This window comes from Ostrea edulis, chromosome 3 (genome assembly GCF_947568905.1).
Source record: "Ostrea edulis chromosome 3, xbOstEdul1.1, whole genome shotgun sequence".
In the NCBI taxonomy this organism is placed as follows: Eukaryota; Metazoa; Mollusca; class Bivalvia; order Ostreida; family Ostreidae; genus Ostrea; species Ostrea edulis.
In genome coordinates this window covers 45,672,662-45,744,750 of record NC_079166.1, presented here as the reverse complement: position 1 = coordinate 45,744,750, position 72,089 = coordinate 45,672,662, and the positions used below count along the sequence as shown (strand labels likewise).

The following is a 72,089-nucleotide window of genomic DNA, read 5'->3' as shown; positions in this document are numbered from 1 at the left end:
TGTTAAGTTTGTGAGTAAAATGTGCGGAGTTTACACATCGATAAATTCTTCAAAAAGAATGTTTCATTCTTATGATTCCAATTTCTTCACTGTATTAACAATTTTAAAAAAATTGAATAGTTTCCCCGCACTAGCCTATTTATTTTCAGGTGTGTATGAATAAACCGCATTTGTTCAGATTTATTTTAGTCCAATCAAAATAATTGTAATACATAACATTGGAATAATATATTCACACACCCAACAAAGTATCCCATATGTATATATATATATATATATATATAATTGTGTGTGTGTGTGTGTGTGTGTGTGTGTGTGTGTGTGTGTGTGTGTGTGGCGTTGGTGGCCGAGTGGTTAGGCCGTCAGACTCTCAACCGAAAGGTCGTGGGTTCGAGTCCTGGCGCGGCAGGGCTGACGTTGTGTCCTTGGGAAAGGCACTTTACATGAATTTCCTCACTCCACCCAAGTGTAAAACGGGTACCTGGCTCTAGACAGTGAAAGATATTGTTAGAATGTTAGTGCTCTAGCGCTTGTAATGGTAGCTTGCACTGTATGCTTCCTATGAGGCTGAGAAAGTTCTAGATTGATAAAAGGTCTGCCAGGGTAATAATGTACATTGATTATTGTAAAGCGCTTTGAGCAGCATACGCTGGAAAAGGCGCTATATAAAACCAATCATTATAAACCAATCATAATATATATAGCAAAGTAATTAATCAAATTACACTGTAACTTGGATGAGCCAGTTTAACGCTATGTTATTGATAGATAGGCTGACATATCCACCTTGCATACACTTCCAAAATTCTTCAAATATATTACAATTTTGGAATTTACCGATGAAAAAATGAAGATGACTAACAGTGAACAATCTTATGATTGCCATAAAAATACAAAATTAAGAATGGGTCAAACACAGACCCCTGATATCACCGGAGATGGGATCAAGTGCTTAGGAGGAGTAAGCATTCACTGTTGACCGACGACTTTTCAGTTTGTTGGAAACAAGTCAGACAACATTTGATCTAAGGACAAGTTGTTTTTACAAACTAGATCATTACAACGACCGTGAAATATGTAAAATGAGGGAGCGTGAGTGGACTCAAAACCGTGGTTTGCGACGATGCATGTATACATGAAAAGTACAAACATATATACTATAATATTTAGTATTCTTGACGTTTTCATAAATCATGAATTTTGTTGCATCATCTCGGTATACTACATGTAATTACATATTTTGACTTAAGATACAAATCATACATAGTATTTAATTTCTTAATACAAATGTATAAACAATGCATGTGAGATAAAGATAGTCTAGTAATTAGCGCCAAGAATTTACAGGTGTACATGCATGAATTCAAAATATACAAACGTGGTCGTTTGGATTACACGCAATTAAAAAAGCATCCCCGAAAGGAGTCAAGATAAATGCATTAAACAACCAACATGGATAGAACAGGTACCTTGTGTTGACACTTGAACGCTTCTAAATAGTATAAAAGATTTATTCCCACGTAGATTTTGCGTAATTCACTTTATTGCAAATACAAGTATAATATATCGACCTGAGGAAATAATCCCGGAATTAATGTACGTACATAAAAAATAAATAGTGTGATTATGAATTTACATTTACGAGTAGATTGTGCAATATTTAAAAAAATTTGGATACGGAAAAACTGTTTATTGTACTGAACTATAAATGTACGTATATCATATGTGTTGCAGAAATGTACGAGGAAAATTTCATCTTTATGTTAGAGACAAACAATAGGGCCTACAAAAGTTTCAAATTTGGGGAAAGGAGTAAATACATTTATTGACAATGTCTTTCATTAATATAGGTGTAATTTAATCAGAAATACTTGTCAAATCAATTTGACATACGGGCACGAATGTGCATTGAAATGTAGCATCGTATTTTGAAGTAAGGGCGGGGGGGCTGAAGGAAAATAATTGACTTCTATAAAAAATTTATCAAGTGAGACAATATAAAATATAATAAAATGTGCTTTTGTCCAAACTGGAAAATGTTAAAATGATAATTCGGGTGGGGTTGAGGTATTTATTAACTGAAACTGTCTCATTTTCGTACACATACCAGCGTTAGTCGCTCGTTCCTCGCTACATGTACATGAATAAGGGTTAAATTCATAACTGCAGGCTCTTACATTTTTCTCTCATTCAGAACTTCTCCCACTTTTTAATCAAAAATACTTATGTTTTGTAATGATAATAACAAGTACAATATACCCATACTAGAATTTTACCTCCTAGTTACTGTTACCATATAAACTAACCACGCACAAATTAGCAGTAAGTCAGACTAGCTTTTCGGGCTTTCGGGCAGCCGAGCATTTAATTGATAAACAAAATTATACAATGATTATAAATTATTGCATAAAATGAAATACAGCTTAATAACCATTTAACGTTTACCCTCATCAAAAACAGTACTGACCGCCCAGGAAAAAATATAGATAAAAAAGGATTTTGAAACAAACTATGGAAATCTGTGTCCATGCGCCGGTGTTAAAAATGTCTAGAGAGTGAATACTGGACGTGTATTCTTAAGCTGTAATTTATTAATAAGATACTGTTCAATAAATTGTTGAATATAAGGTGCGTCTGACACCATGAAAGCGCTGACTTAGAATGACTACTGTTAACCTACTCTAACTTGATATCTCAATACCTCTATCTGATTGGTCGTCCTATGACCACCCTGCGTATCATTACGCCAATACATTCGAACACGCTTCTGTCATACAAAACGCGGGAAAACTTTATGATTTATTCTATTCTTTGATATTAATGAGTGATCTGCAGTTTTCTTTGAAATTTTCGCAGGTGATAATCCTGATATTTGGATATTATAAATTAAATTTCTGACATAATAAGAAAGTTTAGTTTCACTCTTACGTACACGTTCCTTTTTCATTTTTGTTTTGCTATGAAAATCGATGAGCACAAGGTATAAGCGAACGGAAAATGGTCAAGTAGAACGTTTCAGGGATTGTATGTCATTTGACCGAATGACAGGTTGTGTTGGCAAACTAGATCGTTACAACGACCATAGGCTTTGGGAAGTTCTTACTTTAAACGAGACTGATGAAACCCCTGTAACATCAAATTGTTTGTAAATTGCCTCCTCAATCTAAAAACTCATCCTACGCAGAACAAGCTCTTGGGTATCGAATGATGATGGAATATTGCTATGTAAATATGGAAAGTTGACGATGGAGAAGCTGAAATGATCCCGTTTGTCATAAAAATGAGTTGTTAGTTTGCCGTTAATATCTATTTTCAATGAAATATATAAGTACGAAGCAGATGTGAAGGACTCTTTTTTGTCTTTTACGGTATTTCGAGTTGACTGGGATATGTCGATCCACATATTAATGAGAAAGATTATTTATGATAGATAGAACGTCGTTAATATATCTAAAAGTCGACTTGATAGTCACGTCAAGAATATTTGAATAAATTCTTCCTAAACAGAATATAAAAACAGGTCAACTGACCACGGAGCACAGTATTTGTGCCATGGGAATTCCTACAAGCTGTTGGAAGACCTGATCACTAAAAACTACGAAGAGATTGTCAATGAAGAACCCTTGCATCATTTTAATATCAACTTCAGAGTACTTGTACTTAGAATCAGAGTTATGCTTAACAAAGTAATTTTTTGAATGACAGATCTCCATATGAAAGGTGAAGATAACGAACAGTGATCAATCTCATAACTCCTACAAGCAATACAAAATAGATAGTTAGGCAAACACGGGCCCCTGGACACACCAGAGGCGGGATCAGATGCCTAGGAGGAGTAAGCATCCCCTGTCGACCGGTATATATATAAATAATTCCTTTTTCCCAATTTTATTGAAAAAGCACCTGTCTATGATATCAGATGTATAGTATTCAATGTATCATGAGAAATGGTCGTGTAGAGTGCTAAAAATTCATGCGTTTTGTTTTATGTTGATTTGAGAAAAGTTTTGATTTCAAATTTATTTAAAGTTCTTTGGAATTTTTTAGGATCCCCATTTGATTTACATCACTTCCACCGTATGTTGAGGCACAATTTGTTTTAGTTTCTACCTCGCAGCAGTTAATATTTTCGTAAGGAGCAAAGGTAGGGGCTTGGTAGAACATTTACGGTATCCAGCAATGTATCTTTGTTTTTGTGAAGGTTAGGAATCCAGTATAGGCACGGTGTAGTGCGATTATAAACTGTGGCATTAATGTCATGTCGAAATGATATTGTAACAGAGAATAACATAACTAAAAATGACGTCACTTGGAATCACTGTACATAGTTTACTGTCCATGGTACTACTGTTCATGATGAACATTGTAAATGGGCAATCAGTTGGCAATGCATTCAAAATCTGGAACTTAAAACTTCTTTATTTCTTCGGGAGAAACATAAAAAGGTTGGTTTCCATGTTATAAACCCCGTTTTTTTCTCAATCCTCATAATTATTTATATGACATTCTCAATTGTCAGCAAGGTTTTAACCTTAGGGTACATTATGCACCACTTGTTTCCAGTAAAGATCCACAATCTTTATTATCGCAATTTTGTTTTGTAACAAAATCGTTGCCATGAAAACACTAAATATTGGGTAAACTTTAGTATTTTGCATTTCCAGTCAAGATGCGAGTATGTCTCCAAGCCAATTTGTTTCTGTGTTCATTTTAAGGATTCACGTCTTCATTCGACAAGCTTTTACACCCTTTAAAACATGTTCTCTGTTAATATGATTTATATGTTGCCTTGGATTATATTGCAAGGTTTCAACATAAATACAACATAGATACAAGAAATTTTGAATGATTTTATTTATACGAAATTCACGGATCAGAACAGAAGTTGAAACCAGGACCAGTGGAATGTAATCCCAAACTGCAACATATCCTAAATTGAAAAAAACCCATTATTTTTATTTTAGCATAATCATCGTCATTGCTATTATTATCATAAAGGTTCACGTTCTTCTCATCATAATTAATGTCACCATCATTATCACTACGGTGTATTACTATCGTTATAATAACCTTATTATTATTATCATTAAGTTGCACGTTGTTATTATCATCAGTATCGTCCTTTTGCTTATTATCAAATTTATTATCATTGTCTTTACTTCAAAATAGGACTTTGGTTTCTCTTTAAGCAGATATATGGCTTAGATGCTGTCACTCAAAACCTTAAAAACACATTTTTTTTAATTTTGCTTGTTATTGTCATCATGGTCATTATCATCGCTAGTATTAGTATTGTCATTCAAGTATTATAGCACAAATGAAAGGTGGGCAGAAAGAATAGTGATCAATCTCAGAACTCCTAAATGCAATGCAGAATAGAGACTTGGACAAACACGGACTCCTGGATATACCAGAGGTGGGATCAGATGCCTAGGAAGATTAAGCATTCCCTGTCGATCTGTCACACCAGCCGTAAACTCTATATCTCGATAAGATAAACAACGTTATCAGTGTGCTAAGAACGGCCTAACAATCACTATAAAACAAGTCACAGAGTATTAGACCCAATGATAGGTATTAGCACACTAGATTGTTATATAACGACAATAGAATCTGCGAAATGATGACTTTGAACGAGACGGTTGAAACCCCTGCAGCATCATGTTGTTTGTCAGTAGATTGCATCGATTTAAAAATTCATCAAACGCAGAACAAGCTCTTGTGTATCGAATAAGTTGCATGTGATAATGGAATATTGCTACATAAATATAGGACGTTGACGATGGTGGAGCTAAAATCATCCCGTTTATCATAAATTTGAGTTCCTAGTTTGCTGTTAATATCTATTTTCAATAAAAACATCTAGATACGAAGTAGATGTGGAGGATTCTGTGGTGCAGTGATACATATAACATGATGCTATATCGGAATTTTTCTTAATTGCTCTTTATGATATGAATGAAGTGGTTTTTTTTTTTTTAACTTTTCAGTACCAAAACTCGATTGAAATACATACTTTTTGGGAGTTGAACTATGTTCAATCTCCCTGGGTCATCACGCACTTTTCTGCACAGTAATTTGTATTGATTTGTATAGTGGTCGTCAGCGGGGGTTCTGTGTCAGCTGATTTACTCCTAGGTAAATCAACATATACTTTTATAAACATCCGCCTTTAAATAATCCATGTAACTTTTCTGAATTAATCTAATTTTGATAATTGACATGTAAATAAATGCAATGATATTGTATTCAAATCAATTTGAATACAAGATTTCGATCAAATTGATACTGATATACATAGAAAAATAAAAGATAAGGTTGAAAATTGTCGTTTGTAGCGCAGCGTCACCTATAAACATTGATAGGGAAACGAACGACAACTGCACACAAGCCCTATTGACACCGTGGCGCGAAATATCGAATACGGTGCGAAACCTCAGAAAATTTACAAGAAATAACTCTACAACATTGTGTATGTGTATATATTTGGGTTTTTTTTAATGTGATATAAAAAATGCTTGATGTTACATGTAGATTGAATTAAAACACGTCACTCCCAGTCAACAACTTTCGATTGGGATCGGAATACGAAATAAAATTTCTTATATCCAGTGGCAAAGTGAAACTGCTTCATGCTTCAAGTTATTGAATTACGTAGTAATTGCACGTTACACATTAGAGAACTGTTCCTTTTAATAAAGAAAGTCACAAAATAGATACAAAATGAGTGTACCTTATTCATTACTGTTACCGAGCTTTCGTCGACTACAATCTCGAAATGCCGTGTTTCGCTGCGCTTGATGACGGTAAGGTCCACATTTTCTACGTGAGTAGTGTGATATTTGTTTATGAATTTTTTGCGCATACATGGTATGTCTCGGCTAGGAATAATGGAAACTTTCTCACCTATGTATGTAAAGACATATTAATCTCTATTTTTAAAAATGTAGAACACTTTTATCAAATGACAATGTTTGAAAACGCTTAGAGCCCCGATGTCAGAATTTCCTTTTCCAAGACATCAATATGTCAAATTCATTATCCTTTTTGAATAGTATGTACCATATTTTGTACCAGTTATCCATTTTGAATCCCCTATTACAATGGGATTTTGCTGCACTCTGTAATGTTTGAGTGGATGTCATGAGTGTGTGTCAAACAGAAATTTTAAGAGCATGGGATAAGGTGCTGCCATGTATTACTTCACTATCAAAGTTTAACCCAGTTGCCACAATGTTGAATTTATGCTGCAAAAAGGATTGGAAATTGCTCTGGTCAAAACACATTGTTTATTTGTCTACAGATGAAAGAGACATGAGGATTCTCCCTCACAAACTGAGAGAAAAAAATAGTTATGGATCTTGTACATGTATAGTTTATTAATCACTATAGATTTCCAGCATCACAAGTCTGATTCCACTATATGCTTTCCATACTGTCAGGTTCATTCACCCCCTGTTTGAGCCACAGTATAATATCCCAAATACCTTGGCAATAAATAACATTATTTGACTAGTGTTTCATTTTTAGCGGAGTTGCGATGAAGTCGAACTCGGCTTATGATCTGATGAAGTGCCTTTGGGCGGGCAGGCGGACACGCATCAACATTTCATTTCCGCACCATAGCTCTTGAACGAATTATAGGATCTCAATCAAACTTAGATCGATTAAGTAAGACAAGAAGCCTATCGATTCCGGGGTCACAAGGTCAAAGTCACAGTGGATATAAATAGACTGAAATTTGGAGAAAATTTTGTTTTCTGCACTATAATTTTTTAACAAATTATAGGATCTCAATTAAACCTAGATGGATTATCGCCCTTGATGAGACAAAGAAGCCTATTGATTTTGGTCAAGGGTTAAAGGTCAAGGTCACAAAGGATTTAAGTCGGCTGAAATTTATGTACGCAAAATTTTGCTCCCTGCTTGATAATTCTTGAAAACTTTTCTGCCGGTTCCCTCTATGCCCATTCCTTGCGCAACTCGGCTTGTGCATTTCCGATGCCCGACAATTTCTAATTTTTTTGCATTTCATTTATTTTAAGTTATTATACAATTATTTACCATTCCATTGATCCTCTACAGGACTGTAGTATACTCAGGTGACAGTTTAGCATATTGAACTACCTTTTCAAGTAATGAATCCTTAGAATTAGCTATAACTAGGATTAAACTTGAATGTATATATACAGGGGAAAAACTTCTTCATAACTGCAAGGCATTGATAACCATACTGATTTGAATGTTTGGGCCATAATATGTGGTCACATTTTTCATGAGAATATAAAAGGGTGAAATTCTAGAAAACAACAACACGACTTCAGTTACTCAAGGAGCGTTGTGGTCCATGGGCCTTCCATTATCCATGTTTGCTGTTGTAACGCTTTGAAAAACAACAACAGTTGATTTGTATCTAAAATCATGATAATATTCAGTCATTTATCCCCCTACCCTTCCAGCACTATCTTTTCTAACTGAATTTCCACAATGTTCAACTCCCATGAGTACTTTAAGTACTTTGATTTTAATTGTATCTCATTTAAGAGTTATCTATCTGCTCATAGGATCACTGCACCTTAAAACAAAAGATGCTATGTTCCTCATCTTCTCCAAAAAGGACATAGCTGATAAAGATGTCCGTTAAAATACCGATAGTGGAAAACCTAGTCCAAATGTCACTAATAATAGTAGGCTATGTATCTAAGATATTGATTAAAATGGATACATGGTAATGATAAACCTATACTTACTTCAGCGTTGTACATGTACTTGGATATTCAACAGAGAATCAAACCTTCTCACCCGATCATATCAAGCTGAAATTTCTTACCCCCTCCAAGTGTGCATTTTAGTTGTTGCTTCGTCTACCTCTGTCACTTTGGGAACAAATCAATTATCTGGATATTAACTACATTTACAGTTTTAGCGAGTAATTGTGAACTGATTTCTTACAAACGACATTTGTTTCTTGATAATTTCTATGAAATCCTGTGATCCGTCCACAAAACTAATAGTTAGCTTTCAGTTATCCCAGTATATCCAGGTCATAAAATCTTTAGTATACCATGAAATGAACATTCCCAAACATGCATATATATCATGTGGTTATTTTTGAGAGATCGTAATTATGATCTTACACTGTACCTGATTTTTTCGGACTTTCAGTCGTGTCATTAACAACTTCGTCATCAAAATTCGTATTGACTACGTCTCTCGGAGGAGGAGTGCTATCCACTTTGGAAACTAATATCTAGCTTTGAAGCAAATGTCACATTTTTATCATTATCCATGATGCTCAGTAATGTGTCGATCCGGAAAGAAATTTACATGCGGTGTAGCTTTAAAAATCCTAAGATACTTAATGGCTGTTAATGTTACAAATATAGATAGGAGTGTATTGGTATATACTTGTAGATAGTAAATTGTGAAATTAATAAAATTAACATTTAAGGTAAGCAATAAGCATAATGTGTCCAGTTATGATCTGTATCATCATCAAATCGTGTAGAAGAGAATATAATTTCAGTCTTACATGGTATTTCTAAAAACCTTCCATTGTCATTGCTGTCTTTCGAATCTTTGTTACCACAATTCATATAAATGGTCTTTTGACAGATCCTGTGCTTTGGACCTGTGAAAACAAACTACAAAAATTATTAACATTGAACCTGTTATATGGTTTTGATATAAATAATATACTTTAGGCTTTATTATATAGCATAAATATTATGCTAAAATTAATAATTTTAATGTCTACACAGGTTAATGACGTTGTAAACATTATGAATGATACAAGTTTAAAACTTGAAGAATATGAAGAAGAAAATCATATTTCTATGTTCTCCTTATTGTTTTCTGGAAGGTGGTCTGTTTGATTGTTGTCGTGATGGGATTTTTATTCTTTGAGGTTTTTGTGTGAGTTTCTGTTTGTTTGTTCTTTTGAAGAGGTGAAGATAACGAACAGTGATCAATCTCATATACAAAATGAAGTTTTGGGCAAAATATTTTTGTACCAAAATCGTGTTCATGCTGCTTTAAGATCATAGAATATCCAAGATTTTAGACGCTTCAAATGATATAGAAATGTGTGGTATTTACATGGGCTTTTCTATTATTTTATTAAACAACAGTGTAGATCGGTTAATGAAATGCCCCAATGAAAAGACATTTTGGAAGAATTTCAATTTTTAGGTAATGATTCTACATTGAATTTTCAAGAAAAGATTTGTGAATGATACAAAATTAAATGTAGTTTCATGGGAATGTTTTTGGTTTCGGTAACTATGAAGTCTTAGCCATATTAAAACATTTAGAATTTAGTTTTACACATTCTATAACAATTCAATTTTTCATATCCTATGTCCTTAACCCCTGCCTATCAATGTTTTTGACAGTTTCGCAGTGAAAAGATTAACATTAGACGCCACTTAAGTAGCATGAAATATAAATGTTAATGTAAACATAAAAATTATATGCACTACAAATAGATGCACTTACGGCGAGACAAACAAGTCCGTAGCATGACCGCAAAGATAAGAGCTCTATAGACTCAAATCTTCAGATTGCCAGAATTTACTTCAACTGCAGAGGAGGCATAGAATTGTTTGTATAAATAACAATATTTTTAGATCAATAAAATTCTGGATATTTACCACCAAGAGCAGCTGTTAGAGATTTCAATTATAGATATTTGTAATTTATGACACTTTTTAGATAGATTTTTTTAATGAATAGATTTTTTTAAATATGCGTTCGAAGAAAATTATATACTCTCTGCAATATGTTTTAAAGACACCAGATTACTTTATTGGTCTATACGCTGACTTTTGAGGTTTTGTCCTCGTCATTTAGCTTTTATACTTATCTTTTTACAACTCACTTATATTCATTCTCTATGTTTCGCTGTCAATCCTCTTTTTTAACACGCTGTATTATATGTTTGATGCAATTCGATGATTCAGTTTATGATTTCCAGCGTGTCACACTCTCAGACATATGTTAAAGCTATCCCCTAGTTAATAATCTCGCCATTCCGGTGTTACTTATAATCATTCACATTACTTTTGGTACTAATGGATAAGACTATAGAAAGTGCCATCTTGAAATAAATATTAAGCTCCAAAATCAAAATATTATACATGTTTTTACCTTTGATGTCTTACCCATTGAAATGATAGTCATGAATGTGAGCAATGTGTATATATGAATCTGGATAAATATAGAATGTAGTAGGAATATTTTAACGGTTATGAAAATCTGACAGAAATGAAAGTAGATATAAACAAAAGAATAACACGCTTTATGAAAAGTATGGTGGCGTTCAAAAATCAAATTTATTTCTTAAGTTTATAATTTGTCCTTGTTATCCTATAAAACATTACTAGATAAGAATTATCATACAAAAACAAAAGTATTTAATAAAATACGAAATCATCAAATGATTATATCAAATATCTCTAACACGAAATTACTAAATAAAAAAACAAAACTTTAAAAAAAAATTACTGAAAAAGAACAAAAAACTGAATTCAAAAGAACGAAATTCTTGAATAAACAAGAAATTTTTCAATTAAAAACGAAATTCTTCAATAAAAAACGAGGTTAAGAAATTAAAAAGGGGGTTATTGAATGAAAAAACGAAATTAATGAATAAGAAATCAACTGTACTGACGTGAACTCATGAGTCATGAATTCTACATGGAACAGCAAAGTATTCAGTATTTGGAATGCAAGGTGAAGAAAACGAACAGTGACCAATCTCATAACTCCTATAAACAATACAAAATAGATAGTTGGGCAAACACGGACCCCTGGACACACCAGAGGTGGGATCAGGTGCCTAGGATGAGTAAGCATCCCCTGTTGACCGGTCACATCCGCTGTGAGCCCTATGTAAACACCATACAGGTGCATTGAAGAGTGTTTTATAAAATCCTACGGTTTGATGGTTGGTCGATTGGTTGGTTGGTTGATTGGTTGATTGATTGGTTGGTTGGTTGATTGATTGGTTGGTTGATTGGTTGATTGGTTGGTTGTTTAGTTGGTTGGTTGATTGATTGGTTGATTGATTGGTTAGTTGATTGATTAGTTGATTGATTGGTTGGTTGATTGATTGGTTGATTGATTGATTGGTTGGTTGGTTGATTGGTTGTTTAGTTGGTTGGTTGGTTGATTGGTTGATTGATTGGTTAGTTGATTGATTAGTTGATTGATTGGTTGGTTGATTGATTGGTTGATTGATTGATTGGTTGGTTGATTGGTTATTTAGTTGGTTGGTTGGTTGATTGGTTGGTTGGTTAGTTGGTTGATTGGTTGGTTGGTTTGTATACTGTTTAACGTTAACGTTCCACTCTAAAACATTTCCCTCATGTGGAGACGTCACCATTGCCGGTGAAGCGCTGAAAAATTTAGGCCATGCTCGGCACTTACGGCTTTTGAGCAGGAAGGGATCTTTATCGTGTCACACCTGATGTGACACGAGGCCTCGATTTTTGCGGTCTCATCGGTATGATCGCCCCATTTAGTTGCCTTTTACGACAAGCAATGGGTACTGAGGACCTATATTCTAGAAAACTCGGATTCACATGAGATTATACAGTTTCAACAATATCTATATTATGCTGAAGTGATCCACAGTGCGGCATAACAATATTTTTGTATTCTGACCTTGTCTTTCGACGTTATCATGGTATTCAAATGATTTAAAAGTCTTTTTCATCATTGTTTTAATCCCAAGAACCTGTGATTTTGTCTGTAATAATAATAGTAGGGATCTATACTATACCATCCCCTTTTTATTAAGGGGTGTATAGTATAGACCCCTACCATTATTATTACAGACAAAATTACAGGTTCCTGTATTTTAACAACCTAAGATTTATGGAGGTTAGTGTTGAAGTTAATTTGGAGAAATTCTATAATCAGATACACAAGGTCTGGGACCTTTCAGCGAAAATTGAAGATAAACGTTTTTGTAATGTCATTAGATTTCGAAATCGCCGTAAATCAAAGAACCACGGACCATGTGTCCTTCCTTCTCTGTTTCCTTTCTTTCCTGTGCTCTACTGACACACACATATGTATTTCTAACCCATTTTCATTTTTTTTATAACTTTGTTTTGTTTCCTTTATATTTACATCTCATGTTTTCAAAGTATACGATATTTCGTTTATCATTCAGTAATTTCATAAAACGTAAAGCCAATAAGCAATTATATTACAAAAATTACAGTCTTATAGTGTATGTGTTTAAATACAACAGTGTTCAGAGTAAAAAAATGTTTTCAAATTTTGCAATCTCGTACCATGGCAACAAGGACCTATATTGACAAAATTTGATTGATATATGCTTCTGATCATCTGATATCAAGTCAAAAAGTTGTTGAGAGTGCCCCCCTCCCAAAAATTGAAGTACTAAATACATTAACCTTGCGAGTCCAAAGACAGATTTTTACTAAATTGAAAATATAGTTCAATGTAATTTTGATGAAATTAAAGTGTTACTTTTTTCTAATAGGTGATTCTAAAATTATCATTTTCTACCAAAATCTGTAATCATGTCAGATTATGTCCCTCTGAACCATAGAAACCTATGTATCTTGTTGCCTTACAAACTGTTCTAATTTTTGAAAATCCACTTTCAATAACCAGTCAGAGTTTTTAAATGGAAATGGTGAAATATACATAATCTTACTCTTGTATGTGAACAAAAGTGCTACAGTATTTTAATAACATGGCTACAGATCCCTACTCAGTGAATACCCCCAATGACAAAATATTTGATATCAATGTAAAACTTATTCGATACCAATTTTGATGCACCAGATGCGCATTTCGACAAATCATGTCTCTTCAGTGATGCTCAAGCCGAAATATTGGAAATCCAAAATAACAATAAACTTGTAAGAACTAAAGAGAAAAACACAGTGCCAAAGACTGGAGTCAAATTCGTCTAAGGATCAGAGCTATGCATGACGGAGATAATCCTTAATCTTAAAATGAATTTCTAAATTTTATCACAGCAATTAAATATACATCCGTATTTTCAAGTTAGTAACGAAGTACTTAGCTACTGGGCTGTAGCGAACCTCGGGGACTAACAGTCCACCATCAATGCATGATATTACACACAACATATGAATTTGATCTGACGATCTATAGCTTCCGTCACATTTTATAAGTGTGTAAAACAGTAATTTCTAAGGAATATCTTTTCTTAAGATATCCGAATTCGATAAATGATCAAAAGTTTTCCATCTCAATTTGTAAAAGTCACTCGCTGATATAACGAACATCTAGGTTTTCTATTTTTCCATCACATCATCAGAAATAACGTAATGTAACTGATGCAAAAAAATAAGTGCATTCATTCGGGTTACTTCTGTAGTTATATAAGAGTTTAGATTAACATATTTTTATATATTTCCATGCACCAGACCAGCAAATAATTTGTTAAATGATACATATATGTTAACTGAGAGTGAGAGAGAAGTATATTTTCCATTTCATTAAACACACTACTAAATTCTTCATCATTTGTTTTTAAAAAATGTTCCTGTCTGGTGCGTGGAAATATACACGTGTAAAGTAAATATAACCACGTGTCGCAGAATCAGAGAACATGAAGAAGGCAGAAAATACAATGGTGTAATAATGAAAATACATTCATTAAGCGTTCAAGCCTTGCTCCATGGCATGAGGTTTGAAGAACATAATGGACAAAGTATTTCCTATGGACAGTCATGAAGTAGTGTTACACATGTAGTACATTTTAAATAGGTAATTACAAATCGATATTAAGGTTCTGCGATCAGACGGGTTCGATTATATCTAATCTCTAATCTTTAATCTAAACTTAAAATTAAAAGCATACCTATTTTTCTAGTTCTAATTTTCAAATCTGTCTCATCACCGCTACACAAACACATGTATATACACATTCTATATAAATTGGCATGTGTATAAAGTTAGCAATAACATATAATGATGTTCATGTAGTACGACTTCGGAAATTGCTTGAAAACGAGTTTGATAGTTTCGTGTGAAATCGAACTCTGTGAATTTGATTGTGATTTTTTGAAAAACCTTTGGGGGGAAAAACATGATATTTCTTTTTATACAATCGCGTACTAGATTAGCTAGAAAACGTTTGATAGAATATAAGATGTACTTTGTTTTTCTACGAAAGCATTACAATAATGGCAATAAGATGACATCGTTGTAAACGTCATGGACACGGAAAATCGGTTACACTACTCACTGTGCATGTAAATACCTTTTGCATCCTTGCACTTACCATTTGCACAGCTCCATTTTATTGACATTTGATGGCACAGACAACAAAAATACATATCAGATATACAGAAAATATCTGAAGCATCGGTTTATTACTATAGAATAAGTAAAAATGTTGTTCAGTATCCCGGAGTGTGGTAAATACTGATATTGGTGCACATGTGCTGAACGAACTACATGCAAGTCAAAATTGTGTACTCATATTGTACTCTTTTCAAGTATAACAGAAAAATAAATTAACACTACAAGGGAAGAAACTTCTGATGTATTTCATTGTAGCCTGCATATATGGAGCGCCAAATTAACATAAACTCAAATAATTGAAGATATCTTTAATTATTTGAAGATATCATCAATTCATTTGATGCGCGCAACAATTTAATTAAAGATCTCTTCAAATAATTAATGGTATCTTCAATTCTGAATTATTACGTGCATTAATTGAATTGATGATAGCATTAATTCTGCAGCTGAATTGATGCGCGTTTTAATTGAATTAATTATATCTCCAAATGAATTAATGATATCAACAGTTGAATTGATGCGCGCTACAATTCAATTGAAAAGAGCAATAATTGATATAATGCGCACATTAAGTCAATTGATGAGAGCAATAATTGATTTAATGCGCGCAACAATTCAATTAAAGAGAGCAATAATTGCATTGACGATATCTTCAAATAATTGAAGATATCTTCATTTATTTGAGTTCATGTTAATTTGGCGCTCCATATACATATACCCGTATCTTGTAAATGACATATACATATACCCGTATCTTGTAAATGACACATACTTGATATTTATTTAAAAATCAAACTGATAACAACTTAGATGTACTTCAATATAGATAAACAAAACAGCAACATGATGGACAAATTCAGACTCCAGGATACTACAATTCCAACATGTAAGCGTCTCTCCCTCTCTCTCTCTCTCTCTCTCTCTCTCTCTCTCTCTCTCTCTCAGTATAACTGATTGATACTCATTTTGATCATCCTCATGTGGTATTGATTTGTCATCCAGTTTAGTAAAGGCATCAATGACTTTCATTCATCAATTTGACATTTTCCTCCTTATTAATCAACCCCTTCTTCCTTTCCATCCCCCCTCCCCCCCCCCCCCCCCCCCCCCATAGTCATTTTATGTGTGTCGTGTGAACCATCCGTCCTGAATGATAGTGACTATTCAGTATTGAATGTTGTTCACAGAAAATGGACTACATTCAAAATGAAAGTGAATACTTTGAAACGAAAATATTTCGGGACTAAATAAGGGTCGGTGTTATGCCCTAATAAGTGTAATGTCCTGATTGACCTGGTAATAATTCTATCTACACTAAAGCATATTTTAAAAAAGATTTGATCTAATTAAATATACGTTTTTCTATCATAAAACAATAATTCCCAAAACAATATATGCATTTTAATGCATAATAATTCACCCTTTTGAAACCCAAAAGGTGCAATGTCCTGATATTTAGTGTAATGTCCCGATAAGACAAAAATTATACAAAAATTATACATTTTTACGATGATTTATGCACCCAAATTAATTATATTTTTGAGTTGGTATATATCTTAAGATATTCAACTATTATGTTTAATATTTTTTTTCCTTATTTTTCATTATCTTAGGTTTAAACAAACCAAGGTGTAATGTCCTGATATCGGAATGACCTGATGACACGGTAGAGCGTTATAGAGTAATGTCCTGATAATGTGTTATTTCAATAGAACAGAACGATAACACGTATTGGCAGTCTTTGTCATGGCTTTACTTAATAAAAACGTATTTTCAATTCAACGACAATGTTCATATTAATACAAAACATCAGTATGTATAAATCCATGATCTACAACGACTTTTGGGTAGTTATGTTGTAGCATCAATAGTCCATCCATGTTTCGGTCAATCAATCAATAATTCACTCAATATTTTCAATCAATCAATATTTCAATCCACCAATGTGTCAATCAATCAATCAATATTTCAATTCACCAATGTGTCAATCAATCAATATTTTCAATCAATCAATCAATATTTCATTCCACCAATGTGTCAATCAATCAATATATCAATCAATCATTTCAATCAATCAATCATTTCAATTTGTCAATCAATCAATATCAATCATGCAATGTCAATAAGCCTAATTATTAGCCACGGACCTGGAATGAAACAAAATCTGTGGCAGGCTTAGCAAAATTCGGCCAAATGTCTTCATGTATGTATGAGAAATATTTACGTACATGAAGACATCCGCCACGAGCGGGCAAAATTTTGCTCGAGCCATGACAGGGAGACTGCTTATCAAATATCCGTGTGGTTAAGGAAATATTCGAACGTTTCTTTGGATGATGCTAAGCAATCCATCCCGGATGGTGTTTAAAAACGTAACCTGAGCAATATCCGACAAATGCGTACCGTCTCTATAAAACGTGGAAGAACATTGTTGAAGTCCTGGGTATTTTATGTATGCGCCATTGCGTGCTATTACAAATGGCGCTAAAGATTTGTTGATACGCTTACGTGCTTTATCGGCTGCAATATTTGAGAACATATGTCTATAGTAACGCCTGGGGAGAATTTGGGACCATATGAATCGAGTTTGTGGAAGAAAAGTTTGTAAATTTGCAAAAGTTAATTTCATGAACTTTTGCAATCTAGCCAAGGGCATTGTACCAATACTGTTACCCCCGCCATGAATTAATATAACGTCAGGTTTGCCCCTTTTTTGAACAATACTTTTAACTATTGGCTCCACCTCCTCCCACACCATACCGCTCTTACCGGACCAAAAAATTGAGATATTGTGCTGTAGTAGATCCATATGCTGGTTTCCGAAATGCTTTTCTGCGTGGCGGGCAGCATGATTAATAATGGAAGAGCCAATGATCCAGACAGTAGTACGGGAACCTACAAACTTGGGTATTCAATTAGAACACGAAATGTTGCAGGTATACTAAAAAATTTAAACTTTAGGCTCTGATATAGGAATTAAATGCGTCAGATTTCCATCTGCCTCTAGCCTTAATTTCATCTTCGGGGATTCCTTGTAAAAACAAATGGGTAGTTCCACCTATTCTGAATGAATGAGACTTAAAAATAGAGGTATCTAAACCGATAAAGTCAATAGACCTGTGCAATAATGATGTAAATTGATATCTAGTGAGCGGTTTGGCGTTAAGGTGGCAGAAAAATGGGTCACGTGATTGGGGTCTAATGGACAAAAAGTTGTGCAAGTGCTTGAACAATGAATCTGTTTGGGAGTTCAGTGGAATGTGCAAAGTAGAACCCTTATTGTATTGATCCGTTTTTGAACCAGTTATAAACAACGAAATATGTTCATCGCCTATTGATACGTCATTGTACAACAGTGTAGGAGTGGCATGACTAGTGAAGGTAATTTCGCCAACCCGCAACAATGCAAAAAATGCCAACTGAAAAGCGGTGGAAAACATAGTGGCTTCGTATGAGCTTGAACAAACTACAGGCAGGATAGGTATTAACTGGTTCAGTATACGAAGAGTGATAGGGGAACGGGTATCCTTTGCTGGGTTCAGCCTATGGAATCCCTCTAGCATTTTCCTTACTATGAATGCCCTAGTATTGTCAATACCGCCCTCTAACTGAATTTTGTAACTAATGCCACTTAGGTAACACCTAGCGGTTGAAAACGATACTTTGTTGGCACTCAAGAAAGCAATATAGTTAATAAACTGGTCAACTGGTGGGGGCCAACATAACTGCAATTTATATTTGATACGAAAGTTCAGAAAAGAGTTTAGGGCTTTTTGATAAGTTGATGCTGTGTTTTTTGCTATGGCGGCGTCAAGCAAACAATCTACTTGAGGTCTAAAAGAGTCAATAATGCCGGAGGTATGAGGGCTGGATTCTTGTCTGCATGTGGAGCGAGGGTCCTGAATTTTTCCCACTGAAATCGAGAAATAGAGTCTGCAATGGAATTTTTATAGCCCGATATATGAGTGGATTTAATCTGGATGTTGTACTTCAGGCATAACAATATTAGTGGCCTTAAGAGAGACATGACGCGCTGAGACTTACTAGACTGAGAATTTAGTATGTGTACCAAAGCTATGTTGTCGGTGTTTATAAGCAATTTCTTTGCTTTAAAATGATCAGCCCAGACCCAAATAGCTAATAAGATGGGAACTAGCTCTAAAAAAAGTAATATCCCGTCGTACCTCGTTACCCCATGAAGATGGCCAGGAAATTACTGCCCAATGATTCTGAAAAATTGCACCTTCGCCGTAGGATCCGCAACTATCGGTAAAGAGGTTAAGGGCCTGGTTAGTAGACCAATGTAATTCTGGAAAGGGGGAATACCCATTGTAATGCTCGAGAAAATTGAGCCAAACGTTTGCGTCGTGTCTGATTGCTTGTGTAACTTTGATTAAAAAGTAATGTTTCCGTATGCCAATGGTGGAGTTATATAATCTGCGGTTAAATGCCCTGCTGCCTGGAATGGCTGTAGCAAAGAAATTGAGGGAGCCGCATAATGATTGCATTTCTTTAAGGGTAACCTTTTTTAAAGCGACTAACGCATGAAGTTTGGACTGAAGTTCTTGAATCTTATTGTCTGGTATAAAAATGGTCTGTGCTACCGTATCGATTCCCAGACCTAAAAAACATAATCGTGTGGTCGGGCCTTCTGTTTTTTTATGGTTTATTGGAACGCCTAATTCCTCACAAGTTGCCTGAAAATTATTGGCAATATCTAAACATTGTGAAGTATTTTGTTTACCAACGAACAAGAAATCGTCAAGGTAATGGGTGAGATTTTGATTGAGTGCCTTTCGGCCTACTAGCCAATGGAGGAATGATGAAAAATTTTCGAATGTTGAACAAGCGATGGCACACCCAAACGGCATACACATATCAAAGTAATATTGGTCTCGAATACACATGCCTAATAAAGCAAAATCTGATGGATGAATTGGCAAAAGTCTGAATGCACTAGACAAGTCCATCTTGCAAAGTAACGCCCCTTTACCCGAGGTTTGTATTAAGGAAATTGCCTGGTCGAATGAAGCATAGTGAACTGAACACAAAATGGGGTCAATATGCTCATTAACGCTAATACCTACAGGTGCCGATAGATTTGAAATTAACCTCCAACCCCCGTCTTTCTTAGGCAAAACGCCTATAGGGTTACAACGGAAATTGGGGAAAGGGGGGTTGGAAAAAGGTCCAGCTATACGTCCTAATGCGATTTCTTTTTCAATAATAGTCAATAACTGATTTGCATGCTCGCTTGCTGATTTCATGTTTTTCGGATGTAGGTAAACTCTAGGACCCGAGTAGTTCAAATAAAATCCGAAAGAGAAACCGTTAAGCAAAAATTGGGCATCTTCGGTATTTGGATATAGTGCTAAATATTTCGCAAGTACTGGGCGCTTAATTGGAGTTGAACCTAGGTTGATTAAATCTCGTCCGCTGTGGTTGAAAAGAATGTTTTGGTTTGTAATTTCGAAAATCGTTACTTTGTGGGGGATAGTTTTGAGCCGTGTTTGGACGAGGGGGAGTTGGGGTAGTAGACTTGGATTGAGGAGGGTTGAATGACCAACAGTGTATGCGGGGATGAGACTTGTTGCAGTGCATACAAACATGTTGGAATGTGCAGTGTGGTTTAAGGCATGAACCTTTAAAATTATAATCGAAACACTTGAATGCAGTTTTTGAGTGATTTGATGAGTAGGAGACCTGTGATTGCATATACATGAGCCGTAACTCAGCATCAATGGAACCAAAGGAGATAGTGGGATTTTTTGAGATTTTTAGCCTGAACTGCCTATCGTACTCGAGCCAGTTACAATTTGTTTGGCGGCCATGTGCCATGCGAATGGTATGGATATATTTCAAGATGGCCTGGATGTCGGAAGGGTGCCTAGCGAGATATATACTTGCGAATATTAAAAACGCATCGATCCAGTTATCGATCGTGGCAATTTTAATATGTTTGACCTTGGGTTCTGCAACTAATTGACCCTCTATGATTGAAAATTTGTGCGCATCATGGCCGTTTTCTGATTCTGAATCGAGAAGTTTTGACAAATCAACATATTGTTTTGCCCAAATTTTATCTTTGATGGCTTGAGGGACGTGAACCCCAAGCTCATCAGTGATGCTTATAAGAGGATTTTCACCTGTTATGTAGGGTGTCTCAGGTGCTGCTGGTGGCTGTGTGGATACAGTTGCTTCCGTGATGAGGCTGGGAGGCTGCCTTAGTGGTTGAGCGAGAGGCGTGTCCTCTATCTGGTTCTCCACTTGGGGTTGGGTTGTCGAACGGGGTTGAGTCTGGGCAATAATTGCAGGGGTCGAAGTCCGTGTGGGCAATGAACGAAGTGCAGGGTGTTGTGCCGGTCTGGCATAAGGTGATTTGGAAGGGCGTTTCGTACGTCGCAACATTTTCTACGAAGTTAAACAATATTATAAGAGGAATATAAGAATCAGCACGTGTTGTGGTTAGCTAAGTAGACCTAAATGAAAATTGCGATATTACAGACAAGTTTGAAAAAACAAAAATTAATGCTAGATATTACAGTGGATGTTTGGAAATAGAATAGCAAGGCTTAAATGACTTAGAGTTAATTGAATAATAACAAATTATCCTTTAGTTAAGAACCGACCATGATGCCGACCCGACGTGTACAATGGCGGTGTAGATGAAGCAAGTCGCCTTGAAAAGCCCGTACCCATGAATAAAAGCGTTGAACTACCAAATTAAGCAAAAATAATAGAACATAAATACGTACCGCAAATTATATATGTGTTTACTTTACCCAAGTATGTTGGAAGTCAGTCGAGGACGGGCGATGGTGTTGAATTGGATTTCGTGATCGAGACAATTTGTATTTTCGTCGACATGGAACTCAAAAAGAACTAGCAATTCGCTCTTGCGCAGTAGATATACGCGGGTTAGAAAAGGGAAAGTGTCACGATAGGTGTTTGGGGGGATAGTGTCAAAACCGCGCAATTCTATCGAATGCGAGAGTTATGTTTCTTTGCCTGGACAAATACATGTTCTGTTCATTTCAATAACTGGACTTCACTCATAGTGAGTTAAGTCGGATTATTTTATTGTCACAAACCTTCTTTTGATGATGTTTGTTTTCATACTGAAATTTTTCACAAACATACATTTGTCAAATGATATTTTAAAAAATCATTAATTAAAAATATGGTTATTTGTTATTTTAAACTTATACTACATCAAAGGTGAAATGTCCTGATATCGGAATGACCTGATGAAAACTGATATGAGTATTATGGATTGAATGATTTGTTCTTTATCAATATTTTAAAATATAATGGCTGTACAATGTATATAGTTATAAAGCATTGGGTGAAAGGAAACATTTGTTTTCGGAATTTTCAAAATATCGGAAGATCCCTACTTGCGCAATTTTAAAAAGATGCAGTATAATTATATAGGCCTATACTTCGATAATAAAAACGGGGCAATACAAGGGAGAAGCATTAGAAGACACAATATGTACTCTGTGTTCTTTAGATTGTGTAGAAGATGAGAGTCATGTTTTACTACTTTGTCATTAAATATCAGAACAGAATTCTTAACTAGTATTCAGTGGCGGATTTAATGGGGGAGGCGCAGCGCCCCCTCCCCCTAAAATTTTCAAATTTAATGTATATTGTGGTATCTTGTTTAGAAAAATGTACTAAACGATAAAAGAAGCAATAATTTCTTCCACTCCCGGAGAAATAAATCACAAAATCTTTTGATTTCTTGAATTACTTTATTGGGAGAACTTAAAAACAAATCATTTAATAACTTTTAAAGTGATGACTTATAAACGATGCTGATTGGTTGAAAAATTCGTTTGATTTCTCTGTCAAAATTTCGTTCGGAGTTCATCTGCACTAAGCACGCGGGACTACTTTTCTCTGGAATGCGTCTTCCCCGTTCTAATTTTAGCACTATTTATAGAACGGGATTTTCCACACAAGCATTATATATAACAAAATGCATTTGTTTGATTTTTGTTTTTCATTGCTATCAAAAATAAACACAACTAAAGATATGAATAAAATACAAATTAATTTAAAGAAACAACATGCATAGGCGATGACGTGGCAGAATAGTCAATTTGATGACGTAGACCACTTACTGGTAGAAGTAGACAGATTACACGAGTTCCCGGTATGAATCGTCTGCTTTACGAGATCGATAACATGACGGAGCAAGTGGCGACTTCTGATCTGGGAAATATCAATGAAATTGAACTGCGTTATATGGGGCTCAGTCAACGAGTGCGTTTTAAACGTTTTCCTCGATATTGAAATGGAGCCGAATTGCATTCCACCGTTCCAACGACACAACCAGTCTTCAACGTCTCCTCCAACACGATGCTGCATAAATCCAGTCACCACTTGTTATCTTCCTTTATATTTAATTCAGTTTTTAACCTTTAATTTGGCGTATAATCCATTTAAATCTGCACAGTAACTGTTCCTGACCTGAACGCACAGCCATGCCGTTTTGTTTTTGTTTTCATTCTTGCCTATATGTATTCCTACGCGCCTTTTCAGAAACGTTAATTCAAGCTTTTTGATGGGAGAAACTATTTGTTTTTCTATCTTAAAAACATAATTAAATGATAAGAAATAAAACTTATAATTCTTTGTTTGATGAATGTATCAAACGAAACATTGGACGGAAAACTTTTTCATCAATGCGCTACGCGCATTGATGAAGTTTTCCGTCCAATGTTTCGTTTGATACATGCATCAAATAAAGAATTATAAGTTTCATTTCTTAATTCCAACAACCCTTAACATTTGCGTCATTTTGTTAATTTCATCCCATTAAAAATGATAGAAAATATTACAAATGACTAAATAGGAGACATATTTCAAGCCCTATAAAATCTGTAAATCCAGGAGCTTCCAGGGGCTTCGCCCCCTGGGCCCCCACCAGGGCGATAATAGCACCCCCCCCCCCCTCCCCGTCTGCAACCTCTCTGAATAGTTTTTCTATGTCAGATAGATGACCACCTTGATTTATTGCAGATGTAATATCTATAATAAAAATTGATATCCAATCTGAAAAAGAAGAAAACTCTTTATAACACTCGTTTAAGCAACGTTTGATAATTATGTTTTACAACATATCAAATATAACCAATAAGCCATTCAAACAAAATACATGTAATCACTACAAAAATGTATACATGTACGTAACATTACAAATCAGATTGATGAAATACTTTATTACACTGATTATCAGGGCATTACAATATTCTCTTAGATTTTGCTAAATGCGACAAAATGCGTATAAAATAATCTTTTTGTATATTATTCACCCCGTTACCCATCTAAATCCACCACTGTGTCTGTATGCCCGTGTGTGACCAAGCTATCTTGATTGTAGTATGAATTGAACGTACGCCACTTCTTCGAATTATCTTGTTCTAAAGCTTTGCGCGTTTCGAAATCCTCAAAACTGTTCAATAGGGGGCAAGATATGGGAGATTCGGTCTAAAAAGATTTTTTTTTTTTTTTTCTATGACGGAGAAGTGCAACTCTTGTAACCATGGTAATACCGATCTTTATAAATATTCTGATCACTTCGTAATCATCATATATATGAGGAAGTGATACACAAGAAATTTAATGCTAGTCAATATTTGTTCGAACTTTCCCAGGCCGATGACGTTTCAATGTTATCATTTCGGGATTGCCTTTTCCTACCTAGCTCTGCTCTTTATTCTTCATTGAAGTCATACAAATGTTTGTAAGAGGGGGATATTATCATTTAGATTTAGAAGCTTCGAGTAAACATTGAATTGTTTTCAAACGAAAGAGGGGTCGGGGTGAAAATGTAGAAACACACTTATTTAAGTTAAGAGCCATACTTCATTTCAGTCATGATGGAAGAGCATCAAAGGCTGATAAATAATCAAGCAGATGGAGGTAGTATGATTTATCAACTGCCGTCAAATGTAAAATTATTTGGTCGTGCAGCTTTTCATCTTGTTTAATATGTATTATATAACTGTTTTCCTTATACAGTGTATAAGGAAGAAATTAAAATGTTATTTAAATCGCGTATGTTTCCTACTTATGAAGAATAGATTAAATGACAATATGACTAAAGCCAAACTTCAGCTTTAGTCATTGATATCTGCTGGTGAAACATCCAACAATCATTTATGCTCATTTCATTAAATCGCATATATATTTCAGATACGAAACTTGCATCAAGTTATGAATTTAAATATATGTAGATTTAGTGTACTTTGTTGATATCATGAGGCTCATTGATGTCAGTCATGAGATTGAAAAGTAAGGTCACCCTCAAAATTTAATATAAGATGTGGCAATATGCTAATAACTTTTCTTCTTTTTCTCTCATCTTTATACCTTCCAAAGGACTAATTTGTTTTATGATGTGACTGTTGAGACAAGCGAAGACCTTTTACGTCTTGCAACATGACTTTAGACATTTTCAAAATCCGTCTGCTCATCTAACATGGGAAATATAACACAGTCGATGTAATTAACAGAGCAAATTGTGATGTCATATTAACTGCAATTTTTTTTTTCAAACCAAGCAATACAAAATGTATGAAGATATGAGAAAACATGTCTGGAATTTAAAAACGTATGTTGTGGTACTTTCCAAACTATTTATTTTACCTATGGAGCTGTTAATGAAGTATAGATCTAAAGTATACTGCAGTGAAGGCGGCATTTTTCCAGAACACTATGTGTAATTCTCATCATGAAGAGCAAATTATGCGACTCAAGTGTGTAATTATTGGAGTGAGCTTCTTGCAATGCGAACTTCGCTTGCTACTAGGGCTGCAACTGGTACCCGAAATAACCGAAAACCGCAGGTCATGTTGTTCGGGTCGTGTTCGGTTCCATTTTTCCGTATTTCAGTTCAGGTTTTGTTTTTCAAATAGAATCATTATGTCGCCAAAACCCTCAAAGGTGGCTGTATTTTGATCAATTGTTAAATGATGGCATTGTTGATAAAACTGTAAATAATGACAGTGCATGTAAGATATGTCAGATGCATTGAAAATACGCCACAGGAACAACATCGTCATTGACAAAACATGGAAAGAATGGATGGAAACGAGTAGAAGTGACAATGCTGTTTCTAGTACCATGGATGTTGAGTCTAAACCTCAGCCCACGTCCCCGAGTAATTATTGTGACTAAATACATTATAAAGGTTTTTTATTTTAGATTCTTAAAATAGTTATGTAGATCCGAACCGAAATACCCGAACACGAAGTTCAAAATTTAGAACCGACCCGACCCGAAAATTTTTTGGAACCTTGACAGGCCTACTTGCTACTAAATAGAGGGTTACTTTGAATTTGCAAAACAGCATAACACTATTGGAGGGTAATTGATTTCATTTAGACTTGAAGTGATGTTAGCAGGTGTGCACTCTCATGATGTAGATTACAAAAATACCTGTATGCAAGAGATTTAACTGTGAAATACTTAAATATTGTTTTTTACACTGTTCAGACATATCTTTAAGTCCGGCTGGTGAGGACACGCTTTATGAAGATGCCATCAAACGAACAGGTACAGTTTTGCTTCTTTAGATAATTATCCTCCATAAGAGATTTGCATTAGAGATCTGAATCAGAAACTTTTCTGTTCAATTTCATATTTTCACATGTTCGTACATTGGTTTGCCCATAAGAACAAGATTTTGCAGAATGCTACCTGCCTTTAGATCTTAGTTTCTTTTCATTTTCAAGTTTAATAATAATTGAAAAGCCAAGGTCACTGAAGGGGAGATTTCAGCATTCAGTACATTCAAGTTATTTTTGTGGGATTTAATGGCATTTGCAGGAATGCATATTGCACCAAGTTTGTGGTTGCAGCTGATACTTTGATACGGTTAAAGGAAAAGATTATTTGGTTACTGGAGAGTACTTTTACTTTGGAAAGTGATGTCCTGCTTGCAGAGCTCATGTTTTACTAAAAAATCTTACTTCTATCTTTCATGCATCAGATGCAAGCTTATTGATAAGTACATGTACAGGCCTTAAATTTCATTGATTGTAGTCATAGCAGACGACAAAATTTGGATGCAGAGTATAAAAATTCATGTTACGAGAAAAATATGATAAACTGTGTGCTATATTGTGTAGGCTATGGCAAATTTCATTGGCTGGTCCTCATCCTCTGTGGCTGGGCAGTGTCCAGTGATGCAATAGAAGTCCTTTCTGTGTCATTCATGCTGCCCTCAGCTGAGAAAGACCTCAGTATGTCCTCCCAGGATAAAGGCTGGCTTAATGCAATCATATTTGTTGGTGAGTTTTTTACTTCTAAAGACTTTCAGGTGTGGTGGCTCAGCTCAGGGTTGTGGGTTTGTAAACTGCTAGTTTACATTGTATGTACCGTTCCAAGTTTATTATGAATACAATAACTTTAACTTGTTAACTCTTCTTATAGGATTATATATTAATTATAAATGGACTTGACTACAATTTTATTCTTCTTATATGTAACTTTACCGTTAATTTTCATTTTGGTGATTTTTCTCAACAGGTATGATGATAGGGGGGTACTTTTGGGGCTCGCTGGCTGACCGTCACGGTCGCCGCACCATTCTGATGGGTTCACTAACCGTGAATGGACTTGGGGGATTGGTCTCCAGTACTTCACAAGTGTTCTGGATTTTCCTGCTTGCCAGATTCATCAGCGGTATTGGGTATGCTGACTTTAATTGATATAATCAAACTTATCTTCAAGTTACCAAATAGTCTTAATTATCTAAGTAAACATCAGACCTTGTCGTATCATTTCAGTTACACTAGTTGGTGATGCATGTATTTCAATGACTAAATGCCAATGATGAAACGATTGTCGCCGACAATTGATTGTCGATCATTTTTGACTCTTCAATTCAGATTATAGACTCTATTATTCATAATCGATTGTCACCTGTACACTAATTAATATTCAATCCGATATTCATCTGACTGTTACTCCCGCTTTTATACCGAGACATGTGCGGGGGAGAGTCAGAGTGGATTCCACATTAAAAATTGGGAATTCAGTGACACCAGCTAGTGTGTATACTGCACATATCCATAAAACTAAATAGAAATAACCCCAAAAATAGTAAAACATCTATTAACTACATGTAAATACCGATTATATCGATCATTGATCGAAACAGTTCTTTCGATAATGATCGATTATGAAATTTTCCCGATTTTTCAACACTACTAAAAGCATCACAATTATTGGTGAAAATAATCACTGTGTTTTGACTTGTATGATGAATTATACAGACTTTTCTCTACTTAATGAGCGATGAATTGTACAGCCTTTACTCCACTTAGTGAGCGATGAATTATACAGCCTTATCCCTACTTACATCGTTGGATACCCACGGCTGATCTCGTCTTCTACTCATCATGAGTAGAAGATGAGATCAGTTGTGGGTATCCGACGATGCCCTACTTAATGAGTGATGAATTGTACAGCCTTATCCCTACTTAATGAGTGATGAATTGTACAGCCTTTTCTCTACTTAATGAGTGATTAATTGTACAGCCTTATCCCTACTTAATGAGTGATGAATTGTACAGCCTTATCCCTACTTAATGAGTGATGAATTGTACAACCTTTTCTCTACTTAATGAGCAGAGTAGGAGGAAGCATACCTGTGATATTTTCATACTTCACTGAATTCCAACCAAAGGAGAAGCGAGGAAAAATGATCAGTGCCTTGGCAACATTTTGGATGTTTGGAAATATCATTGCTGCTGGTACGTGTTTTTCTTTTATGATAAATTTAATATAACGATTCCTGTTTTTGGTACCAGTCTCAGAATTGTAAAGAAAGGTGAAGATTTGACAGAGACTCTTTGCTTTTTCAGTATATGTGTAGATGGTACAGGCCTAGGTAAAATCATACATGTAATACATATCATGCATGATTCATTCTGCTTAGAGGCTGCCATTCTCCGCTAGACTTCTTTGGATCACACTTTATGGGTGTTTTTTTTTTCAAACTGCAGAAAAAAAGAAGGGCCTCTCAGACTAATGTAAGAGGCAATAACATTTAATTCAAAGTTACAACTCTTCTATGTCGCAGGTCTAGCCTGGTCAGTGATTCCCCGTGATATCGGTTACTTCAGTCCAAACTTTAAGTACAACAGTTGGAGAATATTTGTGGCCCTCTGCACCATTCCTAGTCTTTCATCTGCTGTGTTCTTTGTCTTCATGCCTGAAAGTCCAAAGTTCTTGCTTTCTGTAAGTATAAAGCGAATTTTGCAATCATGTTAGCCAAGAATTTTGAAGAGTGCATACCGTTTCCAAAACTATACATTTAAGTAGTCAAAATGTAGTATGGTATAGTATGCATTCCTTTGAGCTAAGTGGTCATCATAAATTGTTTTGGAATCATGATGTTTTGGGAATCAGAATAAAATGAACCTTACATTGCATTTTTAGGTAGGACAAAACAAAAATGCTTTGTCTGTATTAAGACTTATATACAGAAAGAACAATCCCAGATTATCAAAATATGATGTAAGTATACAGTAACCTAACCTTGAATCTTTATTTTAAAATTCGGTTATTTCTTTTTGCAAATTTAAGTCAAAATGCTATATTATGTATACATGTATTTTATTTATAACAATTACTTTGTTGCCAAAATTAATGACATTTTTATAAGTATTTTTTGAAGATTTATTTTTAAGAAAAGAATTTCTGGAAATTCAATAAGCCAGTCAAATTACCATAGTATATTTACTGAAACAGCAGAATAACTAGATCTGCAGGTATATTTTAACTTTACGAGATACAATCCTAATGGATAATATGCCTACCACACTGTTACAATATACAGTATTGGTGATTTGGTTTCAGATACTTTTCTTTTCTTTTCTTAAATGATAGTATGAAATTTACAGGTGACTTCAGTAGTATTAGACCGAGACTACAGGCCAACACATCAGAGTGATGATCGACAAAGAGGTTGTGTCTCAGGAATGTCACAAAATCTCAAAAGTGTAAGTTTCCTCTCAAATTTATTCTGTATCATAATATGATGATTTAACACACATCAAACATTTTAGATATTATATTACAATTTATCATCCACAATCTGTACATGTACGGTCTCTAAATGCTGTAATATATTTTACAGCTAATGTCTACCTCAGGTGAGCTGTTTAGGCCTCCTCTCCTTAGATCTACTGTCGTCATGCTTATCATCAACTTCTCACTCAGCTTTGGGTAAGCATGTTTGTCTTGCAATTTTAAATTTGATTGTAAACCCTATACATTCTAAAATTTTATTATATGGTGCATCAAAATTGGTACCGTATAAGTTTTACATTATGACCCCAGTCTATGTGAAAGTTTTTTGGACCACACAGGACATTAGATCCTGTGTAATCAATGAACACACCGCACCGAACCAAATTTTGTCAAACCGAAAAACCTAATGTAAAAAAGTGAAACACGTGAAAACGCATCGTCGGCTACCCACGGGTGCTTCTATTCGATTCTCTCCATCATGAGGGAGCGTGAGTGGACTCAAAACCATGGTTTGCGACGATGATGAAAACGCAGAACCAAGGAAATCTTATTAATTATACCAGGGATCCCTCCCACATAATACTATAGACGGTTCATGCGGTTTTAATCACATTCATTTACGTATTTGGATTTGTGTGATAATTAAATCACTCCGCGTCAAAATAGTAAAGCTCAAAACCGGACACTGAGACATCGGACATTTCGGTCCAGTGTAAAATATGACGTATCGGACCTAAGGCACTGCACATCAGTCAGGTCCGACGGTCCGGTGTCTTTCGCATAGACTGTGACCCCTGGGTCGAGGCCTCTGCTGGTGGACTGTTAGTCCCCGAGGGTCTCTACAGCCCAGTAGCTAAGTACTTTGTTACTAGCTTGAAAATACGGATGTATATTTAATTGCTGTTATAAAATTTAGAAATTCATTTCAAAGTTAAGGATTATCTCCCTCACGCATAGCTCTCATCCTTAGACGAATTTGACTCCACTTTTTTGGCACACTGTTTTTCCCCATAATCGCTCTAAAACTTCATTGTTATTTCGGATTTCAAACATTTCGGTTGAGCATCACTGAAGAGACATTATTTGTCGCAATGCGCATCTGGTGCATCAAAATTGGTATAAGTTTTGCATGTAAAGCATGAGTATGAAATTTAAGCAAATGATACATCATAATGGCACATATCATTATATTTTTAAATCTTTTATCCTGAAATGTGCAAAATGTATACACATTAACTTAGTACACTCATAGTGTAAACAGGTATAAATTTACCATCTTGAAGTAATAGTGAATTGTTTTGGTTGATGTTTTAATAATTTATGAAACAAATTTTGCCTTTCAATTTTATGATGCAATATGCATAGCAAAATTTTATGCACTGTAGAAAAAATAATCTTGTAAAATCTAATTTAATCTACAATATGGAAACTTGATATTTTTTCTGTAATAGATTTCACTATCCTGTAGATATGGTCTCTCTGAAATAGATTTTACTATCCTGTAGATGCTATGGCCTTTTTATATTGGACTTCACTATCCTGTAGATATGGTCTTTCAGTAATAGATTTTACTATCCTGTATACTATGGCCTTTCTGTAATAGATTTTACTATCCTGTAGATACTATGGCCTGTGGATGTGGTTTCCTGAACTGTTCCATCGGGTTGAGCTGTATGGGGGGTCACCCTGTGACCACCACTCCACACCCCCTAACCGGACGGACAACACCACAAAGTTTCTGGATTCTGAATGGATCTATTTCTCAGGATTTATGACAGCACTCTCCAATCTTCCAGGGAATCTCCTGACTATCTACCTCATGGACCAGATTGGAAGGAAACTCCTCCTGGGTAATAAGAGATAATCAGAGGAATTCCTGTGTCTTATTTTATATATAAATCTGTACTTGATAGTAGATTTACCCATAGGTATGAAAATGAATGCTGTATATACACTTAACAAATGTTCAAGTTGGTCACCCTGGAATTTGAATCATAACAAAATATTTGATAGAATTCAAGGAATTTCAACATTTTATTTTCAAAAGTATGGTTCTTCTGAAGAATGACAGGACGTTTATGGATGTCATGGGAGATCCATCATCACAAGGGGTCAGGCTACTGAACAGACTGAAAATGCTTCATTGACAATCAGAGAAATTGACAAGATTCACAATCATAAAGTATCACCCCAAGCAGTCAAGAATTTTATGAAGAGGGTGGAACTGTTTTCCAGTCCACTCCTAAATGAATTAGTGTTGCCATAGAGACAAAGTAGCTCCTTTTCACAAGAGACATTTGTACAAATGTACCATTCCATGACCAGCTAAATTGACAGGATGAAAATTTTGAGAACACAACTGCTTATAAGAAGAAATATACATATATTTGTGCACAAAATTGGCAGCAAATCAGGCAAATGCTGACTTGGGTGCATTGGTTTTGCTGATGACAATGATAAATTTTATCATCACACACCACACCAGCATTGAGCATAACTTGGGAATTTAGATTTTTTAGTTCCCGTTTGTTATTAGCTTGTTAGGATAATCAACCAATTACAAAGCTAAAGATATGCATTTTCTATCTGCAGTAAATTTCTAAAACTATTTGTGGTGTGCTGGTCATCTTCAAAATAAGAACTTTTATACAGTACATGTATACATATACCTGATATGTGTGCAATAATTATTCGTTGAATGTCCCAGCCAAGTTTTGCTTGTGTAAAAGTATGTTTAATAACATTTTAAGAGAGAAGTGAAAACAAATTTATAAATGGAAAATTATGTCTTCATCTTAGAAATGCTGATGGTATGGTTTATGATCAGTGATATCATGTCCACGAGTATTGGGTTTCTAACATTCCAGATATGATTATTTACATTTTACAGCCACTAGTATGGTGTGATTATTTACTGTTTTTTACAGCCACTAGTATGGTGTGATTATTTTCTTCTTTTTTTTTTTTTACAGCCACTAGTATGGTGTGATTATTTTCTTTTTTTACAGCCACTAGTATGGTGTGATTATTTTCTATTTTTACAGCCACTAGTATGGTGTGATTATTTTCTTGTTTACAGCCACTAGTATGGTGTGATTATTTACATTTTACAGCCACTAGTATGGTGTGATTATTTTCTTTTTTACAGCCACTAGTATGGGGTGATTATTTACTTTTCTTACAGCCACTAGTATGGTGTGATTATTTTCTTTTTTTACAGCCACTAGTATGGTGTGATTATTTTCTTTTTTTACAGCCACTAGTATGGTGTGATTATTTTCTTTTTTACAGCCACTAGTATGGTGGGCTCCGGAGTCAGTGTGTTCTTTATTCCGTTCGTTCGAGACAGGTGGCAGAACCTGGCCATTTCCTGTTTGTTTGGAGCTGTGTCGACCATAGGCTGGAACTCCTTGGATGTCCTCTCGGCAGAACTGTTTCCAACCAATGTCAGGTTAGCTGAATTTATTAATTTTCACTTTGTTCAGGTCTCAGTATGGGTGCTACCACATGTCGGCATACCTTGTGAAATGTCCTTGATGACCACATTGTAAATTGTCCTTTGAGAGAACACACCTCTCTATTTTCCCAGTCAGGAAAATGCCTCTATAGTTTATCAATAAACTTTGCTGTATTCAAACATTTAATGGAGAAAATGATTTATTGCGTTAGATTAAATAAATGTGCCCCAAAATATGCCTTTCACTTTGATTTACCCCAGCTAGTGTTATGATCAATATGTTTGATACTTAAAAAGTCAGCATTAATTGAACTTCATAGATTTGGATAATGTACCAGAACTGATTGATATAATTCTGAGGGTGAAAGACATTGAATAGCAAGAAATACATGTATGTTAAGATTTTGTGAAATCAAATAATTTGTTGGGTAAAGGTTTTCAATCACCTCACAAGGGCATAATGTCTCACAATATATTTTACAGGTCCACAGCATTTGGTATACTGTCAGGGGTTGGTAGAATAGCCGCCATTTTGGGAAATGTTGTGTTTGGTGAGCTGGTTGATCTTCATTGTTCTATTCCAATGATTCTTGTAGCAGGACTACTGGTATTTGGGGGCCTGATTTCAATACGCCTCCCCAGCACTGTACAGACTGATATCCACTGATTTCAAATTAAAGTCATCATTGGCCTTGAGTGTACAGGATTTTACTGATATTTCAAAGTTTCTAATTTGCATTTCACAATAGTTATGACAAGCAGGTGCTGGTCTCAAAATGTTTGGACAACTGTTTTGTATTAATCTGGGATAAAGTATTTTGGGGGATTTTTTCTGTTCCAATATCAAACAACTTGTATCTGTTTTTTAAGATTAATGTACTGTTAAAGAATTGTCTGCACAGTATTTTAAATCAGATGTACAGACTCGTATAGACAACTGTAAGTTGATAGACTATATCCAAAAGGTTCAAAACAAGATCAAATATAAAAAGGGGGAAAATCAAAATTTTAGGAACAAACACTGTACATCAGGAAAATTTCACCCTCATTTTATTTTTATTTTCACTCATTTTGTCCTCATTCTAAAGAAATTAAAGAGTGAATTCAAAAAGAGGGCAAATTTTAAAGGGTTATGTCAGTTTTTGTGTGAATTCAAAATGGCAAAATAGTTTGTCAATGCATCTGCTCAAAAAAAAACATGGGGTAAAATGTTTCCAGTACACAGTGATTTTATCTTCTGATATTTATTTCCATGTGCTGTACTCCACATTCTTTTACTGTATACCATTATGTTATTTTACTTTTGTAATGTATTGAATTGTTTGAAATTTAGAAGGCACTGGGGAAGAATGATGTGATGCAAAAATTTATTTACTTTTTTTGCACTAATCGAGCTATACCTTCCCTAATTAAAAGTACAGATGTACCTATTAATAATAATTTATTATTTTCATTATTATTTGTTAAACTTTGTCTTCATATTGGTATGTATCTATCCTTGAACATGTGCAATACTAAGTAAATTTTTATGACTGTTGATGGACAACATAAATCTGTGAATGTATTCTTTTATTGTAGTTTACATTTTAATGCTGAAGTTAGATATGTACTGTGCGTGTACAGTATTTTATATAGGACTTTTCAGTGCTCATTTTTTCAATTTTGGTTATAGAGAAAAAGTAAAAGATATTGTTTCTCTTTAAATTTGATTTTGAATTGGGAGGGGGGGGGGTCCTAGCAGTAAAAGGACAATACATATTCCTGAAATACAAAGCACAATCATGCATATTATTTTTAGGGATGGTATCAAACTTTATTGTATTTCAATTCATTTACTATTTTTAATTGAAAGTTTTTGGTATTTTACAGAACTATTTATACATACATTCTCACACATAGTAAGTTAAGTATTATGTAATTAAAGCAAGGTTGGAAAAGACTTTAATCAAATAGATTTTTCCATAATGTTTAAATTTGTTTGAAATTATTAATGTTACATTTCTTTAAAAATATACATTTATCAATTTCATCTTCATGTATTGTAAGATACCCTCAAAATATAAGTCGGTGTTTGGTTTTTGTTTTTTTTTTTTGGTTTTTTTTTTTCCTTTTAATTTATTTATTTGATTACAGACTTTATTCCAGTAATTAATGACATACAAATGTCTGCCTGGTAATCTTCAGTATGATTTTCTATTGCACCGAGACATGCAGTTAGATAGGTGTTCACGATTGTGAGACATGTCATGTTATGTTAGAATATAATGTCAATGGATGCTGTATCATGACGTAAACATGCTACTAGTGTATTATTATCAGGTTTTTATTGTGAATATATTTGTTTTACATCCCTTTGAGAATTTTTCACTCATATTTAGGCGTAACCAGTAGATCTATGCATGGCACTCAGCAAGGGTTTTTTGACTGTCTTCACCATTTTACACATTAGGTCGGACACAGCTAATCAAAATACCATTAAGACGAGAGGTAAACATCAAGCAAATTGACTAATGGTTTATCAGTAAAACACAGTTTGAGTTCTCAAACCTAGAAGAAAGTGGCTAGTTTTCCCCAGATTCATAATGTTATTTCAAAATATGTGATATTTTTATATGGAAAATTGATTATATACAATAAAAAGAGAATTGATTTTTTTCTTGAAAAAAATGTCATCGGTAATTCTACAATATGCAGTTGTGTAGAAGAAGCATATGGAAGTTGAATATGTACAGAAGGACGTTGACAAAACATGTACCTAGACCCCACCCACACCCGATTTATCTATGATGTAGAGAAATAATGCACTACACACCCTAAAGTTATGAAACGGTTGTTCGCAGTTTCGTTTTTACAGATTCATCCTACATGCATTCTCATATATATATATAGAGAGAGAGAGAGAAAGAGAGCAGCGTGCATTGTAAAATTTTGTACTTATTTCATTACATTAAGGTCCAACGTTGCAAAGATACAAATTTGTACCTAGCTTTGACGGAGCATCTGCATACGGGGGGAAAATGTTAACTTTTTAATGGTTTGGTCATGTTTATTTTATTTGTAATTGTAAACTGTGCGCATACAATTAGTGTTTCCGTAGCGTGATATCACCAGCATTAAGTGAAGTGGATTGAAATTAATCGTGCCTGGCACTTAAGGAGGTATGCTACACCAGAGAAATTTGATGTAGATGAAAAGTGTAGGATATGTACAAAAATATTTTGAATTTGAAAATTTTCAAATTTACTTTATTTTGTCAAAAAATACAGTTTTAGTAGAAGGTAATCTGAAAAAAAATTAAAACCCCTGCTGGACTCGAACCTGCGACCTACAGTTCAGCAATCGGTATTCTAACCTACTGAGCTACTCGGCTAGGTATTTAAGTAGAAAAGGAAAAGTCAAATATTGCTGATATCGATTTTGTCATCCATGTTTTTAAAGGAAGTCAGCCATTATGACGATGTAGAGTACTACCTTAATTACTACCATAGTGAGCAGGGAGGCTTATCATCACACAGAATTATCGTTTCTAATAAAAAAAAAACACACATGACATTCACTTTTAATATCGGACAGTGGCAAAGGAACTGACTAAAGGTCCATGTTAAACGTCATATATCTAGGCTGGACGCACTGCCGGGATCAAGGATCACTATAATTACCGGCTAAAAACCTCTACAGCTAAAGAGCTTGTGTTGACGTTAAATATATACACAGGGGCTAAGCCCGTTTTGGGCCCGAACTCTGTGATACCATAAATCTATATTTATGGTATCGCAGAGTTCGGGCCCAAAACGGGCATAGCCCCTGTGAATATATAAAGTACCGACTTTTAAAAAAAATGTACTTGCTTTACAAACGCGAGTCAAGTGGGGTATACCGTGAACGGCGCGGCGGACTTGTGTGTACTTTTTTGTGACGTAACAATAAACAAAACGATGACGTCACTATATTGTTTTCATAGTGAAGATAGGAGAGGGGTCAATGCTGGGAAAAGTAAGGAAGTATGGAATGCATTGACGATAAAAAATATTTCAACATCATTTGTTGTGAAGAAGTACATAATGAAGAAAAGATTACCAATCGTCTTGGCATGTTGAATGCTACTAAGGAATTTTCGGCAGAGAACTCGTTAAGCGACACCGACGTGGGTAAAGCATGTCGAGAGACGACAAAAATGTATCATGAAAATGTTCAACTGCATGAATTAGGATCCGGTGCCAGTTTGAATAGAAAATCCGTCGATCTGTCTGAGTGTGCTGATGTTATACGGCGGTCGAAGAAAATTTTAGCAAGTAGTAGTAGTTTTCAAAGAAATGAGTTGGCGTCAGAGAATCAAGAACTACAATTTGTAAAACCTAGTATCAACCCTGGTGATGAAAAGGGAATCGATAATAACAATGACAGAGAAGATCAGTCAACCTGTGTAATGGGAGCAGAAATTGAAAGTCTGATATCTGATTTACAAACTGTTTCTAAACTCCTTAGGAACAATAATTCAAAGACACGGAACAGTGACAGGAACGCTACACCGTCAAGTTATTCCGCGAATACGCCAAAGAACAATATAAAACGTTCTGTTACGTCAAGGCAAAGCACGGAGTCAATACCCCTCCAGGATTCGGACGAATCTGTCGTTTCTATGTTATGTGACAGAAGTTCTGATAATGGGTTCTCTAGCCTCTACTCCAATGTAGAAACTCTGGATAGGTCGATTTCTTCTGAGATAGATTACTCCACTAGCATCGTCAGCGAATCTTCATACACAGTCACAGAGGGTGACAGGAGGCACTGCTACAGAGGAAAGATCCAGCACGTAAACGCTCAACACGAGTACTCGCTAAGCGCTCTCATGACGGATTATCAGCCACACTTTGATCAAGGCAAAACCCGTGTTCCAGTAGTTCTGAAAGCAGAGGCGATGTACAACAATGGCGAACTTGAGATAACTGTGAGAGACGATAGGAACAGATGTCCTCAAAATGTAGATATTAAAATTACAGTGGTCCATGGCGTTCCAAAGAAGAGAGTTAACTCCAAGTTTGCTGCCTACAGCGTTGTGCCCCGATTTCCTGGAATTTTTGCCTTGGACCGGGATGTTGTGAAGCATCGCGCAATGCGTCCAGCCTTTAACACACGCATTAACCCGGAAGCTGTAGAGAGATATGGACGCATATTTCGGTCGAAATAGAGATATAATCGTCAATTCATCAATACTTAAGGGTTCCAATTCAGGGAACTTCGTTTTGATACATCAGTATTTTTTTTTTTTTTTTTTTTTTTTTTTTTTTTTTTTGCTTTCATGCATGTAATGCTGAATAAAGAAAAGCTGAAAAACTAGTTACTGGGTATCAATTTGAAGGTTTAAGACAAAGTGGTTCTCGACTCTGAAAAAGGTTACACATTACAATACATATACAACATAGTATATAACTAAAAAAGTTTACAAATTACAATACATATACAACATAGTATACAACTAGACTTCATATTATGAAGTTTGAATTGAAATTGCAAAAACTGATACTGCAGTATCCAGGATCGAAATGACCGACCTGATGTTCAAAAAATGGATTGTATTGTTCATGTTCACGGGTAAATGTCCTCACTGAACAGCTGCTGTTTAACAAATCACTATAATTAGGGATGGTTCATCATCATGATATAATTATACTGCTTCTGTATTTCAATCTTCCTGCTGAAACTCGAACAAAAACGAACTGAACATCCCTGTAAAAATGACTGCTTTTATGATGACGACGAATGCCTCAATTTTTTCACAAGGCTGAATTATTTTTTTTATACAACATGTGTTAGTTAGCCATCCTAGACGAATTAGCATAAATTTGCTTTAATTCAGAAATTTGACTTTAAAATGTAACAAAACTATTGAAATCTAAGACTACACAGTATCTGCGTCTCGTCAAGGTGACATAGCTTTTCTCCACTCCGTGTTTGTAATGAGTTTTGGTCGGAAGAATGCAATGGCAACAGTATAAAGAATCGCGAACATAGCGGACTCCGATAATCAGATCAGGTGGTGTACTGGATCCATTTATTGTTTCCAAATAATGGATTGCAGGTATTTTAAACTATTCTGTATCAAAAGAGGCGTTTAAATGGCTTTGTCTTATTGGAAAAGCTGTTTCAATACAATAGCCGCGGTTTGTTTATTTTATTTGGACTTATTTGAAATTCTTACATAGTGTGTACAGAGATGTTTTTAAAATAGCCATTTGATAGAGTGGAGGGTATTTTACTGATACGATAAACCGGACAGTGTTTAATGGAAAACTCTTTTAAATTCAATTAATTAATCATTTTCAAGGTTTGCCTTTCTTTAAAATCGTTACAAAGAACTCGATGAATTTAAAATGTTGCTATACACACGCATTGAACATGGAATGGATGGGCGTCAATTGGAATTGATTGGGGCTGAGAACAGCCATGTTTTCTGTCCCTGAACGTGTCTGCAGTGGGGGTATAGTTCTTGGTCTTTTCACATTGAGAGGATATATCTGTGATAGAGAGACGGGCTGACTATGGCTTTCTTGTGTCCAAGTCGAGTTGGTCGAGGAACGAAAGAAAAAAAGAGGAAAGGTAAAGAAAATGCCTTTATAAATTATTACACTTAGCAAACATTGGTCGTGTAGAATCTAAATTTTAAAAAATCAATCTCCTACATCATTTCCTTATTAACGTATTTTGCTTTGTCTACATTAAAATGCTCCCGATTTCCTTCCTTTAATAACATATTTGCAAGGTCTCAAGAACGTCACTCCTTATACAAATTACATATCTAATACTTCTTGATTAAAAGGAGAAGCAAACAGGGGTATAAGCAGGCGGTAATTTGTTACTACTCGGAAAAGTGTACAAGGTGTGACTAATGGACCATTTACACACCTTATATTCTTTGTTAGCATACCTCAGTGTTACATATTTAAAATTAAATATGATATGCGCACGGATTTAAACTTCCAAAATGCCACACATTATGAAGAGTGCACATTGATTCCCTGTCTTTTATGACTTTTTATTTCAGTCACATCGTCTGCCATCTTCGGTAGGATCACTGGAAGTGACAGCGTGGATACCCTTGTCAGAGTCGGTCTGGAGAAACAGCATGGGCTCCCTCCCAATGCAAAAATGGTTGTTCTGCAGGATTTTACTCCTCAAGCCGACAGGGAAATGGAAGTCAAGCGCGGGCAAGAAGTGTTTCACCTCTACAGAGAAAATGATTGCCTCTACAGAGAAAATGATTGGTGCTATGTCATCACTCTTGATGGACGCGAAGGGTTTATCCCGGAGTCCTTTTGTTTGGGAGTGTCTAACTCTCCCAGTTTACACTCCAAAAGTAAATCCAAAGATTCTCCAAGGAATTCCGGAGAATACAAATCGTTCGATACCTTTGACTCGGATTCTTTCTTTTCATGTACAGAGGATTATGTTAATGACGTCACTGACGGTGTTAAAAGATTATCCACTCCTTTAAACCAGCTGAATGTAGTTGACTACCAGAATGTCACTGTGGCACCGGAAGTAAGACCATTCCGGAAGACTTCTCATGGACATTTTATTGTGTTGTTCGACTTTACGGCGCAGGACGAAAATGATATATCGGTGGAGCGAGCTGAACTTCTTGACGTTCTTAATATTGAAGATCCGGACTGGTCCTGGGTACGCCGAGGAAACGGGGAGGAGGGATTTGTACCCAAGTCCTACATATGCCCAGTGGAACCACTGAAGGCTCAAGGTAACTCGAAGAATAATAACATATTTTATGAATTTAAGGCCGGAGTGATGTGTTCAGCATTCTTATTATCTCTAATACTTCATGTTGTTTTATTTAATTTCTTGCAGAGAAAATGTTAGCTCTGCAGAACAAACAGAAACGAACAAGCACTCCGACAATCCGCCAACCTCTTCTATCGAATCTCTCACCAAGGCGGTACTCCCAGTCAAGAGAACCTCCGGTGGCTCCTCCACTTCGAAATCCCCTTAGGACATCGGCAATCAGAAACCGTTATAATGAACTTGATCAAGAATCGAATTACTCCGACACTCAAAAAGAACAGCATCGGTCAACTTCGGCATCCCGACAGAATGGCGATAAGTACTCGGTTCTGAGGTCCCCGCTTGTGATGTCACATCCGGTCAAAAGGTCAAATTCTCCATCAAGAGCCCCCAATAGTGCAGAAACAATCCATCAAGGGGATAATTCCATACATTCTTCACCTCTGATTGTTTATGATCAGCCATATTCTCAGAGAGTAACCAGTCGTTCTCCTTCTCCTAGGTCACATGCGCACTCAGAATTAACCAATCAGAAAACGCATCATCGCACGCGATCTGCCTCGCCGGCCTCTTCCGTTGGTTACGAGAATGTGGGTTCAAGCTCCATTTCTGGTACTGAAATCGTTACCAATATCGGTGCAACAAAAAAGTCATCTCTATCTTTATCAGATCAAGACCTCTATAAGAAACGAAAGCAAAGCGATGACAGCAACAACAAATACAGTTCTTACCAAAACTTGTCATATGGGGCTTACAGTCTTGTTCAGAATGAAAGTCTGGGAAACGATATTAGTCACATACAAAATACCACAATGAATCGAGAGTCTGTTTCCCCGACACGGTCTTATAACACTAAAACAGAATTTGGACCGGTGTGCTCTTCATCCAGCGCTAGATACATGTCTAATGACAATGCCCAAGCATTCAACAGCCATGGCTCCGAACTAGTGATGATGTACGATTTCAATGATGAAAGTCGAGGAGGACTGAACGTTAAACGTGGAGATCTGATATACGCCAACGGCGCGGATCAACAAGGAACGGACTGGCTCTGGGTTTTTTACGCTCCTACCAGTCAGTATGGATATGTTCCCAGGAATTATGTAAAATCTACACAATTAAAGACAGCTCTTTGATGCTTAATCCTTATTATATCCATGTATGAAAAATATGAATATCACAAATTAAATTATGCTTATTTTTTAATTTTATACATGTATTTAAACTTATAGAGACAATTTGGCCTTTATCAGCAATTTTAATTACAGCGGTATAATTTCTACTACCCATCCGTCAACTGTCATCTCGTTACAACTGTAAAACAAGAGATGCATCTGACCTATCTGTTGTTTAAAAAAAAACACTTCAGTATTCTAATCTATATGTATATATACTGAACGAAAAAGGGTATAGTCAGTTAAGTTTGTTGTTAATTAATCAAGTCCCGTGGGGATCTGGGTTAGAATAGGTCCTCAGTACCCCTTGCTTGTCGTAAAAGGCGACTAAATGGGCGGTCCTTCGGATGAGACCGCAAAAACCGAAGTCCCGTGTCACAGCAGGTATGGCACGATAAATATCCCTCCCTGCTCAAAGGCCATAAGCGCCGAGCATAGGCCTAAATTTTGCAGCCCTTCACCGGCAATGGTAACGTCTCCATATGAGTGAAATATTCTTGAGAGGGCGTAAAACAATATAATCCTCACATCTTCTATTTAACCCAACCCCTTACTTTTTGGCTGAGAGAAATTATAGCTAACCTTGGGTGATAAGTAAAATCCCACACTGCTTCCCTTTAGTATTTTGAAACGACTATTTGATAGCTAGTATCATTTCATTTCTATGCCCCCGCCACAAAGTGGTCGTGGCATATAGTACCCTTGTCCGTCCTTTCGCGACACCCAGTTTTTCGAACCTTTTTTCTAAACGCCTTGAAGGTGTATATTGATGAGTTACAGATTGGGTTAGAAAAAAATTACTGTTGTGACCAGTTTTCCAGACCCCCCCCCCCCCCCCCTGTAAAACGCCTTAAAAGATATTAAAATGATATTTTGTAAGCAGGTGTATATTGATAACTTAGTGAGAGTGGAAGTTTTGTTTCGGTTTGTTGGTTTCTGATGGAGTTGTGCCCCTTTAACGTAGAAAAATTACTGTTATTCTAGTTTTATATTATCATTTGCATTTCTGGTCTTGAAAAGGGGAGGGGGATTCTGCAAATAAAAAACGTAATATATTGTATGAGGTCAGAATATACATGTATTTCTGATTAGTTAGAATTATCTATTCTACAATAGTAGTCCAGGACAAATTATCCATTTACAAGGCAGCACTAGCCTTATATTTTAGGGGGTGGGGTGGAATGTGGTTGGCACTTGAAATGCTAACCCCATCCCATCACCCCACCCCCCTCTAAATATAAGACTTGTGTTGAAACCCACAAAGCTATGGAATACAGCCCCCCCCCCCCACCCCCACCACGCCTTCAAACATCAAATATGATAGATTTTATTCTTATAGAAATGCAGGTACATATATGTCCAAAAGCACTTAAATTTTGTCAGAACTCATTTGTTTAAAGAGGATTTGCCTCCAACTAGGACTTCGTCCTGAACCCTCTAGGGGCCTCAATACAACCCTCAGACATCCATCAGTTTATACATGACAATTGTATATATTAAGTCAGATGGGAGGGGGGCCTTTGTAAGAGAAGCCTAGACGGTTGTTGTGAAAGATGGAGCCATGTGCATAGTGCGTGATATGTATTAGTAAAGCATCAATTTATTGTTTTTATATAGGTAGTGAAAATCCGAATTTATTTCATTTATTAGGCCTAATAGATTATTGTTGATTCATTGTTTGAATTACGCGTGTTAAGGCGCTATGAAATAGCACATTATAACGTCCAAAACTCTCATTTCATGTGGTGTTGAAATTAACAAATCCCTGTAATTAGGACCCAGTCTAATAGGAGGGGTGCCCTATAATGATCAGTATGTGGGTCCGTCCGTCTGTCTGTGTGCTTGTGTGGGTCTGTCTGCGTGCTTGAGTGGGTCTGTCCGTCCGTCTGTGTGGGTCTATCCGTATGTGTGCTTGTGTGGGTCTGTCCGTCCGTCTGTGTACTTGAGTGGGTGTGCTTGTGTGGGTCCGTCCATCTGTGTGCTTGTGTGGGTCTGTCCGTCCGTTTGTGTGCTTGTGTGGGTCTGCCCGTCTGTCTGTGTGGTGTGTGGGTCTATCCGTCTGTGTACTTGTGTGGGTCTGTCCGTCCGTGCAAACACTTTTCTGGACCCTTTTTTTTTTTTTTTTTTTGCTATCCCTGCAGTTATCAAATTGATTTTTTTTAATATGCGAAGTTATCTAAATCTTGAAATGGTACAGATTAAGTTTGAGTATGGGCTTCGATAACCTAGTTTTGAAAAACGCTTTAAAACATCGAACTTTACAAATACCAGGGATTTGATAGATTTCCGGACGTTTTGGCTATATCCTTGCAGCTATTGAAAATCTTTACATGAACTTATACTAATGGGTTTCAGATTAAGTTTCAATTTCGGGCTTTATTATCTGAAAAAGTTATATTGTGTATGAAAAGAAATATTTCTTTCACTCACTCTCACAGACTTTTCCATTAACAATATACTAAAGTTTATATATTTCAATGGGGAAAAATCAAGATACAAACTTCTTCCTTTAATTTTATTTCGCCGTGTGTAGATGATTAAATAAATAATTTAAATACAAAGACTTCCTTTACATCAATATTGAATGTTTACACTACATGTCAATGTATGTAAGTATCACTATCCCAGGTTCTGTAAATCTCCTGACATAAAACAAGACCTTTTGATAATGCCTGCCATCACAATGATATCTAGATTACATTTTTGTACTACGCTGCGGACACAATGTCATTTTAACTTCTGATTGATTGAAATTTATAAATGAAACCTACACAACAGTAGAATAAAAACGGATACTTGTATATACCTGAATATTTTCAAGAGCCATTACAAGTACAACAAACAGTCATTAGTTCTACATACTGTAGATTCTATTTTACGCGAGTACTTGATATGGCGAAATGACTCGTATACGTCAATTCGCGTGAACATGAATTCGCGTGCGGTCTGTTAATCAAGAGTTTCAACATGTTGGGGGGGGGGGGGGGGTACCAAAAGAAAAATAAAAGCATGTAATTGATATATTTCGTGAGTGATGCCTCTCGCGAAATTACACGATGATAAATTCTGCGCGTATATTTAGGAATTTATAGTATATATCACGTGTATTGGGTGGTGGGTGTGTCCCCGTAGTTTACATCGCTGTCAGTTTTGACATTGTTGTATGAATAAAGAGCTTGAACTATTACAATGCCGAATATAGTTTTTCAGATGAATTTAAAACAAATAAATGTAGAGTTGGGGACAAATTTCCTTTCACCTTTTCTCGGTCTCAGTTCTGTTATCACAGCGATCTTACCAGTCGTGGTAGCTCAGTGTGGTTGAGCATTCGCTTCGTCACCGGGAGATTGTGAGTTCGGGCCCCGCTCAACCTAAGACGTTAACATAGGCAGTGATTGATTCCTTACCAAACGCTCAGCATTTAGAAGTGCACGAGAATCAGGAGTTTTTCGGATATGACCCTTAGAACGGAGGCCTCGTGTAGCGGCAAGCGTTGGCACAACAAAGAACCCTCACTGCCAAGACCATAAGCACTAGGCAGAGGCCTAAAGAAGGTGTTGCACGTCTCATGTTAATTTCCCTAAAGGTGTTGCATGAAAGATCGAAAAAATTAAGTTATTCAAACATATGATAAAACTATATGTAACTGGAACGTATGTCTTGATTCAATAATTTTTTTTAAATAAGTTTAAAAGACGTGTATTGACAAAATTAGCCAAAATATTTCGAGTTTAAATCAAGCAATAAGCAATTTATATGATTTTTAGCGTTAAAATGGAGGGGTATCCCCGAATTTCAGAAAAACTGCCTCCGTGAAACAAAATAAATTTAACATGAACATGTTCTTCGAGTTTTCCTCTAAAAAAAACTGTCGCTTTGAAATTTTGTTTCACGAGTCCTTAGTACAGGGGAATCCTACAGGTATTTAAATGGCAAATATGCATTAAGAGTATAAATATGGATGAAGGTCAGTTTTATGTCACGAGTGCTAGCACGGAGCTCTGATTAGGGAACAGTCCCGCTTCGAATCGGTGCAACACTCTCTTTGTGCATCGTCGGAAACCCACGGTTGATTACGCTTCATTCCTCTCTCCATCACCCGTGGGTCCATTCATTCCTACTCACTCGTTCTCATGAATAAATATTTTAAAATATCGTTCAAAGTCATCGTTATAGTAACGGAACTCTTCTGTTTTTAAAGGTAGCATTAACATAACTTTGCTATCACGACAATTGTATACCGAAATAGGGCTGAAAGCGTCTTGTTGATTGGACAAATTCGTTCAGGGTGTACTACGAGTGCCCAATCAAATTGTCTCATTAATTATTCATGAGAACGAGAGGGTAGGAATGATTTGACCCACGGGTGATGGAGAGAGGAACGAAGCATAATCAACCGTGGGTTTCCGCCCATGAAATCTGTGGTACTTCACCTACAACAGGTAACGTGTCAATATGTGTGAAAAATTCTCGACGGGGCATCAAACAAACATTCAATCACAGCGATCTTTAAAAGATGGCACTGCGGCTCACATACGAAAAGTAAAATTGAAAATTTGATATTGACTATAATCTTCAAATTTGTATGATGCATGCGTATGTGTAATTCGCTTTAGTACCCATACCTTTTACGTATATCATATACTACGCAGATCATGTATGACTAGCATCCGTTTTTAGAAATTTTTAAAGTTTTATAAGAAATGGGTTGGGGTTTTTTTTTGGGGGGGGGGGGGGGGGGTCTGCTTTGTAATCATACATCATCCATTGACTTGATGCACATGTACCAATCCGCATTAGTATAGTTTTGTGTTCTGTAGATAAATACTAAATATGTATTCGTTTTGTGTTCTAGATGAACAACTGATTTCAAAACTACTTCCAGTCAAACACGTATGGTATTCTATTCCAAGGGAAAAAATACACTAAGAATATGATAAACATCTGAAGAGGAATTTATTTGCACTTGTTTTAAATGTACAAATCACTTTCATAAATCTGATACGTGAAATATCGAGCAACAACGTAAGACACGTGTCTGTCCACTGGGGACGGTAGAGTGTTTTTTCTCTTCATTCGGAACACCTCACTTCGTCAGTATGCATGTGCACTGACCTCTTCTTTCACGATTTGTTCGTGTCAGGTGCAATGTAATGCACGGGTGCTGTCCTTCATCAAGATGATCTATGGGGACTGGTACTGAGCATATCCTGGGTAAAGTTACCACTATCTCAGCCATTCATGGATTTTTGATAACCCCGAATTTTCTCCATAAACGTTTTGCCAGCGCGATGACGATCAAGATAGATTTTCGTTGATTTCAGGATGACTGCCGTGTTGCCATTCCTCATAGATCTTTTTGTGAAGTCTCGACATGCGATCTTCAATTCAGGAAGATGAAACTCGGAAGCACCGCAGTATAGCCCCGCCACATTTGAATTTCTAATGTTAACTTTCCCACAGTGCACAAAGTTGATAAGTTCCTTGAAATCTGCCGGCTGGTAGTTGTTGATTTCAATAGCAACGTGGTTGGAGAGAGTTTTGTTCTTTCCGCTCTTCTTTTTAGATTTCTTTGACACAGGCGACTGTCGCTGAGCCTCCAGGATTAGGTTGTAGAACATGCGACTTCTCGTGGCTAGAATTGCCTTGACACCATAAACCGGAACACGTTTATCTCCAACGAGGAATTTTACGTCACAGAGATCCGGAAGTGAGATAATGTACTGGAGGGAGTTGCAGAGTTCTTGGGTACTTCTGTATTTCATCACTTCCGATTCAGCGGTTGGGTCTTCGTCTATGCTGGCCTCGGAGATTGGTGTATCAGATTCCTTGTCGAAGTTGGACTGTTCTGTGGCCGAATCATAACCAGAGGAACACCCTATACAATTACAAAATAATATAACATAAAATTATTTACAAAATGCAAATTGAATTGCATCTTTAAAAGAAAAAAATAGGCTATATCTTCAACTGAAATTATCTATGTTTGACTTTTAATTTCGTTAGAAAAAGTACACGATCGTGTTACTATGTACTGTGAAACAAAAAACAAATTAAGTACGATTTAATGTGATAGATGAATTTAAAAAATACCTTCATTATCATACTCGAACTCGGATACTTTCAAGAAGTCATTCTCCACCAAATTCAGTCGTGAGTTGCAGAGATCCATTTTCCTTTAGTATTCGTGAGATTCCTTTCTGTCGTACTAATAAGTTCAGCAATAAAAATTGGAAGTGCTGGACTCTTCTGTGGTGGTCCGTTTTATATCCGTGGTCCGTGATGTCTATCACTATCGAGCAGTCTCAGTCTCGGCGACATTGAGTTGGAGACGGCAGTCCAATTCACCGTTATCTGGGGAATACTGTCACACCTCTGTCACGAGACTGACCGCTAACCCGAGACATTTAATTAATGATTAGTTAATCATGAGGTCGGAACTATTCAGCCCCCGGGGGACACCCCATCAATTTGATATGTTTTCAAATGTCCTAGATTAATCAATTATAACAGTATTCTAAAATGATTCAGTGCACATAACTGAGTTCCGTTTCACTCAAAATTCGGTTTCGCTGACACTGAATTGAATTACATGTAAATACTACTGTGGTGAAAATATACATTAGCGCAAGTAACAAAAAAAAAAAAATAATTACTAACAACATTAGTGTTTTCAATATCAAATTCATTGTTACATCATTACAACAGTATTTCCTAAACCTATTTGTACAAATTAAACCTATCGAACAACTGTTTTTAAATTAACTGTTTTAATTACTTTAGACTAAGATGGCTTAACTGTTTACAGGTAGTTACAACATTCAATCGATCAAAATTTTTATAAATATATTCCGTAATCATAAGATTCTAATGTTACAATATTATTCACAAAGGCCTAAATATACATTTGATAATGCTTCAAACTTCAGTACGACGACTCGAGTGTGATTTCTTTCACAAATCCCTCCTTAAATCATTACACTTCCACCCCCGCAAATCTGTCTACTTCCGTCTACTACAACAGCGGAATCGTTCTCCATGTCTCTTCTAGACGCGGGTCCTACCGTCGACAACTTTCAAACAAAAACGGGACTCATCACTGAACATCACCTTTGTCCAGTCTTGCAGTCGGAAGCGCAAGTGATGGCGCGCCCGAAGTCACGAGCTCTTTCGTGCCGATATCTGAGTTCTGTCCCTTAATACGGTCTATGGGTGTTCAAAGCACAACGTTTGTGCCAGTTCCGCACCGTCTGAGCACTAGTTCCTTCCTCTAAAGCATTCTGAGCCGTGTTTACCGCAATTAAAATTCTGTTCCGCAAATGTAACAAGTGTCTTCTCTAGGGGTAGCTGCAGATCTGTTGCATTATGGTTTTATATTCTTGTCTTTGACCATAGACAAGAATATAAAACCATAACGCTACAGATCTGCAGCTACTCTAGGGGTCGTACATATAATGTAACTCTGGGTCTGCCGCTACGGGGCCGATCATCAGTGGATGCGGTGATCTGTAAACGTCTCCAGAGAAGGTTTACTGTCTTCTGGGTAGTTTCCAGTCTGTCTTACTGCAGTTTGTGACATACCTGTTATAAAATGTTCACGCTGTTCTTTGGATTTACGTAGCATTTGGAACAAGAGTGCCGCAAACAGTACGTAATACGCCCGTGAAAATGCTTACATAGGGTGTTTTTCTTGAGTGGAAATTTGCTTCAGGTAGTATCTGTGACAGGAGGCAGATAGACAAACTAAAAGTTCTGTGTGTAAAATATTTCCGCAAATTTGACCAATTTCAACAACCTCTCAATATTCAAAACGTCTGGACTCTCTATGCAATAATTCAAGTTCAATAACCTGTAATTTTCTCAAAAATTGAAACAAAAATAAAAAATCCTTGCCACATGCACACCATTAATACCCATATAAACACTTTGTAAAATAAAGGTTCTCACTTGAAAACTCTGAGAGGAGTTCACCAAACAAATCGTTGTACATTAACATGTCATGTCTAAAAATGGGCGTATAAAAATGAGAAAAAATTGAAAATTATCTGATTTTCATTATGAATTAACGATCATAGATGTTTTGTAAACCAAAAATACACAAGTCCAGATACTTCAAAAGATTTCTTGTGCATAAGCAAATACTCATTGTACTCACTTGCCGTTTAAAATAGCCACGCTTGAATAATCGCGGTTATCTGATCACAGTAGACGTACCCAAGTTCTGTTATATAGGACATTTTGTTTTCAGACTTTCATTCAAATTCCAGTGGAAAATATTAGACATATAGACCTAAACCTTTTTTTCTATGTTCAGTGTATTATCATATGCATACTGTTCTCACACTGCTCAGGTTTTAATTCCTTTAAAGACTACAGACAATAAGATATTTTGGTTTATTTTAGATAGCAAGTTTAGCACCCATTTTCCTTGGATACAGATGTTTAAAAATGCATTGTAACAGTATGATTCACTTCTATTTACACTGGTTTAATTCCCATTTCTTTTAACCTCTCCTCTCCTTTCTTGATCATGCTCATTCTGTGGGCCTCCTTTTCACGTCGTTGAGCCTTTTTGTTGTCTTTGTCCACCTGGATCCAGCTGTAGGTGTTTGGCGTTGGTGGTGGTCGGTTCAGTCTCTCTAAAACCCGTTGTTGTCTAAGTACCTTCACATTTTCTAACAATTCACTGTCATTGATATCATATCTTAACAGATCTCTCTGAATCTCTGCAAGTTGTTTTTCCTTCTTTGCATAAAAGTTCTCTTTCTCGTTGTCAAGTCTTTCATACACAGCGTTGATTTTGTCTCTAATTTCCCTACACGCCTCCTCTCGTAAATACCTCCGCATCCTTGCACGTCTGCTGTTCACATCAACATACAATGGATGAGGTTTGTACTTGATTTGTAGTTCCTGAAGTAACCACATGAATCTCTTATAGTCTGCTTTTCTTAATTTCTTTAATTCCTTTTTACGTCCTTGTATCTGTTCCAGCAGAATCACTCTAGACAAGGTATCCTGTAATACAGAGGAACTGAATCACATACATCTAAAAAATTTCTAAACCATTCATATCAAAATTTTATATTGCCTCAATCCAGACTATGTGTATTACATGAAAAATAAAACTTGAAAAGATTGCATTGCATCAGTTTATAATATCTTGCATACATCTAGATCATTTGGCAATTGTTACCTTTTTGTATTTCTTGCAATGCTCCAGTAGATTTCTGATCTGGACAGTTTTTCTAGCAACTTTGAACAAAAGAAAATAACCATAAATTCTAGAGAACCCAAATATTTTCATCACATTCATTATTGTTTTTTAAAACTTGTCAGATAAATGACATTTAATTCTTTCCAACACTATTCCAGCTGCCTTTCCATTGAACTAAACAATCTATTCAACATACTTATCATTTCACGCTTCTCTCCATATTTGCAAATGTTGTGGAATTTCTCCTGCATAGTCCATATTCTATGAGCTAATTTTTCTTGCTGCAAGAATTTTAAACTTCATTTCAGGACATTTAACAAACAAGCTCTATGACTTCTATGAAGACTGGATGTTGGTGTGAAGGGACATTGGCAAGGAGATAAACCTACTCCAGCATGCCAGAGGTTCACGGCCAGATACTTTTGACTTGGACGTTAACCGAGGCTCTAGCTTGTTGGAGTAGGGTAAACCATGTTTAGAGTGGACGCTACTCGCATACAACTTTAAGCAATCATGAGGATCAAACTAAGGTCACACTGGTGAGAACCACTGCACTATGATGCAATAAAAATGAAAAATGTTTTCATAAAATCAATCCCCACAACTCTGTCTTACAAACATCTAAAATCCAAACTTTTAAATGTTGCATAACTTTCAAATTTAATTTAAGCATTGCATTTATTCATATTTACAATCATTGAATCTTTTCTCTTTCATTTCTTTTGAAATTGACATTGCTTTCATCTATGACAATGAATGCATGCTTGTTGCACCTGTCTGTGTAATCATTACCTAATATGGAGCATCATCAAGGTCAAAGGTTACATTGGTTGTTCCGTTTAACATAGCAAATGGGTCAACCATCTATCTATTTTGTATTGCTTATAGGAGTTATGAGATTGATCACTGCTCGTTATCTTCACCTTTCATAAAAATATAAATATAAACAATAAAATGTCTATTTGTTTTTTCATCGGGTGATGAAGGTAGCAATCATTGCAGAAAAAATTTACATATTTCTGCAATGCTAGCTACATGTACCTTCATCATCTGATGAAACAACAAAGAAAGCATTTCATTATTTAATTGAATCACAATATCGTGACCACCTGATTGAACATCACCACACAAAACTTAAGGACACTTGATACAAACAAAAAATGGATGTATGGGTTGAAATCAGTGTTTGTAACTCACTGTAAAATTAGCTAGATCAAAGTTTAGTCCATTTAATGGTACCCTTGATTCAAATCTTCCATAAACAAGTGAAAGTTAACTCCCACAAAAAACCACAACTCTTTAAAGGGACTGGTTCACGATTTTTGAAAATAATATTTTTCATTTTTGATGCTAAATATTAAAAATATAACTGAATAAATGTTGACAGCCAAAATTTTGACCTTCTGAATGCAAGAATGAAAGCTATTTTAGCCGTAGATCTGTGTTATGTAAACAAAGACTGGAGTCTTTTCATGTATACTAACAAACCAGTGATATGTTAATTTTGTAATATAAAGCATCTTAATTTTGCATAGTCACAAATTTTAACTTTTAGATGACGCATTTTACCCAAAGAATGCTTGAAATGTGAAATAAACTTAGATCGATATCCATTACTTTTGAAAATTTCGTAAACAATAACATAACGCAATCTTTGTTTACAAAACAAATAATGAACTCTCTAAAATGAGCTTCTGTGATAATGTATAACCTTATTTTTTATGTGAAATCTTTTTAACATATTAGACAGTAGATTTTGATCATTAAAAGTGAAAAATAAAATTTTGGAGAAAATCGTGAATCAGTCCCTTTAAAGAATATTGTTTTGTTGTATTTTAATTCATATATGGTAAACAGGAATACCCCAAAAGACAAAATGAGGAGTTCTGGAGTATGCAATTGAAAAATAATGAAATTCAATTTTCTTTAAGAAATGAATGAAAAATTATGAAAAATGAAAGACAAATAATTGTGATCTGGGGTTATTACAGATGTGTCGATAATTATATGAGGAATACAGAAAAAATCACCAGGTGTATCATTCCACCTTAAATTGGACTCAAATGTCACTTGCTAGAAAATTTGCTGTACATGTATATATTTAATCTTATCTGAAATCTGTCATCTACCTTTTTCTTTTCTTTCATGAGATTATTACACAATGCAAAATTTCACAACATTGAAATAGACAACCTTGGATCGTATTATTGATATCCTAAAATGTGTGTACAGATACAGCAAACTACATGTACCTAAGTATGATGAGAGGCAAGGACGACTAGCAATGCAAAAACATGATTGTGTAGGTTTACAGAATTATAAGAGAGGATCCGATCAAAGAATTCAATTTTAATACTATAACTCCTCAGTAATTCATTATAGTTACTGCAATACTTCTAATATAAAGCATGCATGTACATAAATTTAAAATAGTAACCTTACCCCATCTGCATATTCAATTGTTGTTACTTTTTTGTAATTGTCTGGGAGGCTAAAAAACAAAACATTTTCATAAATAAGGTACCTTTTTATAGTGCATTCAGATGAAATTTGAATAAAGATTGATGCATATGAAGGAACTTAACCAAAACAACATTGTAAAACTGTATGTATGATACTAAACCTTAAATGTTCACCTAGACTAATCCATATACAAAATCATTGATGATTAACAAATGTCAACAACAATGATTACAATGAGAATTATTGATTTTGAAAAATCTTACTCTTTAAATTGGTCTTCTAATCCCCTATAAACAAAAAGAGTTTTGTCATCTTCCAAACGTTTCTGTTCCACGACATCACCTAAAGCACAAAGACTACAATCATTCTACAGTAATTTATATCAACCTAAAGCATGAAGACTGTACAATTATTCAACAGTAATTTATATCAACCTAAAGCATGAAGACTGTACAACTATTCTACAGTAATTTATATCAACCTAAAGCATGAAGACTGTACAACTATTCTACAGTAATTTATATCAACCTAAAGCATGAAGACTGTACAACTATTCTACAGTAATTTATATCAACCTAAAGCATGAAGACTGTACAACTATTCTACAGTAATTTTTATATCAACCTAAAGCATGAAGACTGTACAACTATTCTACAGTAATGTACAACCAATATACAGTGATTACCATATATTATTTTCATAATCAGTGTACATGTATATGGTCTGTGGAATTTTCTTCAAAATTAATTTTCAATACATAAACTTTGTATCGATACAGATTCTTCTTGCTTCACTAAGAACTCGTACCAGAGTAATCAAATGGCTGTCTTGTCTCAAACTTTTTCTTTTTTGTTGGCAGATCAAACATTTCAATCATCTTCTGGGCATGTGTCTTTTGTTTCTGTCTCTTTTCTTCATAACTGACATACCACCGGACAGATATTGTATTTATGGCAGTCTCTACAAAAACAATAACATTACCTGTATATAAACATAATTCACATCAACAAGATACCAAAGTCTGTACCAGCTGGAACCAGAATATTTTATCTAGATTTAAGATTGTGGATGGAGTAATCTGAGACATGTTCATTTCTCACAATACTGTCTCCTAACACATAGTTACTGATAAGCATATCACAGTTGTTGGCTAGAAAATGGATTAGTTTACGATATATAATGCATTTGCATACCATTATGATATAATCAAGACAATACAGCACACATACCACTTGAGAAACTCTGTAACCACAAAAAATATTCTGAACAATGAAGGATCAACCATTTACTGATCTTTATGATTCCATTAGTTATACTATGAAGGTATCACAGGTCAATTCAACGAAACGAAAGTGTCAAATATTAAACCAATCTGATTAAAATCAGATCCTCGATCCGCTCCTTTATTTCTTTTGATTTGTCGCTACTCGAGCGACAAATCAAAAGAAATAAAGGAGCGGATCGAGGATCTGATTTTAATCAGATTGATATTAAACAGCCCACTACCAAAATATAGAGTAATTAATAAGAGTTGTCTCCCTGATGACCTCAGAACAGAAAAATTCTGATACCTCTTCTGCATCTAGCTGACTGCTCACAGCTGGTACCATACAATATTGCTTACTAAGTTAATAATAAGTAGTGTTAATGCCTGAAGTGTACCATGTTTCCTGTCTACCACTTGAAATTGGCACCATGCAGAGTTCTATCTGAATAATTCATTTGAGTCATGAATACATCATTTATAAGCAAAATTAAAAAGACAGTGGCAAGTGACCAGTGCCCGATGGCAGTATCAATCCTTAATCAGACAGTGGCAAGTGACCAGTGCCCGATGGCAGTATCAACCTCTAATCATCAACAAAAACCACAGTGACTGCCCATCTCCAAGACAAGATACAGAAAACACAAAGTGAAATTAATGCATTTTTAAATTTGGTTACATGATATTATATCAAAGATGAAACTAGAGATTATTGTTTTTATGAAAAACAAATGTCTCCCCAAATTGGAAGTGCTCCAAATGAAACCTCCCCTTAATGCACTGCATGGTATGGAGGATAATGCATGAGCAGAAATAAAAAATAAAATATGAACTTCGATAAGCCACATAGAAATGTTCACAAACTATTTTACACCCTCCACCCCTCAGATCCACTATAACTTTAAGGATAACAATTGGATCCTCCTGTCCCTACAATATGCACATCTGAAAATGGCATTGGAGTATCGTACAAAATTTCAAGTTTATCAGATAAGCCATAGAGGAGGAGAAGCATTCACAAGCTATTTTATACATCATCCATCCGTCTTAGATCCAATACGCCGGTTTCGAGATACGTCCCAGTTATTTCCCTTTGGAGAACTCTCGTACATAGTAAGGCGCGAAAGAATTTGTTTACTCGCGGGAGTGGGACAGATATAGTAAGTGATAAGTATTTAGGGAGTAATTAAATACATAGAATTCTTATCCTATCACGTTATTTCGCTGGTCATAAGTACCATATCCAAGATATTTCTTGTAAATATGACATTGTTTGTATGTTTCCTCTTCGGTAAAACATTTCTTTCGATAGTATTTAGTATTTCCCACATTTACATATTTAAAGAGAAGCCGCTTTTAATACATTTCATCGTCTTCCTCGTTGGCTGCATATCCACTCTGTCCCACTTAGGCATTCAAAGTTCCACTAAATGCACCTCCTATACAAAAGAGTTCGTATCTCAAAACTGGCGTATTGAACTTTTAGGAAAATTATTTGATCCTCCTATTCCACCAATATGCACATCTACAAATGGTAATGAAGCATTGTACAAAGTTTCAAGTAGTGCAGTGTTCACAAAATTTTGTGACAGACGGACAGAAACTACAATAGTAAAATCAAATACTGTATAATAATTAAATCTCCTACAGAATATTTACCATACACTTTAAATTATGTAAAATCAAAACACCTTAAGAATTCTTGTACAACTTTCAAATTGTATACTGTCAGAAACTTGTCGCCAAAGCATGTTGGAATTCTCTCCCTTCCCAATACAATATTGCCCAATTACCTGGTTCATAAGACATCATTCATTTTTCAATATTAAGTACAGAATATTTAGAATGAATAATTGTTATTTTATGAACTGATATTAGTTATTGTATTAAGTAATGAATTATCAAATGAAAAAAGTTATTGAAAAATACAGACCGTGAAACATACTACAACACCTAAAAAGCGTCGAGTTCTGTATTTTGCATCATTTGAAGGAAGAGGTTTTCAACTGGTCAGTTTTCGTCAGGTAAGTTAAGTGCAAAAAAAAAAAAGGGCGGAGCTAATTTTAGGCAGGTGTGAAGCCCCAAGGGAACCCTGCTAGCTTGTGTATATACCATCCCAATTACTCACTACAGGATGTTATCTGTGTTACCTGCATGTTTTCGTAAGATTGATAAATTCAGGGTACTAGTAATATTTTTGTGCAGGTTAATCGAAATGTTGATAATTAAATTTAATGAATCAACCATGTTAAAGCTCGATAAATTTATTTTGTATAAATTAGCCATTGAAAAATTAGGCAGAATATTCTTTTAATATTCTAAGCTTTCTTGGACTGCCATCGTTGGATACCCGGTATCTGACAATGTGTGACTGCCAAACATAGTTTCAAACAGGAGTTCCTGCATACTACGGCTTTACCGATCATCGTCCCACACCCCATGATGACTTAACACATTCCAAAACTGCTTATAAAGTTTTCTTCTGTTTGAATTAGTTTTTCTGGCTACAAAAGTTGTCTGTGTGACTCGTCCATAACGCGTGGCCTAAGAAAACAGTCAGGACATTCAGATTTTCCAACAGCTCCTACAATAACTGGTCCAGACGTAGAATTCATTCTTCCTCTTGATCCCAAACCCAACCATTATACGCAAGAGAGAGCCCTATAAGTTGACAGTTACGTGTACTTTTATCGCCATTTTTCGAGGGAAAATTACCTATAAATTTTTAACTGAGTGTTAAGGAGATTTGACGTATTTACTCATTACATAATTAATTTTTCTTCATAAATATTAATCATATATAATTACATAAAGTTTCCAACGAGAGTCGGTACTTTCTGTTTAGCATAAAATCAATGACCCTGTAAATTATATTCTAACAATCCATGATTAGCAATCATACCAATTCACAAGTGAAACCTACTATAATCTCTCGAGCTGGTTTACATGGTAAGCATCAAAAGATTGCATGGGTGCCTCGATCGCCAGATAAGATAGATAAGTATTCAAAAGGACTAGTAACTAAATGTCCATCAATTTCTAGCATCCATTCTGAAGCTGAGGACCGGTATACTAGAAACTTCCCAAAAATTTTGTTATGTGATAGAAATGTATTGTGCAAGAAGCCTATGAAGTAGTAGTACATTTCAGGGCCTGTACATTTCGGAAAACAATAAAACTGTTAGCATATTACATTGGATATTATATGCCATTTGTTATTGCCAGTAACAGTTCAATTGTGATCTTGATTTGAGTCAATGGTGGCAAAACTGGCAACGATTGACAATAAAATTTGACTAAAGATTGGTTTCATATTGAAGATGTAAATTTTCCTAATCAATATGCAGTTGAACTTTTCTAAATAGTTTCCCACACAACTATTAACTCGAATAATCTCTGCTGATTGATGCTCTTTAAATGACAATCCAACCCCACGAACTGGCGGGTTCTTTCATCGTAAGTCCTTTGTAAAACAGAGGTTGGATGCGTTTTCAATGTAATAGTTTCAAAATTCACTCAAAACGCAATGAATTACTAACCATGGTTCAGTAATTTGACCTTTTCACACGTTGCTGGTTTGTAGCATGCCATAGGAACACAAACACTGTTTGAATATTTTGATGCAAATTTTCTACATGACAGAAACATAATTCTTCCATAGCTGCACTGTTCCTGTACTGCAGTTATACAGGCTTTCGAGAAAGAGTACATGTTTTTATCAAAATTCTAATGTTCTCAAGACATGACCGGATATCACCGTGTTTTTATATTTTGCGCATGCGCAATAGAATGGGAAACGGAAGTTGAAATTTGCATCCATGACTACGACGGAGTAAACCATCCGATCCGGGGCATTCATTGTCTTGTTGCCTGACTACGAGGGTTGTTGGTGCCTCCATGATTATTTTCTGTTTGATAGTACGTGATTAACATTAGATTTCCTTCATACAGTGCTAACAAGATGTCGAAGACACTGTTTGAGACTCGAGTGAACGAGAAAAAGAGCTTTGGAAGCATGAAGAAGACAGATGATGCATTCACAACAAAATCTTACATGAAAAAGAGCGCCGATGTAAGTTAAAACTCTTTTTATATCGATTCTTTACTGTTGACATGCTGCATTGTTGATATTCTAAATGTAACACCGGACACTATATCATTCTTATTTCTGAGCATCATATATAGATAACATATTGCTATTGTACGTTTTATTTTATTTTTGTTGTATTTTTTCATTGAATCTATTATACACAAAATATGAAAGAAAAACGTCAAAAGTTTTACGAGACAACCACCTCTTGGCATTTAATTGTTACACACAGTTTTCTACCATGGATACATGTGAAAAGTTTTAATTAACATGATTAATATATTTATCAACTTATAATTTCTTTCATCAAATAGCAGAAAATGGGTTCACCCCCAGCAGCAGGTGCTTTTGTTAAGAAAGATGCACCACCCACAGCATTCAGAAAATTCTATGAACGTGGTGATTTTCCCATTGCTTTGGAACATGACACAAAAGGAAATAAAATTGCGTGGAAGGTTTGTATTATGTTATTTCTTTTGGAGTTTTAAAGCAGCTATGACTTAATATTATTATATCTTAGTTATGTTGTTTTATTTATTGTTTTGCATTTCACAAATTCTAGGTTGAGATTGAAAAGCTAGATTATCATCACTATCTTCCTCTCTTTTTCGATGGTCTGTGTGAAACAGCACACCCGTACGAGTTCTTTGCCAGACAGGGTGTTCATGACATGCTTGAGCATGGTGGTTCCAAAATCTTACCTGTAATACCTCAGTTAATTATCCCAATTAAAAGTAAGTGATTCCTATTTAATCATCAAAATAGATCCATTGAGTGATGCCTCATCAAAATATAATATTAGTGCAATGGATAGTAATTCACTGTTCTAGCAAAGTAAAATTACCCTAATTGAAGAAAATAATGGAATACTTTACAGTCTAATCTGACATGCAATGGGTGTGCTATGTTTTGTTAGATTAGATAGGTTATTGGATGGTACAGTTCATGGACAGAATCTGTGATGAATGTAGGGTTGGATTTCATATTGAAATTGATTATTCAAGTGTCAGATTAGACCGGATTAACTGTAAATGTATTAATGTGAATTAGGATTTTAGTAAAACTAGATTTTGTCTGTATGCTATCTGTGTTTTACTTATCAATTCAACAATTTTCACTATATCTACAGATGCGTTAAACATGAGGAACCCACAGGTTATGTGCACAACTCTCAAAGTCCTGCAACATCTGGTGGTGTCAGCTGACATGGTGGGAGAAGCACTTGTGCCTTACTACAGACAAATTCTGCCAATCCTCAACATTTTCAAAAATAGAAATTGTAAGTAGTACTTAGTATCTACAAATAAACAGAGAGAGAGAGAGAGAGAGAGAGAGAGTGAGAGTACGCTGTAGGTTATTTCTCATCATCTTTAAATTGATAAGGTACTAAAAAATGAATGGATATGAAAATTTCTAAATTACGAGATAACAAGGATAATAGTTTTTATGTTATGTTTTTATGACTGTGCTAATAAACATTCATCAATATTCAAATTGTGAAAGACTAAATAGCACAATATGTCTGTGATTTTAGTGAATTCAGGAGATGGAATTGACTACAGCCAACAGAAAAGAGAGAACATTGGAGATCTAATACAGGAAACATTAGAAGCATTCGAACGCCATGGAGGAGAGGATGCATTTATCAACATCAAATACATGATTCCAACATACGAGTCATGTATGCTTAACTAACTTGTACTGTTAAATTGTTTTTATGAATGTGAATCATGACTTTAAGCAGGATAATAAAAGAAAAAAACACTGGAAAATACTTTCCTTGAGGAAGAAGATTGGGAGGGTGGGGGTAAAACATTAAATCACCCAGAGCAGCAGACGAGAAGCTAGCAAGCATTATTTCAGACCTGCGATTACAGAGGCAGTTCTTTCACTGTGGATTTTTATGAACAGATATGTATATATATATTTGAAGTAAATCTTTAAGAATAAGATCTGGATATTTGATTTGGATAATTTGATCAGGATATTTTGTATGCTTGTCATCACTTTTGGGCACAGACTTGATTTTTACTCGTGACCACCGATGTTTAATAACCTTGTTTGAAGTAGAGCAAAATCTTTCTCTTCTTTTTTGATAAGAACTTGTGTCATGTAATTTTAAGCCAAATGTAGATGCAGTGAAAAGCCTTATTTCAAATATAGTCAGTCAAGACTGGAATTAAGTTTTCTACAAGGATGTTGTATATAGTTTTTCATCTGTTCATCTGAGACCGTGTGTGATGATGAAAAGGAGGCTGTGATAAATCCAGAATATGTGTATCTTCACTCAGTGAGACTGGTATTTAATTCTCATCATTCATACAAAGGAACTATCTCAGATTTCATATTTAATACTTTAATGTGTCCACAGTATAAAATTCTGTATATACTTAACCATATTGTGATAAAGCATCAATAAATCTATTTATTCATTGAACATGAAAGTTTTATTTTTAGCAACATATAACCATTCGTAATTCATTTCTTTCATACTACAGTGTTATGCACTTGCCGAGTATGAACTTTTTAGAGTCAGTATGGATTCCAATATATACATATTTCACAAGAACAGAGAGGGAGGCTATGTGCATGTAGATTTGTTTTTAAGAATACAGACAGTCGCACGGCCTGGATTAAGGTCCTCTCCATCTCTGATGTTGTGATGTTAATTTTTTTTTAAACGTATTTCAATAAAGACTATGTGAAGTACACATTTTTATTTTAAAGTAAAATTATTATGGGAGATTCATGATAAGAAATTTTAATTATTATATATTAAATTTGGTATCAAATTTTTCTTGGTGGTGGAAGCCCAACCCCCACCAACAGGACTATGTAAAGCCAAAGAAGATCACCCTTGTTGGTTATAACAACCAAAAAATGATAATAATCACTTCTTTAGTATCATAGATAATTTAGATATCTGAATACCAGTTTGGCTTAAAGCATTAGAACTAATGTAGACATTTCATTAAATTGAAGCAATTAAGTTGATTACTATATCCCAAACGAATTCCATGAATTTCCTCATCACTTGTTTGAGTTCTTTCACATGGTTTTTAGTCCCCTACCAATGAAGTAGAAGGGGACTTTAGGTTTGCACTCTGTCCGTCAGTCCTGCAAATCAGTTTTCTGCACTTTAATTCTCTGTTCTTGCAGATATTTATTTCATATTTGGTACATTGCTTTGCCAATATAACAAGCTGCAAATGAAGTTCCTATTTAATTTTGGTCCGTTCCAGCTGAAAAATTGTTGAGTGTGGCGCAAAACAACAATCAATCATTGCTTTGCCATAACAAGTTACTGATCAAGTTTGAATTTGATTTCGGTCCGTTGATTTTTCACAAAGTCATGGCCCTTGGCCTTAGAAAAATAGCGTGAATTGTCAGTTTTCCTAAAACTTTTTGGTTGTTCTTACAGATATTCATTTGATATTTAGTACGTCATCATGCTGATTGCTTTGCCACAACAAGTTACAGATCAATTTTGAAGTTTGTACCTGAATAATGTAGTTGATTTCCAACCATTCCTATCCTGGTTCCCCAATTTTTCCCTTTACCATAAACTCAGTCTCATAATGAACTTCGAATATTGTTGCGCTCCAATAATTTTTGCCTCTGGTAGGGGACTATGTATTGCTATATGCAGTATTCTCAGAATGCTTGTTCTCGTTCATTTTCTTTTAATTAATCCATGATATAGATAAGATTAAACATTTCTCAGAAATCTGAAAGATGCAAGTAATTTTCTCTTTAAAAATACAAGAGTGGGACCAAAACTGCAAAAAATGTCAAATTTTCAAAAATCATCTTCTCTACTCCCACACATGTGAGAGAAAAACCAATGCTTATGATGTCCATGAAGCCCTTTACCAAACTTGTGAAATTCATAGCCCTCACTGGTTCACTCTCTAGAGTGGAGCCAATATGGTCATATACATGTAGGTAGTAAAGATATATTATATCTTAGAAAATATTCTGTACTCTCAGACATGTGGGGAAAACGAAATGCATGGTTACCCTCTACCTAATTTGTGAAATTCGTGGCACCTGGGTTAAGGGTTTAAACCATATACAGTTAGATCTTTTTAAAAATCATTTTCTTTACTTCTGGTAGTGGAGGAAAAACTGAATGCATGGTTATGACGCCTGTCAAATCCATCGCCCCTGGTCGGGCAAGGCTTCAGACGTAGGTCGGGTCAATATGGTCATGGAAAGTTAAATTGGATTAAATCTTGGAATCTTTTTCTCTACTTCCGCATGCATAATCAGGTCAGTTAAGAGAGAGAGAGACTTGACCGTACTATATAGTAAATATGTGTTCTATTTTTGAAAATGTACTTTGATCTACTGTGCATTGTAGGTTAGTAACAAACAAAAAATGAAAAGCATTAATTATAAATGAAACTGTGAATAAGAGAATGAAAGATTACACATTTTTATACTGGAAATATTCTATTCAAAACTTATTAAATAGTCACCTGAACCCACATAACGAAATATTCTAATACATGTACACATACAAATTAATGTACATATATTATCAGTTACATTGATTGTAGTTGACTTGATAGAGTTAATACTGGTCAGCAACACACCCTGACACCCTGATTTTATAATTAGTGTATAATTATCTTTGATAATTGTATGGAGGATATCAATTAAAGTGACGATGACTAGGGTGCGCAAAATTAACATAAACTCAAATAATTAAAGATATCTTAAATTATTTGAAGATACTAGCATCATCAATTCATTTGATACTCACTGCAATTCAATTAATGTTATCTTCATATAATAATATTTTCAATTCTGCATTATTGCGTGCCATAATTGAATTATTGATAGCATTCTTCTGAATTGATACGTGCACAGGGGCTTAGCCCGTTTTGGGCCCGAACTCTGTGATACCATAAATATGGTATCGAATAGTTCGAGTCCAAAACAGACTTAGCTTCCGTTGATCAATACGTGCAATGGTTGAATTGTTTCTCTCTTTAAATGAATTAATGATATCAACAATGGAATTGATACTCGCTATAATTCAATTGTTCAAAGAGAGCAATGATGCAATTATTAATGCGCGCATCAAAGTTGAATTAATGCACTCAATAATTGAATTAATGCTTTCTTTAACTGAATTATTGCACGCATTAAATCAATCAATGCGCACTATAATTGAATCATTGCTGTCTTCAACTGAATTGGTCGGTTTGATAGTTTATTGTCCCGCTCGAGAATTTTTCACTCATATGAATACCTCACCATTGCCGGTGAAGGGCTGCAAAATTTAGGCCTATGTTCGACGCTTACGGCCTTTGAGCAGGGAGGGATCTTTATTGGTCAACACCTGCACTGTGACGCGGGACTTCGGTTTTTGCGGTCTCATTCGAAGGACCGCCTCATTTAGTCGCCTCTTACGACAAGCAAGGGGTACTGAGGGCCTATTAATAGATACAAGTACCTGGATTATACCGCGGGATCCATTAGAAATATCTTATACCATTAATTCAATTGATGCGCGCGATAATTCTTTTAGAGAGAGCAACTATATTAGAGATATCTTCAATTCAACATATCCACAATTGAATTGATTATATCTTTTAAAAAAAATTAACGCGCACATGTGGTAAATAATTAAAGGATCATCGAATCATTTATCTAGCTCTAAATTAACAGAGAGCAATATTTTCACCAATGTTTGAGCCGAAGCGGCGATATCCAGCCATGTATCAGCTTTACAGTCAATAGATCTATGGAGCGCCAAATTAACATAAACTCAAATAATTGAAGATATCTTCAATTATTTGAAGATATCATCAATTCATTTGATGCGCGCAACAATTGAATTAAAGATCTCTTCAAATAATTAATGATATCTTCAATTCTGAATTATTGTGCGCATTAATTGAATTGATGATAGCATTAATTCTTCAACTGAAATGATGCGCGCTTTGAATTGAATTAATGATCTCTTCAAATGAATTAATGATATCAACAATTGAATTGATGCGCGCTACAATTCAATTGAAGAGAGCAATAATTGATATAATGCGCGCATTAAATCAATTGATGAGAGCAATAATTGAATTGATGCGCGCATTAATTCATTTGATGAGAGCAATAATTGATTTAATGCGCGCATTAATTCAATTATTGCTCTCTTCAATTGAATTAATGATATCTTTAATTCATTTGAAGAGAGCAATAATTCTTTTAGAGAGAGCAACTATATAATTAAAGATATCTTCAATTCAACATATCCATAATTGAATTAATGATATCTTTAATTGAATTGTTGCTCTCTTTAAAAGAATTGATGCGCGCATTAATTCCTTATACAAAAGCATTGGAAATGATTTAAAGATATCTTCAATTGAATTAAAGAGATCATCAAATTATTTAAACCGAGCTCTAAATTAATTATTGCGAGCAATATTTCTACTGAATTGATGCTCTCTTCAAATGAATTGAAGAGAGCAATAATTGAATTAATGCGCGCATCAAATGTATTATTGCTCTCATTAATTGAATTAATGCGCGCATCAATTGAATTGAAGAGAGCAATAATTGAATTAATGCGCGCATTAAATCAATTATTGCTCTCATTAATTCAATTGATGCGCGCATTAATTCAATTGATGAGAGCAATATTTGAATTGAAGCGCGCATTAATTCATTTGATGAGAGCAATAATTAATTTAATGCGGGCATCAGTTCAATTAAAGAGCGCAACAATTGAATTGATGATATCTTCAAATAATTAAAGATATCTTCAATTATTTGAGTTTATGTTAATTTGGCGCTCCATATAGATCAGCGTTTCAAACCTTCTCTCATCTGCGTTCCAGAGAGGTTGTATAATCTCTTACACGAGTCGAGACACCATACTCTGTTGTATATCGGTCAGGTTAGATCAGTGGGCGGTTAAATTATTTTACTACATGCAGTCATTCAGGGCTCCTGGGTAGATCTCCAATTGATACTATGATTTGTCTCCCTTTCTTGCTCCTAAAAACTCGGCAAAGTACCTGGCGACCGCCATATAAATTAACTGGCGGCCTTCACTTAATTGATAAGGCGGCTGCCATGCACTTCATTTACCATACTACCACCAGTTCTCTCTCTCTCTCTCTCTCTCTCTCTCTCTCTCTCTCTCTCTCTCTCTCAATCAAAAAGAGTGTAACTCCTGTTACACCCCTCTCCAGTAATTAGTTACATGTATTTATACAATTAAGAGCATTATTGATTATTTATGGTGCTGTAACTTTACAAAGTTAGATGAATGATCATGATATCAAATGTCGACAGACAGATTCGCGCACTAGGAAAAGTTCATTTTCCGTTAATTTTGCATGCATGTTAAGTTATTTTTACGTGCAAAAAAAAAAGTTATATTTGCGGATTGGCCCCCACCTCATTATTTTGGTGATAGTAATGAATGGTAAGAATGTAATTGATGAATTGAAGGACGAACGAAGCTCTACTATACATGTACTTATATTGGCGGGTATATTGTTCTTACTCCGTATACGTCTGTCACAATTTCTTCTTCCCCAAACTCCTCTTTTTTTTAAGCAGTGACCAATAAATCTTTTGGAATATGATAGATCTGTGGTGTCCTATAGATGTGCACTAAGAATTCAGAATTTTCAATTTAATCGGGGGGGGGGGGGTAAAAAAACCCCAATGTTTTATCTATTTTAAAAAAAATCCTCTTAGATGGTTGGTAGTGTCCTGTAGATGTACAATAAGTTTTTGGAATTTGAATTTTCACCCTGAAGGCTAAATGGAGGTCGAAAATGATGTTCTTCTACACACAAAAAATTCTTAGAACTCCTGTTACATTTTATGCGGTAGCCAATTCATCTTTTGGAAGATGATTGGTGCACGGTTTACGTCCTATAAATATGCACTAAGGTTTCAATATTTTCGTTTTCATCCTGAAGCCCAGATGTGTCTCGAATAACCAAATCATCTTTTGGAAGATGATTGGTGGTGTCCTGTAGATGTACGATAAGTTTTCGGAATTTTTATTTTCATCCTGGGGGTCTTTTTTTTTTTTAACAAAAGAAAAGAAAGAAAGACAATTCCTGGATCCCATTACGCAGTAGCCAAATCATATTAGTGGGGTCCTATAGATTTGTAATACGGTTTCAGAATTTTCATTTTCACCGTGGGGACCAATTGAGGTTAAAAACTTGTGTCCTTTTTCACAAAACATCTTACAATTACGATGGAAATTTTAAAACACTCCAATTCATTTAGAATTCTTATACTCATATATTTCTAAATGAGCAAAGTACATGCATATGTATATATAAAGCATAAAACTGTCATTCTTACGTGGGGTATATTTGCACTCAGTTGAGTATAAGACAGGGGCAAAAATGTTATCTTAGTCGTAAGGTTTTTTGTGTGTGAAAATGGCCACACCGTGGGGACCAATTGACGTTGAAAAACACTTCACTGTAGAGAAACATGGTTCCCAGAACTCCTCTTATATTTCATGCAGTGTAGCCAAATCATCTTTTGGGAGATGGTGGTGTCGTATAGATGCGCAGTTAGTTTTCGGAATTTTCTTTTTCACTTCTTTTTCACCTTGAAGGGTAAATGGGGTGAAAAAACGACGAACAAGAACCTGGAGCTCAGCGCATTGTTTCATGTGCAAGAAGAATACATTTGCGTTAAAGATAGTTGACTAGTCAAAACAATGATGTGGGTAGGGACGACCCCTAGGCACTTGCCCATCATAATATTCAATGTTATCTTATATGGCATAGGGGTCAGGACCTCAGTTGTTTTAAATATATTTCAACAATTATAACATAAGGTTTAGGATGACTCCAGGGCACTTGCCCAACATAATACTCAATGCATCTTGACATATATGCAACAATAATATATATGGAATAGAGCATGTTATATGTGGATTCTTTGCTAGTTACACAAGTACGACGGAGAGTATATATTTGCATGTTAGTATATCACTGTCTTATGACAACATCTAGTTATTGATGTGGGGGGAATACGGAATGCCCGGAGGAAGCTTACGTATTTGAGTGGGCCACCACCATGTAACTCTTACGTGCAACTTTTACCGATCATACAGGTAAGTTCCTCGAACACCCATAATTTTATATATACATGTATGTAACTGAAAGTGGGAGGGTTTGTTGAGGTTGGCAGCGTATCTTTCTTTTTTTTAAAATCTCAATTGATATTTTTTTTTTCGTAGTGAAATATTGTTTTATATATGATACGAATAGGGGTGATTTTAATTTTGCATTTGAAAATAGTGTGCTTTTTTTTTTTAGGGGGGGGGGGTACGTAAATGTGTGCGATCTTCATGGAATTATTATCTTCTTATATAGTACATGTAATATATAATCAAAATATACATAAGATGAGATAAGTCTATTCCAATGTTGGGCCTAGAGGGCATAATAGCAAAGGCAGTTTTTAAAGAAACTTCTGAAAAGATTGCAAGATTGCCTACAAACAACATGTAGATGCAGTATCTGGGGAAACAATTACCTGTGATTTGCAAATATGGTGTATACAAAAGTAAATGAACACACACACACACACACACACACACACACACACACACACACACATATATATGACGTCAAACCATTTCAAACGCCTTTATGACATCAAACCATTTCAAAACTATTTTAAAATGTAACGCCTGAGGATTATAAAATGAAAGCGCTTGCGTTAAATTTTTAACTTTGTGTACTGTTTATTCTATTTCTTTTAATATATATATATATATATATATATATATATATATATATATATATAGGTATACTCTCTTATTGCTAATTAGACATCAATATTTCCCTAAGTTACAAAGTTCGTGTACATTATGAGCACTAATTAGAAAACATGGTTTTTGCCAATAATACTTTTTGATATATTTATGACGAAGTTCCTCAAATATATACACTTTGTAACGGACTCCATAAATGTTTAGCAGGACATGTTAATTATGATTTTTGATGACTTTTAATGAATATTGGATCGCAGATGTTAAATTGAAATGCGATTGAAAAACATCTTTAAAAGAAGAAAGGAAAAATATCGTGTCAAATATCTGAAAATGACATTTGACACGTTGCCGAGAAAGACTCTGAAACGGGGTGTTTTTTTTAATGATTGAGTTACTCAATCAAATGTCAAAAGTTGGAGTGAAATCTTGATTGAGGTATACATGTTGATGTCGGAGACAGTGATTAGCCATTGTTGTATGTGATTCCAGCTCGTTAGACAGGTATGGTTATTATTATATGATTTCAGCTCGTTAGACAGGTATGGTTATTATTATATGAGTCCAGCTCGTTAGACAGGTATGGTTATTATTATATGAGTCCAGCTCGTTAGACAGGTATGGTTATTATTATATGAGTCCAGCTCGTTAGACAGGTATGGTTATTATTATATGAGTCCAGCTCGTTAGACAGGTATGGTTATTATTATATGATTCCAGCTCGTTAGACAGGTATGGTTATTATTATATGAGTCCAGCTCGTTAGACAGGTATGGTTATTATTATATGATTACGTTTATATCTGTCTTTGAAATCGACAAGTTACATGTATAATATTATACTGAAGATGACACCAAAAAAAATTAGGTAATATCACTTTAAATTTTTGTATTGTATACTGATGATATGGTGTTAAACGTACAGGTATGACTACGACCTATTTATAATTAAGGGAATTAATTATTGTGACAAATATTTGTTAAGTATATAAGATTAATATTATTAACCGTGTCCTCAAATACGTGTTTAGTACTTTACGTTCATTTTACAAATTGTCAGAATGATCTTTACAAAAAAGTTCAAAACAGCCAAAAACCTATATTTTCAAATTACTCAAGTGTTTAGGAAACATTAAAGCCCATCAATTAAACAATTTGCATGACGTATTTCATTTTATTCGTATTAATATGGAGATTCTATGAATTTACACATCATTAAACATTAGAATCAATGTTTAGAAATTTACACATCATTAAACATTAAAATCAATGTTTAGAAAATTCATTCACCCAGACAGTACGGTATACTGAAACGACTAGAAATCTTATTATCCAAATGATAAATGTAATAAAGTTTTATTGGGTGGATTTTGCCTTTCTAAAAGAAGTATTACAGTATACTGTATTTTTTAACGATTAAACCAATAATACTTATTTATCTGTTGGTCACAAATATGGGGTACACTTTTTAAAATTGTTTATATTGTATGCTTATGATTTGGTGTTACAGGTATACATCAAACTTAAATTCAATATGGACTTTAACGGCCTATTTGTAATTAAAGTGACAAATGTTGCCTTATTAAACAGAGAGAGAGAGAGAGAGAGAGAGAGAGAGAGAGAGAGAGAGAGAGAGAGAGAGAATATATGGCATGGTCTGAATTGTATGGAAATTACTGACTGATTGACCTCTGCTTAATATCATTTTTTTAGAGCGTTGTTGGGAAAATCTCATTTTTTATATTTTATCAAATGTGGATGTCAAATGAAGATATCTATTATTAATTAAGCTGAGCATTTTTACTCACCATTTTTAAAATAAGAAAAAAAGAAAGAAAAAGAACCCAAATGTAAAACAATGATAATTCAATTATACTTCATCAGAAGTTTACATGTCAAAAAATTATGTGTGATGAAATACCATGTGATCATACCTACAAGAATGTAATATAATTTCATATTTCACTTTCACCTATAAATAATTATACAATCCCCAACTGCTACACGCTTCTGTATTAAAGTTGTTTTTTTTTTGTATTTTTTTAATTTCTTGTTCATGTTATCGTGATTTTATCTATCTTGACTTTTCCCCTGCCTCTTTTCTCTTTCGTTTATTACTTTATTGCGCCCCCCCCCCCCCCCCATGTTACATGTATAGTGATGTTATCTATTGGAGCCTTTTCCTGTCTTGCTTTAATTATGCCCATGAGGGCCCATATAACCTGTTTTAATCAATCTTATCTTATCATATTGTAATTTGATCTGATTTGTCAAGCATTCCCAGGAGACAAAAGACGGTTAGAGTGTCGGAGCGAGTAGAAAATTTCTGATTTTAATTAGATTGGGTTAAAAAAAAAAACCTTCACCAAAGTCAATGACTTTATGATAATATAGTAAAATATACTGCAGTCACTCAAATGTTTTCATTGCTCAGAAGTTCGTTGTTGACTAAATTGTGAAAGGTGTAAACATATAACACATCGGAT

General features: G+C 35.1%; 5 protein-coding genes across 5 annotated transcripts; 3 read left to right on the top strand and 2 right to left on the bottom strand.

Moving 5' to 3' along the window:
* The first annotated feature begins 24,797 nt into the window (after positions 1 to 24,797).
* Positions 24,798 to 36,479, top strand: LOC125675947 (synaptic vesicle glycoprotein 2C-like). Its single transcript, XM_048913805.2, has 12 exons — positions 24,798 to 25,251; positions 26,827 to 26,886; positions 27,462 to 27,623; positions 27,862 to 28,024; positions 28,969 to 29,090; positions 29,420 to 29,577; positions 29,779 to 29,856; positions 30,243 to 30,341; positions 30,479 to 30,567; positions 31,993 to 32,222; positions 33,664 to 33,823; positions 34,313 to 36,479. Exons 1-12 carry the CDS (start codon positions 25,206 to 25,208, stop codon positions 34,494 to 34,496), a joined length of 1,551 nt encoding a protein of 516 aa, XP_048769762.1. The 5' UTR covers positions 24,798 to 25,205; the 3' UTR covers positions 34,497 to 36,479.
* A 3,321-nt stretch (positions 36,480 to 39,800) lies between these two features.
* LOC125675941 (uncharacterized) lies at positions 39,801 to 42,834 on the top strand. The gene is made up of 4 exons (XM_048913798.2): positions 39,801 to 39,908; positions 40,155 to 40,426; positions 40,872 to 41,582; positions 41,690 to 42,834. The coding sequence occupies exons 2-4, from the start codon at positions 40,369 to 40,371 to the stop codon at positions 42,757 to 42,759; spliced, it is 1,839 nt and encodes a 612-aa protein (XP_048769755.2). The 5' UTR covers positions 39,801 to 39,908; positions 40,155 to 40,368; the 3' UTR covers positions 42,760 to 42,834.
* A 4,898-nt stretch (positions 42,835 to 47,732) lies between these two features.
* On the bottom strand, positions 47,733 to 51,047 carry LOC125675211 (serine-enriched protein-like). The gene is made up of 2 exons (XM_048912726.2): positions 48,892 to 51,047; positions 47,733 to 48,676 (listed from the first exon to the last, which is right to left on the bottom strand). The coding sequence occupies exons 1-2, from the start codon at positions 48,968 to 48,970 to the stop codon at positions 48,030 to 48,032; spliced, it is 726 nt and encodes a 241-aa protein (XP_048768683.1). The 5' UTR covers positions 48,971 to 51,047; the 3' UTR covers positions 47,733 to 48,029.
* A 131-nt stretch (positions 51,048 to 51,178) lies between these two features.
* LOC125675209 (28S ribosomal protein S15, mitochondrial-like) lies at positions 51,179 to 59,528 on the bottom strand. The gene is made up of 7 exons (XM_048912724.2): positions 59,279 to 59,528; positions 55,283 to 55,435; positions 54,739 to 54,817; positions 54,455 to 54,503; positions 52,209 to 52,293; positions 51,992 to 52,050; positions 51,179 to 51,813 (listed from the first exon to the last, which is right to left on the bottom strand). The coding sequence occupies exons 1-7, from the start codon at positions 59,448 to 59,450 to the stop codon at positions 51,277 to 51,279; spliced, it is 1,134 nt and encodes a 377-aa protein (XP_048768681.2). The 5' UTR covers positions 59,451 to 59,528; the 3' UTR covers positions 51,179 to 51,276.
* Positions 59,529 to 59,542: 14 nt separating this feature from the next.
* Positions 59,543 to 62,266, top strand: LOC125675210 (parkin coregulated gene protein-like). The gene is made up of 5 exons (XM_048912725.2): positions 59,543 to 59,811; positions 60,144 to 60,284; positions 60,392 to 60,563; positions 60,959 to 61,108; positions 61,364 to 62,266. The coding sequence occupies exons 1-5, from the start codon at positions 59,701 to 59,703 to the stop codon at positions 61,522 to 61,524; spliced, it is 735 nt and encodes a 244-aa protein (XP_048768682.1). The 5' UTR covers positions 59,543 to 59,700; the 3' UTR covers positions 61,525 to 62,266.
* Positions 62,267 to 72,089: the final 9,823 nt, after the last annotated feature.

Bases quoted from the DNA above. Each gene is read 5' to 3' on its own strand.
- LOC125675947 (XM_048913805.2), top strand. From the start codon at position 25,206: ATGATGGAAGAGCATCAAAGGCTGATAAATAATCAAGCAGATGGAG. The intron at 28,025-28,968 runs GTATGCTGACTT...CTTAATGAGCAG, and splicing joins AGATTCATCAGCGGTATTGG to AGTAGGAGGAAGCATACCTG. The intron at 29,857-30,242 runs GTAAGTATACAG...TGAAATTTACAG, and splicing joins CCAGATTATCAAAATATGAT to GTGACTTCAGTAGTATTAGA.
- LOC125675941 (XM_048913798.2), top strand. From the start codon at position 40,369: ATGGCTTTCTTGTGTCCAAGTCGAGTTGGTCGAGGAACGAAAGAAAAA. The intron at 40,427-40,871 runs GTAAAGAAAATG...TTTTTATTTCAG, and splicing joins GAAAGAAAAAAAGAGGAAAG to TCACATCGTCTGCCATCTTC. The intron at 41,583-41,689 runs GTAACTCGAAGA...AATTTCTTGCAG, and splicing joins GGAACCACTGAAGGCTCAAG to AGAAAATGTTAGCTCTGCAG.
- LOC125675211 (XM_048912726.2), bottom strand. From the start codon at position 48,970: ATGGATCTCTGCAACTCACGACTGAATTTGGTGGAGAATGACTTCTTG. The intron at 48,677-48,891 runs GTATTTTTTAAA...GTAATTGTATAG, and splicing joins GTTCGAGTATGATAATGAAG to GGTGTTCCTCTGGTTATGAT.
- LOC125675209 (XM_048912724.2), bottom strand. From the start codon at position 59,450: ATGTACTCTTTCTCGAAAGCCTGTATAACTGCAGTACAGGAACAGTGC. The intron at 54,504-54,738 runs GTAAGATTTTTC...TTTGTTTTTTAG, and splicing joins TTAGAAGACCAATTTAAAGA to CCTCCCAGACAATTACAAAA. The intron at 51,814-51,991 runs GTAACAATTGCC...TCTGTATTACAG, and splicing joins ATTGCAAGAAATACAAAAAG to GATACCTTGTCTAGAGTGAT.
- LOC125675210 (XM_048912725.2), top strand. From the start codon at position 59,701: ATGTCGAAGACACTGTTTGAGACTCGAGTGAACGAGAAAAAGAGCTTT. The intron at 59,812-60,143 runs GTAAGTTAAAAC...TTCATCAAATAG, and splicing joins ACATGAAAAAGAGCGCCGAT to CAGAAAATGGGTTCACCCCC. The intron at 61,109-61,363 runs GTAAGTAGTACT...CTGTGATTTTAG, and splicing joins CATTTTCAAAAATAGAAATT to TGAATTCAGGAGATGGAATT.